At 44.5% G+C, this 72,089-nt stretch overlaps 3 protein-coding genes and 1 pseudogene across 3 annotated transcripts; 3 read left to right on the top strand and 1 right to left on the bottom strand.

Moving 5' to 3' along the window:
• The first annotated feature begins 4,967 nt into the window (after positions 1 to 4,967).
• LOC127327853 (uncharacterized) lies at positions 4,968 to 8,390 on the top strand. The gene is made up of 9 exons (XM_051354653.2): positions 4,968 to 5,327; positions 6,250 to 6,364; positions 6,457 to 6,560; positions 6,842 to 6,967; positions 7,073 to 7,193; positions 7,293 to 7,377; positions 7,463 to 7,576; positions 7,666 to 7,705; positions 7,956 to 8,390. The coding sequence occupies exons 1-9, from the start codon at positions 5,127 to 5,129 to the stop codon at positions 8,106 to 8,108; spliced, it is 1,059 nt and encodes a 352-aa protein (XP_051210613.1). The 5' UTR covers positions 4,968 to 5,126; the 3' UTR covers positions 8,109 to 8,390.
• Positions 8,391 to 32,719: 24,329 nt separating this feature from the next.
• Positions 32,720 to 38,396, top strand: LOC127327850 (probable E3 ubiquitin ligase SUD1). The gene is made up of 9 exons (XM_051354651.2): positions 32,720 to 32,999; positions 33,406 to 33,825; positions 34,545 to 35,060; positions 35,158 to 35,345; positions 35,433 to 35,666; positions 36,520 to 36,677; positions 36,774 to 36,907; positions 36,989 to 37,135; positions 37,892 to 38,396. Exons 1-9 carry the CDS (start codon positions 32,775 to 32,777, stop codon positions 38,270 to 38,272), a joined length of 2,403 nt encoding a protein of 800 aa, XP_051210611.1. The 5' UTR covers positions 32,720 to 32,774; the 3' UTR covers positions 38,273 to 38,396.
• Positions 38,397 to 40,265: 1,869 nt separating this feature from the next.
• Positions 40,266 to 42,366, bottom strand: LOC127340390 (ornithine decarboxylase 1A, chloroplastic-like; annotated as a pseudogene).
• A 1,284-nt stretch (positions 42,367 to 43,650) lies between these two features.
• LOC127340380 (protein FAR1-RELATED SEQUENCE 5-like) lies at positions 43,651 to 55,126 on the top strand. The gene is made up of 4 exons (XM_051366142.1): positions 43,651 to 44,729; positions 44,922 to 45,568; positions 54,428 to 54,617; positions 55,081 to 55,126. Exons 1-4 carry the CDS (start codon positions 43,651 to 43,653, stop codon positions 55,124 to 55,126), a joined length of 1,962 nt encoding a protein of 653 aa, XP_051222102.1.
• The last annotated feature ends 16,963 nt before the right edge of the window (positions 55,127 to 72,089 follow it).

Here is a 72,089-nt window from a genome sequence, read left to right as displayed (position 1 = left end):
CCGCCTTCGCCTTCGGCACCGCTCGGGCTTTCGCCTTCTTCTTCTTCTTCTTCTTCTTCTTTGCCGCCTTCCCTGCCGCCTCCTCCGCCTCCAGCCGTGCCCACATAGCTTCTTCCCCCTCCTCCTCCTCCTCCTCCTCCTCCTCCTCGCCCTCCTCCTCATGGCCACCGGCGATTTCCTCGCCCTCCTCCTGGTCGTCGGCGATGGCGTCGCTCGGTGGGAAGCTTGAGCTGCTGGGCATTTGAGCCATGTCCCACCGATGCCGCCATCCGCCTGGCTTGCCCTCGCTGTTGGTGTCGGACGGAAACGAAAGGTTGCTCATAGCGCCGGTATGTCGTTGATGGTACAGATGATGGCGGTGGCCGGTGGGAGATGGCCGGCACGGGTGGTGCGTACGGCTTTATATATCGAGGCGGCCAGTAGCCGAGAAGGCGCCACGGAAATCGAAGAGGCCGGCGGTTGCTCTTCCGTGGCGGTTGGGAAGGCACCTCGATCATCGCGGTTGCCATTGCTGCTCTTCAGCGGCTGTGGGGAAGGCGCCTCGATCGTCGCGGTTTCCATTACGGCGGGTGTTCTTCCGCGGCGGTCGCGTCTCGCCGACAGGGCTGGCCCCGGCGTTGTTTCGGCCATCCGTCACCCCCCGCTAGCCCCCGTTTGGATTGGTTCGACCTGGGAGCACCAGATAACTTGTTGGGCCGCGTCGGCGGAAAAACAAATATGGGGGTATCGGCTAGACGTCATTTTTTTCCGCCGGCACCCTCATACGGCTATTGGAGGCCTTTAGGGCCCGAGTGGAGATGCTCTAACAGTGGAATTTTAACATAGTACTGTAAGCTAACCATGACGAGAATTTTGAACGAACATATATAAGATGAAAGTTTGTTTAATATTTTTAAGCATAAACATGTGAATGTGTGTACAGCAAATGTTTGCAGATTTTAGAACGAAACACAGAACCAACTCATGGTAATCAGGTTTTTGCTTATTTTGTTTTTTTCCACGAAAATGAAAGATACATGCTGCTTACTATAGTAAAAATCTTAAAGATACAGTTCCTTCTTAATACTTAATGGTATTAATAAAAGTAGTTGACGTTTCGTACTATCACCAATTGCTTCGATTTAATGTACTTGATGGTATTAATAAAAGTAGTTGACGTTTTGTTTTTTTCCACGAAAATGAAAGATCGGTGGAGTATGCAGCAATTAGAACAATGTTTTTCAGTGTGAAGGGAGTGGAGTGGCCAAGACGCGTGTTGCAAAATTATATCCCTGCAACGGCATACCTACCCCTCCTGACACTATCTATGCCTACAATAAATGCTGTGCGTTGCAAAATTGGAGACTGTCGGCAGAGTTTTTTTTTCGAAAATTCCACCAATCTATTAATAATTATCAACAGTAGTACAAAGATAACTAAAAGTAACAAAAATTACAAATAGGTCATTGAACCACCTAGCGACGACTACAGACACTAACACGAGCCGAATGCGCGCCGCCGTCCTCGTCCCTCCATCACCGGAGCCTGGCAAAGCTTGTCGTAGTAGAGCTTGTTGTAGTATATAGACGGGAAGTCGTCGTGCTAAGGCCTCTAAGGACCAGCGCACCAGAGCAGCAACCATCGCCAATAATGACAACCGTAGATCGGAAGAGACTGACTTGAAACCACACAATCGAACACGAAAGACGACCGGATCACGGGAGATCCGCCGGACACATAACTCCACGCGCCCTCCGCCGGCGCTAGATGCACCACCGGAGCGAGGATAGGACGAGAAGGACCTTATTCTGACTTCAGAAAGTAGCTGCCGCCTTACCATTCCGAAAAAGAAACTGAAAACAAACTAAACGAAGAACTGAAACCTTCCCGCCGGCGAGAGGCCGCGGTCCGCCACACCTCCAAGGCCCAAAAGCCATCGGAGGCGGAGCGGACCGGCAGCGTCGCCGGCGAGAGGGACGAAACCCTAGATGGGTTTTAGAGCCGCCTCCCGGTCGCCTTGCTGTCTTGCTGTTTCCCCGTCGGCAGAGTTGCAGGTGCTACCTCATTAAATGCACAGGGCAGGAAAATACATCACTGTTGCTCATATACGTGTTCTATACATTAAAGAATCTGTCTCTGTACTGGAAGGATACGGTCAAATGGATGGCTAGATTGACAGAACGAACGGCTGAGACTAGCACCAGCTGGCGGGTTCACTGAAGCTCATGTGCCATTAGCACTTTTCGTTTGGCTCTGTGCTAACTACAGATTTGCTTCGTTTCAGGTGGTGCTCCACTCAGCTCCAGATTGCGATCGGTGAAAGTGGTGCAGGCTTCGCTTCCTTGCATCCAAGTTTGCTTGGAACTTTACCCTTTTTTTCCAGCAATCTCGTAGTATTCTCGAAAAAAAACTACATATGGTAGTATATCATTAATACAGCCTGTAGTTGTCACCTAGTACCATAAAGTTTTCTTGATGGGCGATGCTACGTGGTTGCTGCGCTACCATGAACTCTTATCTTCTGAATCACAGGTTTTGGGCTAGCTACTATTGATACCTTTTGGGGAAAGTGGCGCAGACTTGGCTTCCATGGCATCCAAGTTTGCTCTACATACAGTTCCACTTTTTTCGTGGTTTCCGCATATACCAATTGATTTCATACCAATCCCCTGGAATCTCCATATGGTAAACTTGTTGGCTCAATCTGCAACTGGCACTTGCTAACATTTAACCGCACGGAATATCCATTAAATTAGTGTACTAGTAACACTTTTTTCGTGAAAGCGGCACCACAACCACTCGTCATCCAAGTTTGATCAGGAATTGTGCCACCACTTCCTCGAAAAGTGGAGAAGAAGAAAGCCTCTTTGCTGGAAAGGAGGTACTACTAGAAAGCAAATGCCGGTGCATGTGCTGTGCATCGTTCCTTGTGGACTACCAGTGCTCAGGTCGGCGTGTGATCTTCATAGTTCAGATCGTGTCCTGTGTGGCTTCGTTTGTTAATTCCGTTCCAGCCTCCGCATTGGCCGCCGGTGAGACTCCACGCTCACGCGGGCTGCCGAAGACCGGTCGGCGTCGCCGGCAGGAGAGTGGGGTCGTCGCAGGTGGCATCTGTCTGGGGAAAGCGATGAGTTCCACCAGTTTTATTTTCTTTGAACACATGGTGGAGCACTTGTTTACCTGGGCTGGGGAAAGAGGTGACGATCGAGACATGTACCAGCCATCCCGTCCCGGTGTGAAGGAATTGAAGCTGCGCAAGTTTCGCAACCGTGCTAGACGGGGCAACTGGCACAGGCAGGAAGCAACCACTTCACTCGTGTATACTTCTATATGTAACATAGCCATTTTCTAATTCGTTCCTCGCAATTCCCAGTCCTGATGTTCTTTTAGAGTGAAATTCTACTTTTTGCTGCTGTCTACGGCTACCACTACTGCTCGTCCTCTTGATTTTTTTCACTTATAGTAATGACATTTAATTGCAAAAACATGAAGAAAAAAAGAGAGTGTGATTTTTTTTAAAAATCAGGTTTTTAAAATTATTCATTTGGATTAATTAGTGTTTAAAAAATCACCCAGATCAAAACAATGTATGTTGATAGATTTATACAAGGTGTTATGAGAGGTCAAAAAATATATAGTATTCATGTATTCCGAGAAAAAACAAAAGAGAAAAAATAAAGAAATGAAAGCCAATCATCAATGTAGCAAAAACATTTGGCATGTAGCAATTTTTTCCGAGTATGTAGCATTGGTGTGCAACATTTTTCATAGTTTGTAGAAGTCGTGAAAAATCTTCACAATCCAGTCTGAATGTAACGTTTTTGTGTACATGGAATTTTCAAAAATGTTACATTGTCTTACGTAAAACATTTTTCTGTGATCCGTAAAACCTTGTTACATGTAGCAGAACACTCGAGGATGTCCGTTTAGGCAAAAAATACCGTACGTAAGAAATCGCAAAAACAAAATGCAGTAAAATGTAAGAACCATGTCCCAGTCTCCAACATAAAACCCAACACATCCAACATTTCTACCTCCAACATAAAACCCAACACATCCTACATTTCTGCCGTGTAGCATTCACACAAAAATCATCGTAGCACTTTGTTGTCAGTACTTATACAACAAAAATGATGCTCACATGTATCAAATCGCAACATCGTATGTAACATCAACGAAATCACAAACCTCCACCATCAGGATCTCGTCGTCCCGAAACTCGCCGACGAAAAATCGAACCCGCTGAAGCCTCGTTCTAGAGAGCCTTGACCCATCGCCTTATGTCCCCTACCTTCCTTTAGAGGAGCACACAAAAATCTCGGGATCGGAGCTCCCTTCATGTCATCCATGGGATGGCGCCTATCTTTTACTTGCTGTCGACCAATTTGAATCGCCAAAGTACCACCAGCACAAGATCAGTCCATGGAACCACCTTATTTTGGCAACTTACTCCCAGGGAAGGAGGGCGCCTATCCTAACCGTCGCATGTTTTTATTCATCCAGCCAACGCAGATCGGAGTGCCGCGAGTTTCCGCAGAGCATGGGACGAAGCTTAGCTCTACACAAGAGGGTCACGGTTGTCATCTATAAGATGGTTCAGCGATGGCGGGTGGTGGTTGGTAGGAGTTGGAAGGGGAGATACGCACTGGGCCGAACAAAAAACATGGGAAGGAGAGTAAAAGCCCGGCCCGATCCTTCCCTAAATTACGCAAAGTGTAAGCCTGAGCCCCGCATGACGTTTGGGCTCGAATTTGAGGCCCAAGTGCGGCCCAAAGTGCAAGCCCGACCTAGCCCGGCTTGGGATTTTTGAGCCGGGTTGGGTCGGGCTGCCCATGCCCAGCTGTACGTCACGCGGATCGCGTCGCGTGAACATAAATTGCTGGGCCTCCATTAAATACCTGCACGACGCCCGCGGCCCGGAGGCCCAACAAGGCGGATTCCCCTGGCCCACTGATCAGGACGACAAGGCAGGCAGGACTCAGGAGAGAAGGGGAAAGCGCAGCGGCAGCGACCAGCGAGTCTTCCGATGCGGCGGTCGCACCAAATCTCCATCTCCTCCTCCTACTAAAATTCCCAACCACCACTCGCCGTCGCCGTCGCCGTCGCCGTCGCCAGCCCGCAACCACCACCCCGACGCCACCGCCGCGATGGGAGGCGGCGACGCGAGCGGCGCGGGCGCGCAGGCGGAGGACACGCAGGAGCAGAAGCGGGCGGCGGCGGCGGCCTACGACTACGAGGGCGACGCGCGCTGGGCCGACTACTGGTCCAACGTCCTCGTGCCGCCCCACCTCGCCGCCAAGCCCGAGGTCGTCGCCCACTTCCGGCGCAAGTTCTACCAGCGCTTCGTCGTGAGTAGACCCGCTCCTCCCCGCTCCGCCCGCCCGCTGCTGCTGCTGCTCAATTGCTCACCCGAATCGGCCGTCCCCCGCCTCCTCCTGCCTAGGATCCGGTAGCGGTAGCGGAATTGAGTGGCTCCCGCTGCTGCTGCTTGCTAGCGCTAGCTGAAACTGGATAGAGTCAGTCAGGTGCTGTCGTTTGGTGCTAGAACCCGTTGATGCTCTCCCTGCTACCGCGTATTGAGCTCCAGCTCCTTGGAGCTTGTATTACTTCGTTACTATGAAAGGCGACTGGCTCAATCCATCCAAACAAACCATCTAAAAGGTTTAGATAGAAACATATTTGACCTGCAACTGTGGGAAAAGGAGTGGGTCGTTCCAGTCGCTCCTGCTTTGCTTGCTCCGCTGCTTAATTGCTCCATGAATTGAGTGCCCTCCGCGCCGTAAGCTAGGATGCGATGCGGTGCTTAAGTCTGTCGGTGCTGGGCCGTTGGCATTCAGTTGATGCCTTCATCATGGCTGGCAGCAGAGTGACTATATCGGCTACTGGAGTGTTCTGTGAAACTCACTTTCCTGCTGATCGTAGTAGCAGAACTGGAGTACTTCCCGTGGGGACCAGACTGTAGTAGTTAATACTCAATACCAATCTACTGGCGTTCCTTGTTTTGGAAGTGGGTAGCGTTTTCAGCTGCTACGTGCTAGCTGATTAGCTAGATGGCAGCACTGTCACTTGCTGCTAGAGCCCTCTGGTGGTAGAAGCATCTTCTTTTCCTGCCACTCTGTGGGGAGAGGAATTTGTATTCTGTATGTAATGATAAATGCTAGTTTGCCACTTAGAACTTGGTCATTTCTGAATCAGCCCTATTAGTCATCTTGCAAAATGCAAATCATGATGTTTTCTAAAACTCTTTGGGTTGCTTTCTTGACTTGGTAGGATCGTGATTTGGTGGTCGAGCCGATGTCATCCACTGGTTCCACTCAGCCGAGCAGGCCAGACGTGAGGTCTTCACCATCAGCATCCAGTGAGGGTGTTAGGGCTCGCAGTACAGGTAAACTATGCTGCGCTTTAACTAGCCATAAGCTTTACCAGCTTCGTGGACTGTGTCTGACTGCTGAGTTCATACCATGTATGCATGTGTAGGTTCTAGTTCCAGGTCGGCTGCCCCACCACCACCACAGGCAAATGCGGCTGCAAATCCATTGCGTTTTGATGCACGGACTATACTTTTTTCCATAAATGCCTGGGTAAGGAAAAAAACCACCTTCTTCTGCATTACATCAATGCATAATTGTGCTATATTCTCTGAAAGGAGTAGGTCTATTGGTTCCACTTGCTCCTATAATCACAATGAACCTTGTGGATAACCTGACAGGGCACAGAATTTTCCTTATCTATAACTTCGTTCTGAAGATCACAGTGGTTTCTCTTAGAAGACTTGCTCATGTTACCCTTGTTCTGACCATCATCTCTAGCTTGTTAGTACTTTCTAATGTATACATGACATATTCAAACTTCTTTATCTCAGGTACTGGTTGTTGCTGGTCTAGGAATGCTTCCGATTTTGCCAAAACATCTTGCAGACAGAGCTTGCAAGCTTTCTTTGCTGGGAACAGTCTTATCCTCAGGATATTCTTTATACAGTACCTATGGGGTAAATATCTGCCTACCTAAACCTTGAATGGTTCATCTTACTTTGGTTGTGTTTCTTGCTCTGATGGCCCTGTTGACTGAATTCTCCTTTTTAATCTGCATGAAGAAACCAAGCGCGTTGAACATGCCTGCAATTCAGGGTTGGTTGCAGTCGGTACTTGGAGCCAAGGACTTTATCCATTTGATGTTCTCTTTGTTGCTCGTCACGTCTCAGCTGCATTTAAAGAGTGAGATACACTTTTTTTTGTCTTGCATGTTCATGATTATGATATCCGTGTGCTGCTTCTACATATGTTTACAAGTTTTGATCTTCCTTTTTTTCGCAGTTTCTGCACTACCTGTGTTCTGCTGGGCACTTGATCATGTTGCCAGATTCCTAAGGCGTAATTTTACCCACTCATCTTTCTATAGGTAATTGAATAATCTCTTAATTCCTATGGCGCAACCAGTCTCCGCTGCCTTGTGGTTAATATTTCCTTTCTATTATCTTCTTAAGGGGATACTTGGAAGAGCCTTGTCTTTGGGTGGAGACAAATAACACCACAGTCAGCCTACTAAGCTCAAATGCTGAACTTGCACTGGGGTTCCTTCTGATTATATCATTGTTCTCGTATGTTGCTCCAACTTCCCCCAGAATTATAAAGACTTTATTTCATCTGGGTAGTCACATCTTATGAGTTACACTTTGTTACCTTGCAGGTGGCGACGCAACATAATTCAGACATTCATGTACTGGAATGTAAGTATTTTCTGCACATGTGGTCTTATTTATTTTCACCCAATGCTTTCATGCATTCACTCCATAGCTGGGTAACGTGAGGCACAGTTTGATGTTTTGCTGCACGCTATGATGATCATAATTTAGTGTACACTAACAAGCAACAGCCATCAATGTCTGCCTAGCACTTCCTTCAACAGTTGCAACTGTGTTGTGGTAATAATTGCTGCTACTTACTGGTTGTTTCCTGGCTTGCTTGCCCGTTATTCAGGTGTTGAAGATGATGTACCGCGCGCCTGCAACATCAAGCTATCACCAGAGCGCGTGGGCGAAAATCGGGCGGACCGTCAACCCGTACATCCACCGCTACGCTCCGTTCCTCGAGACACCCATCTCCGCGGTCCAACGCTGGTGGCTCAGGTAGTGAGACCGAAAGAAATCTGCATCCCAGTGGCAGAAAAAAAAATATTACTAGCACTGACCGCCCCAAGTGGACAGTGGTTTTAAAACTCTATGCTCGAAATTCAGAACTCGAATCATAGCACCCAGCTTCTTCTGTGATGCGGTTGTGCGATGTAATTTTCACGGTTCGACTGGTAGGCTGAACAAGAGATGATCTTTCTACTTTAGCTGTGGATCTTCGTACCTCTGTGGTAATTAGCTTTGGACCCTCGAGTACCTTGAATCACAATGCTGTCATGCTGAAGTCCCTGGCCTTGCTTGATTTGGGTCTCCGCGCTCTGGCTCTGCGACTTCACATTATCTAATCATTTAGTTTCTTGTGTATGGTATAGTGTGTACTGAGTTATGGTGCAATATCCCACAGCTTGAAACATCGGCAGAATTTTTCCACTGTTTATTCATGAATGATATGCCGAAGGTAATGGTTTTGTGCTACAACAAATAGTACATACTAATTATGTGGTGTTTTCAGAAAACTTGTGACCATGTGCTATAATTTCCATCCTATTGTTTTTTAATTTTTAGTTTACACTACAAATTATCTACTTCCTTGGTACCAAAAAACGATGTAATAGATTTGTCTAAATTTGGACAAATCTGTGACATCTTTTTCGGGACGGTGGGAGTATGACTTTTCACTTCAAGCGTACACTATTATTATTTATATATTGCTTACACAGCAAGATTGCTTGCTTCCAAATGCACAGGCCAAAAGTGTACTAGCTGGGCTGGATGAGGAAGCAGGTCTAGCAGATAAATGAGCTGCTGAATTCGCCCCTCTTTTTACATGAATTAAACTGAAAGCAGAAAATCTCCTACTAAGCTCAATAACTTGGAGAATGATACGAATGCTAGCCATATTTTCTTCTCTTGATTCCCTCAGCTTCACCAGAACTTGTGCTGTGATGTCTTAGCAAAACAAGCTCAACGCGTGATGTCTTAGCAAAACAAGCTCAACGCAACAAGAGAGAACAGATACGACACCTATGGAGGTCACCACCACCACATCCGCCGGACCCAAGATTTGCCAAAAATTTTCATCAGAATATTTATCAAATTTGCATCAAAATAGGTTGCTTCTCCACTGGTGAGGGTGTGCCTTCAACAAGGCCATTGCCAGACACAACCATCAAAATAAGCGTGCAAGTGGGGGCGACTGCATAGGAGAAGGGTGAAAACCCAAGGTCTGACCTTAGTTGGTTGTGCCTGGCCTTGTTAAAAACATTGTTTTGAGAGCGAGGATTTTTTTTCAGGGTGAAAATCTAAGATCTATGATCGGGCGATGACGGTGTGTGTGTGTGCACTGTTCTCTTCTTGAAAGCATCGCTTTTGAAGAAGCTGGACTTCAGGTGCTGTCTTGGTGGTGTTAGTACTGCTGTTTCAAGGACTGAATCACTGTAGCGGGATTTTTCTTTTTTGTAATTCTTCTTTCTTTTTTGGCTGTGCATCCGTAGTGCCGCTAGGGTAATACGTTGTTGTAGAGGCTGGGTGTAATTGGTATCTTCGCGATATTAATATATACTCTTTATCGAAAAAATGACCACATCCCCCTCCAATCTCCTGCGTTGCTCCTGCAGCGATGAGCCGATGACCTCGGAAAGTCCAAGCAACAGTGTCAGGTTATGACATGAACCGAAGTTTTGTCCAGATTATGCATTTTGCTGCCATTGTGAGGATAGTGCGTGCAACAGCTCCAAGTTCAGAGCTTCATGAATATCAGTGCAGCACTGACTGATGTTGTTTCTAAAATCTGCCAGCAACTTCAGAGTTGCAAATACTTCAACACAACTAAAAAAGTTCACAACGCAGTTGTTCTCGTAAACTCCAGTTTATTACTTTTACCTCTAACCTAGTTATATCTCAGTTTGCAACAGAACATGCAATATTTGATGCCGGGAGAGTAACTCTTGTATTTTGTACCTTGTAACCTATTTGCGGTTCTGTAAACTTGCTAAACTTCTCCTTAATTAATAGATTGGAGCAAAGCTTTTGCCCCCGTTTCGAAAAAAATGCATTAAAAATAGATCAATGTCTTTTTGAGACATTTGGCTTCAAGCAGCAGCCTGTAGAGATTACATCGCAGAAATGCACATGCAAATATATGAGTAGTTTAGCCAACAATCACCCACATAGTATGTAACAGAAAGATGACTGTCATCTGCCTAAATTACCAAACTTGCACTTCTCATGAATACAAGAGCCCCCAGCTGTCTACAATTTTTTATAAGGATACAATTCCTGTGAAGCATATTTTCTTAGCTTTCTCATAATAAAAAGTTGTCACTTCATGAGCTTGGCAGGATGCACCACCAAGCTAGATTGCTTTTTAAAACCGAAAAACCACTCAAATCTTGGATTCAATTTGGAATAGCCTCACTGAGGTTAACTTCTCAGAAATTACTGAAAATTTGGAGTATATACAAGCTCTGTTACCCATACATACGATACATGGTAAACTTAACCTCAAGGGACACCAACTCGCCAAGGGTCACAATATACTCAAGTGATGAACAACATACAAAGTAAAACCTTAATTCTATAAATTTATGGGGATATTTTATGAGATGCCTAGACAGTGCAAAGTGAGCATCTATGAAACAAAAGAATTCTGATCAGACAAAAAAATGCAACAATAGTTATTATTGAGAGACAAGAGGTAAACCACTGGGCAACCAATGTTTAGAAGGTTTCAAAAGGATCATATTCACTCCATTACCTCGGTTTGAATGCTCGGTAAAATGGCCAGTAGAGAGGGTCTTCGAACATTCTGCATTGTTTGTACAGGCTAATGATTCTTCCGCCGATTCGAGCATGTGAGACCTCTTGTGATTTATAATTGTGTTACTACTTTTGTACTTTAATTCAAGCCTAGGGCTTGTCTCAGGTGTTTCGGTATGGTACTTCCTTTTTCCTAGGACGCCTCACTTTGGCTCTCAGCAGATTTCCAATATTTCCTTCAGATATCAAAGCTTCCGGAGTGGTCAAAGTGAGGTCTGCAACTATAACAAATTTTATCTCTATCATGTTGTCAATGTTCCAATGATTTTTTCTTTGAAACGGTGAACCTGCCCCAGCCTTTGCATCAATGTTCCAATGATGATTTATTTCTGTTGACTTTTATCATGTTCAGCGAAATAATTAAAATAAACCCTTATGTTTCCCCTTCAGAAAAGAAGCATACATGCCTTTCCGGGGAGATATAATACTTCCGGGGATGCCACATATTTTTGCAGTTAGAGATACAAACTCACATAGGAGTACTAAAAGTTGCTGGTTGTTTTTCAAATGTCTAAGGGTATCTCCAGCGGCCCAACGCATTTTGGACGCAAAAAGGTGACCGCGCGCGTTCGTTTGCGTTGGCCGCGGACACGAAATTGGCCTTGGGGCCAAGACCCACCGTTTGCGTCTTGGGGTGCCACCAAAAGCAAGATTCATTTCGATGTCCCCCAATTTTTTCATTTAAATAAAATAATTTACATAGCGTTAAAAATATCAAACATGAAAACATAAAAAAGGGCATGGCTTGCTAAAACCCTAACCCTAGCCTGCTCCTCGCCGTCGCTGGGCATCTGGGTCTTGTTGACAACGTTCGGGAAAGCCCATGGCCAGTTCGGTAGCGGCGGAACATATGTAGGTGCGGTCGGTGGTGGAGGTGGAGGCGGAGAAGCCGCTGGTGCCCACTGGGGCAGACGCAGCGGAGGAGGCGGCACCGAGTACTGCAATGCCAGGTGGAAGGCCTCTTCCTCCGAGAGGCCTTGCGGCATGAGGTCGACGGCTTACCGAGGCATCCACATCGGAGGCCCCGACATCCGATATGAGGATGTCGAGCCTCGTCATCTCGTCCTCAGTCAGCTCCTCCGGCAGCTAGATCTGCCCGCCCTCCTGCTGCGCCATCTCGATCACGTGGAAGACGCTGACGACGTAGTCCTTCCGAGTCATCCCGCGACGGAGGCACGGAGTTGGCGGCGTACGGGGCCGCAGCCTCAACTCCCACCGCGGTCGTGGCAGACGACCGAAGTTGAAGTCCTTGTTGCCGAGGAACCCCGCCCTCCGCCGCTTGTCGAGCACTATGTGGAGGTGGTGGTAGTTGTCCCACATGGGGGATTCGACGGTGAAGTCGGGGTCGTGAAGGAAATCTGGAGGGAGGATGGCGCTCGATCGGAAAGACTTATTATCAGTGCTCAAAGCTCCATGTGTTCTAGGTCTAAGACGGTGTTGGTGTAGCTTCCCCTTATCCTCCCTCTGGCATTCACTTGTCGATTTCTAAATGAGCGGAATTTAGATTCTCTAACTGCTGAAATAGCAATGGTTTTTTGTTCCGCATGGACCCTAGGATTGGTGTGGGATTCTCTTTCCGGTGGAAAATGGCATCAGAAAATGAAACTCAAACCCACTTTTCTAATTGTCTAAGGCTATGAGATCCACTTGCTCTTGGAAAGGAGAAGAGAGAAGTTGCATTTCATCGTAGTATCGGTAATGCCATGCCCAAAAGTATTTCATCGCAATCACACACGAGACTAGCTTGGTTGGTAAAGCTTGTTTGCACCCACTAGCTAACACCTTCTTGTCAGTATGGAATTCTCCATCCTTTCACCTTGCTTTGTAGTCATTTTCTATGAGTAATGGGTCTGAACTGATCAATTGCTCTGTTCCTGATTTGAATCTATGAACAACAGATGGTTACGAAACTTCTGAAACAGAAGCTGCATCAAGTGCAACAACGGGATCCCTTCAAATCTCTGCCCCTGCCTATCCTGCCACATGGATTGAACCATCTAGCAATCAGTTTCCATCTACACTTTCACCCGAAGCCCCTATCCTTGGCAAACAGGACAATATCATGGAACACAATAAGCTCAACTGTAAAAGGATCTATAATGTTGTTGTACTTCCCGCATGCCGCAACAATGAACTTCCCTAATCTCTGGCGACCAACCGTGTACCGGCAATGCCCTGACCCATCAATTGTCTAGAAGCGATAACTTCATTAGAACAATCCTTTTTACAAACATTAACTTTTTCTTTGACCGGAGCAGAAATAGAGGATATTTCGCATGTTTGGAATGGCCCTCCTCCACCTCTCAGGACCTTATTGTTTGGAATGGCCCACCTCCACTTGAAGAAACTGAACCTACCTCGGCTGAAGCTACGGCTAATGATGCCAAAAAGAAATTGTTGCTGAGTGGTGCTACTGGTATGCCCCAAACACACCCGCATTTGTTTCCGGTTCTTCAGAAAGTTCCCCTCACACAGCGTCATGCGGAAATGACAAAATTAATGGATGAAGTGTGGGGGAATCCGGAGACGGAGCAACAAAACCTCGCAACCCTCGAAGAAAATTTCCGAGTCTTCTTTGCTCAGCACAAAGCCGTGCGCCAGGTAATACTAGCCCCCAAGCATTGGATGAGATTTTCCAAGTAGAATGTGTGAGCCGATGCTTCAACTGTATAACTTGATTCAATTCTTGGCGGAAACTTGAAATTTCCAAGCACAAGAAGGATTTTAAATTCGCGTCCAGCCCCCCAGATTTTAAATTTCCAGCTAACTTTTCCTAACTGCTGCACAGAACACCCGTCAGCTGCATGAAGACCTGAAGACGCTGGTGCTGGAGCAGAAGGCGGAGATCGAGAGGCTGTACAAGAAGGAGGCGGATGATCAGCAGGCTATTTCGCTCCTTGAAACTCGTTTAAAAAATAACGAGGGTACGTTTTCCGCCTTGCTCCTCAACGCACTCTTCACTATTGAACATACCTTATTTACTTTGAACTTGCTTTCCGCCTTACAGAAAAATTTGCTAAACTTCCTTCCATCGATGACATCGCCGCCGAACTCGAAGTGCTTAAATCCGAGCACACCTCCCTCCAGCAATCCCTCAAGGAGTCTCATGAAAGAGAGACAAAGACCAAAAGGGAGCTAGAGGAGAAACATGCTCAAGCTATGGCGGAGATGGCCGAGAAGCTCAAGACCAGCCAGCAAAGAGTTAAGACTTTGGTGTCTAAGGCAAAGGCTTACGAGGCGGAGTCAACAGATATTGACGAGCTGATTTTCCGTAAGGACTTCATTTTTTCCGGCATGTCCTTTGTAACCGCTTATTTCCGACTCCAAACCTGACCACGTGGTACCAGCGTGTCTTGGATATGAGTGGAATGATGAATCCGGCTGCACTAGGACTGAGGCCTATGAGGAAGCCAAGAACTCCATTGAAGATCTCATCGAGGCATGTCGCGGCATCGCCACGAAGCTTTCCTTGAAGAAAGCCCGCACTTCAGTCATTGACAAGATGACCAAGCTAATGCTGTTAGTGCCGGAGCTGATCGAGGATTGGCAAGAGTCCTCTGCACGCGGAGCTGCCACCACTGTCTTGGCCATGTGCAAGGCTCACTTTCCTACCATGGATTTCGCGACGATTGCGCGCGGAGTCCCCAAGGGCACCAACGTCAAGAAGGCTCTCGCGGAGACCGAAGGCTTCGACACGCTCTTTGCCCAGCGGGTGAATCACTCCGCGTGGTATAAGAAGCATGCTGCTCCGCCTGGTTTCTCCGACGACGAGGATGACGAGGAGGGCTCCAGGTCCAGCGCGCATCGCTCAGATGACAACTCCGGCGAAGGCTCCGGCAAGGACGGCACGTATCAAGCCTCGGAGGATAATGCAGAATCCTCCGAGTAACTCCTGAAAAAACAATGAGACGCATCATTTTGGCCCCCTTGTGGGTTTGTAATATAACTTAAATATTCTTAAGTAGCTAGGATGAAACAAATGCATGTGGGCGGAAAATACTTATCCTGCGATCCGTTTTAATTATGAATGCATGTTTCGTTTGTTTGGAAAGCAAGTGCTAGTTTCTAAGTTTTCCGGCTTGCTTATTTGACCTTCCACGAGCCAGAAGACATTTAGCTGGAGAAAACTCGCCGACGGCGACGAAGCCCAATGGCGATCCGTCAATAATCGCGGAAACAAGCCCCCAACAGAGGTGCTGGAAGTCGCTACCAGGAATCCATAAGCTCGCAACAGAAAACTCATCCACCAGAAAACTTAAGCTTACGTCCTAAAGGACGATTTTGAAAATCACAACTTTCATACATGCCTAGGCGGAAACATCCAGCTCTGCGGTTTTAGTTGGAAAATATACATGATCCAAAAATGAACAATTAAAGGAGGTAAAAGACTCAAAGAGTGAACCATATGCTTTATTTCATTGATCATGTATCATAAATATTACAGAGTATGTAATGTAAAGATTGCTAAGTGTGAAAAGAACGTAGCTGTGCTATGTTCCAGGGACGGTCTGTTTCATCGTAGATGTCACCCGGATCCTCCCTCTTGCGTTTCCGGTACCAATTGTCACGTCTATCTTTTAATTCACGGAAATCAATGAGGTAGTACGATCCGTTGTGCAACACTTTACTGATGACGAAAGATCCTTCCCATGGAGATTGCAACTTATGCTCTTTCACCTGTCGAAGGCGGAGGACCAAGTCACCTTCCTTAAACGAGCGGTTCCGAACTCGACGACTATGGTAGCGTCGGAGTTTCTGCTGGTAAATGGTGGAACGTTGGTCAGCTAGATTCTGAGCCTCTTCGATCAGGTCCACAGATAGCTGTCGAGCCTCGTCAGCAGTTTCTTCATTGTAGGCGGAAACTCGCGGGGAATCATGGATGATGTCGGAGGGGAGCACAGCTTTAGATCCGTATACTAGGAAGAACGGAGTAAATCCGGTTGACCTGTTAGGGGTAGTTCGTAAACTCCACAAAACAGAATCTAACTCTTCAGCCCAGGCTCCGACTGCACGGCGCAGCGGTTCTTCAAGGCGAGGTTTGACTCCGACTAGTATGAGGCCGTTGGCTCGCTCGACCTGTCCATTTGATTGTGGATGAGCCACAGATGCAAGGTCAAGCCGGATCCCTACGTCATTGCAATAATCCTTTAATTCTCCCTGAGCGAAGTTCGTGCCATTGTCTGTGATTATACTGTGTGGGATGCCGTATCTCACTACGAGGCTACAAACGAATTTTAGTGCCATAGCACCATCGGCTTTTCTCACTGGCTTTGCCTCGATCCACTTACTGAACTTGTCAATAGCGACCAAGAGGTACTCAAAACCGCCAAGAGATGATTTCTTTAATTTTCCGACCATGTCAAGCCCCCAGACCGCGAACGGCCAAGTGATAGGGATGGTCTTCAGCTCCTGAGCCGGAGTGTTTGGTTGAGTAGCATAGTACTAACAACCTCGATACGTTTTCACTATTTTCTCAGCATCTTCTTTAGCTGTTAGCCAGTAAAAACCGTGCCGGAAAGCTTTTGCAACGAGGGACCTGGGAGCGGCGTGATGCCCGCAATCCCCTGCATAGATCTCTCTGAGGATTTCGATGCCATCTTGATTTGAGACGCATTTCAGAAATACCCCGTTTGCGCTTCGTTTATAGAGTTGTCCATCAACTATTGTGTAGGATCTTGCTCGTCTGATGATCTGTCGTGCGAGGGCTTCATCCTCCGGCAACTTTTGATCAATGAGGTAGTCCAGGAAAGGCTGTGTCCAGGCCGGAATGATAACCATCACCTCCTTAGCAGGAGATACTGCCACATCTGGGTTTTCCGGGTTAGCGCCCTTTACTAAGGGTATCCGTAAGTGCTCAAGGAAAATTCCAGGCGGAATGGGTTTCCTGCCGGATCTGAGCTTGGATAGCATATCTTCCGCTGTGTTGTCATCTCTCCTGACGTACTTGAGTTCGTATCCGAGAAAGCACTTGGCGATTTCGTCAACTTCATCTCGGTAAGCCGCCATAATGGAGTTTCTGGCGTTCCAGGTTCCGGCTACTTGTTGTGCCACCAGGTCGGAATCTCCACAGCATATGATGTGCTTGATCCCAATCTCCTTAGCGATACGCAGACCGTGTAGTAGAGCCTCATATTCCGCCATGTTATTTGTAGCTTCGAAGTGAATCTGCAGGACATACTGCAACTCCTCTCCGGTAGGTGACTTCAGGGTAATTCCAGCCCCCGAGCCTTGATGTTGCTTGGATCCGTCAAAGTGCATGATCCAAGGTTCTGGTTCCGGCACAGGTGTGCCCTCCGGCGCTTCAGTCCAATCGACGAAAAAATCAGCCAAAATCTGAGATTTGATTGAAGTTCTGGCTTGGTAGTTGATGTCGAAGGCGGAAAGTTCTATTCCCCACTTCGCTACACGTGAAGAAGATATGCCCTAGAGGCAATAATAAAGTGGTTATTATTTATATCTTTATGTTTATGATAAATGTTTATATATCATGCTAGAATTGTATTAACCGAAACATTAGTACATGTGTGATATGTAGACAAACAAGAAGTCCCTAGTATGCCTCTTAAACTAGCTTGTTGATTAATGGATGATTAGTTTCATAATCATGAACATTGGATGTTATTAATAACAAGGTTATGTCATTGTGTGAATGATATAATGGACACACCCAATTAAGCGTAGCATAAGATCTCGTCATTAAGTTATTTGCTATAAGCTTTCGATACATAGTTACCTAGTCCTTATGACCATGAGATCATGTAAATCACTTATACCGGAAAGGTACTTTGATTACACCAAACACCACTGCGTAAATGGGTGGCTATAAAGGTGGGATTAAGTATCCGGAAAGTATGAGTTGAGGCATATGGATCAACAGTGGGATTTGTCCATCCCGATGACGGATAGATATACTCTGGGCCCTCTCGGTGGAATGTCGTCTAATGTCTTGCAAGCATATGAATGAGTTCATAAGAGACCACATACCACGGTACGAGTAAAGAGTACTTGTCAGGAGACGAGGTTGAACAAGGTATAGAGTGATACCGAAGATCGAACCTCGGACAAGTAAAATATCGCGAGACAAAGGGAATTGGTAATATATGTGTATGGTTCATTCGATCACTAAAGTCATCGTTGAATATGTGGGAGCCATTATGGATCTCCAGATCCCGCTATTGGTTATTGGTCGGAGTGAGTACTCAACCATGTCCGCATAGTTCTCGAACCGTAGGGTGACACACTTAAAGTTGGATGTTGAAATGGTAGCACTTGAATTATGGAATGGAGTTCGAATATTTGTTCGGAGTCCCGGATGAGATCCCGGACATCACGAGGAGTTCCGGAATGGTCCGGAGAATAAGATTCATATATAGGATGTCATTTTATGTGAAATAAAATGTCGCGGAAGGTTCTATGGAAGGTTCTAGATGGTTCTAGAAAAGTCCGGAAGAAACCACCAAGGAAGGTGGAGTCCACATGGGACTCCACCACCATGGCCGGCCAGCCCTAGATGGGGTGGAGTCCCAAGTGGACTCCACCATAGGGGGCCGGCAGCCCCCACTTGGGAGGTGGGAATCCCTCCTTTGGGTGGGAGTGCTTGTTTGGCTAGGTTTCCCCTCCTATGGAAGGTTTTGGTTGCGGGTCTTATTCGAGGTGTTGGACTCCAAAACTTGGGATCGGCCTATGTAATTTGGGGACAAGGGAGGGGGCCGGCCACCCCAAGACCACAAGCTGGCCGCCCCCATAGAGTGGCCGGCCACCCTCCCAAACCCTAGCCAAGCTCCTCCACTCCATATTGCCCGCATTGCTTAGCGAAGCTCCGCCGACTTCTACACCGCCACCGACACCACGCCGTCGTCTTTGTCGGATTCAAGAGGAGCTACTACTTCCGCTGCCCGCTGGAACGGGGAGGTGGATGTCGTCTTCATCAACAACCGAACGTGTGACCGAGTACGGAGGTGCTGCCCGTTCGTGGCACCGGAACCGATCGTGATCAAGATCTTCTACGCGCTTTTGCAAGCGGCAAGGGATCGTCTACCGCAGCAACAAGAGCCTCATCTTGTAGGCTTTGGAATCTCTTCAAGGGTGAGACTCGATACCCCCCTCGTTGCTACCGTCTTCTAGATTGCATCTTGGCTTGGATTGCGTGTTCGCCGTAGGAAAATTTTTGTTTTCTATGCAACGTTATCCTACAAAGGGTATCGCAGCCGTGTCGATGCATAGATGGTTGCACGAGTAGAACACAATGGTTTGTGGGCGTTGATGCTCTTGTTATCTTTAGTTTGAGTACTTTGCATCTTTATGGCATAGTGGGATGAAGCGGCTCGGACTAACTTTACATGACCGCGTTCATGAGACTTGTTCCTCGTTCGACATGCAACTTGTATTGCATAAGAGGCTTTATGGTGTCTGTCTCTCCTACTATAGTAGAGATTCAATTTACTCTTCTATTGAAAACATTAGTATCAACGTTGTGGTTCATGTTCGTAGGTAGATTAGATCTCTCTCGAAAACCCTAAACCACGTAAAATATGCAAACCAAATTAGAGACGTCTAACTTGTTTTTGCAGGGTTTGGTGATGTGATATGGCCATAATGTGATGATGAATATGTATGAGATGATCATTATTGTATTGTGGCAACCGGCAGGAGCCTTATGGTTGTCTTTATATTTCATGTTGAGTAGTATTTCAAAGTAGTTGTAATAGTTGCTACATGGAGGACAATCATGAAGACGGCGCCATTGACCTTGGTGCTACGCCGACGATGATGGAGATCATGCCCGAAGATGATGGAGATCATGTCCGTGCTTTGGAGATGAAGATCAAAGGCGCAAAGACAAAAGGGCCATATCATATCACATATAAACTGCATGTGATGTTAATCCTTTTATGCATCTTATTTTGCTTAGATCGCGACGGTAGCATTATAAGATGATCCCTCACTAAAATCTCAAGATAATAAAGTGTTCATCCTTAGTAGCACCGTTGCCAAGACTTGTCGTTTCAAGCATCTCGTGATGATCGGGTGTGATAGAATCAACAAGTGCATACAACGGGTGCAAGACAGTTTTGCACATGCGGATACTAAGGTGGCCTTGACGAGCCTAGCATGTACGAGACATGGTCTCGGAACACGTGATACCGAAAGGTAGAGCATGAATCATATGGTTGATATGATGAACACTTTGAGTGTTCGCCATTGAAATCACACCTTGTCTCGTGATGATCGGACAAAGGTGCGGTGGATTTGGTTCGTGTGATCACTAAGACAATGCGAGGGATATTGTTTTGAGTGGGAGTTCACCTAGGGTTTTAATTATGTTGAATTAAAATTTGAACTCAATTTGTCATAAACTTAGTCTAAACTATTGCAAATATATGTTGTAGAGATGGCGTCCCCAATCAATTTTAATCAGTTCCTAGAGAAAGAGAAACTTAAGAGCAACGGTAGCAACTTCACCGATTGGTTCCGTCATGTGAGGATCTTCCTCTCTCGGCGGAAATCTGCAATTTGTGCTTGATGCACCGCTAGGTGACCCTCCCAGAAGATGAATCCGATGAAGTAAAAGCTGTTTACGCAACTCGGAAAACTCGGTACTCTCAAGTTCAGTGTGCCATCCTGTGCAGTCTGGAATCCGATCTTCAAAAACGTTTTGAGCACCATGATCCTCATGAGTTGATGAATGAGCTGAAAGCTATATTCGAGACTCATGCGGCGATGGAATGCTATGAAGCATCGAAACATTTCTTCACTGTATGATGGAAGAAGGCAGCTCCGTTAGTGAGCACATGCTCGCCATGACCGGCATGCGAAGAAACTCGATGACTTGGGAATAGTGATTCCTAACAGATCGGGGATTAATCGTGTCCTTCAATCACCGCCACCAAGTTACAAGAACTTTGTGATGAACTACAATATGCGAACATGAACAAGGAGTTACTCGAACTCTTTGGCATGCTAAAAGTCTTGAGATTGAGATCAAGAAAGAGCACCAAGTGTTGATGGTCAACAAGACCACCGGTTTCAAGAAACAGGCAAGTCTAAGGGAAAATTCAAGAAGGGTGGCAAGAAAGCTGCCACGCCTCCTTTGAAACCTAAGAACGGCCCTAAGCCCGATGCTGAGTGCTATTCTTGCAAGGAGAAGGGACACTGGAAGCGTAATTGCTCCAAGTATCTCGGCTGATACGAAGAAGCGGCCTTGTCAAGAAGAAGAAAGAAGGTATATCCGATATACATGTTATAGATGTTTATCTCACTGGTTCTCGTTCTAGTACTGGGTATTTGATACGGGTTCGGTTGCTCATATTTGTAACTCGAAACAGAACTAAAGAATAAACGAAGACTACTGAAAGATGAAGTGACGATGCGCGTTGGAAATGGATCCAAAGTCGATGTGATCGCTGTCGGCACACTTCCTCTACATCTACATTCGGGAGTAGTTTTAAGCCTAAATAATTGCTATTTTGTACTGCGTTGAGCATGAACATTATATCTGGATCTTGTTTAATGCAAGACGGTTATTCATTCAAGTCTGAGAATAATGGTTGTTCTATTTTTATGAATAATATCTTTTATGGTCGAGCACCACAAAAGAATGGCTTATTTCTATTAGATCTCGATAGTAGTGATACGCATATACATAACATTGATGCTAAGCGAATTAAACTTAATGATAATTCTACTTATATGTGGCACTGCTGCCTTGGTCATATTGGAGTGAAACGCATGAAGAAACTCCATGCGATGGATTACTTGAATCACTTGACTTTGAGTCACTTGATAGATGCGAAGCATGTCTAATGGGAAAAATGACTAAGACTCCATTTTACTGGTATGATGGAGCGAGCTGCTTGACTTATTGGAAATCATACATACCGATGTATGTGGACCAATGAGTGTAGCATCGCGCGGTGGTTATCGTTATGTTCTAACCTTCACAGATGATCTGAGTAGATATGGGTATATCTATTTCATGAAACATAAATCCGAAACTTTCGAGAAGTTTAAGGAATTTCAAAGTGAAGTAGAAAATCAACGTAACAAGAAGATCAAATTTCTACGATCTGATCGTGGAGGTGAATATCTGAGTTATGAATTTGGCATGCATTTAAAGAAATGCGGAATACTTTCACAATTGACACCGTCGGGAACACCACAACGAAATGGTGTGTCCGAACGTCGTAATCGAACTCTCTTAGATATGGTTCGTAGTATGATGTCTCTTACTGATTTGCCGTTATCATTTTGGAGTTATGCATTAGAGACAGCCGCATTCACTTTAAATAGAGCACCATCAAAATCCGTAGAAACAACACCGTATGAATTATGGTTTAATAAGAAACCTAAGCTGTCATTCCTGAAAGTTTGGGGTTGCGAAGCCTATGTAAAGAAGTTACAACCGGACAAGCTAGAACCCAAAGCGGAGAAATGCGTCTTCATAGGATACCCTAAGGAAACTATAGGGTACACTTTCTATCACAAATCCGAAGGCAAAATCTTTGTTGCTAAGAACGGAACCTTTCTTGAGAAAGAATTTCTCACTAAAGAAGTGACTGGAAGAAAAGTAGAACTCGATGAGATTGATGAATCTATACTCGTTGATCGCAGTAGCGCGATGCTTAGAAGTTGTACCTGTACCGCCTACACCGACAACGAGAGGAAGCTAATGATAATGATCATGAAACTTCAAACGAGGAAACTATCGAACCTCGCAGATCGACAAGGGAACGTGCCACTCCCGATTGGTATGATCCTTGTCTAAATGTCATGATTGTAGATAACAATGATGAGGACCCTGCGACGTATGAAGAAGCGATGATGAGCCCAGATTCCAACAAATGGCAAGAAGCCATGAAATCCGAAATGGGATCCATGTATGATAACAAAGTATGGACTTTGGTAAACTTACCTGATAGCCGAAAGGCTGTCAAGAATAAATGGATCTTCAAGAGAAAAACAGATGCTGATGGTAATATTACTGTCTATAAAGCTCGACTTGTCGCAAAGGGTTTCCGACAAATTCAAGGAGTTGACTACGATGAGACTTTCTCACCTGTAGCGAAGCTAAAATCTGTGAGGATTTTGTTAGCAATAGCTGCATTTTTCGATTATGAGATTTGGCGTATGGATGTCAAAACGGCGTTCCTTAATGGAGACATTGAGGAAGAGTTGTATATGGTACAACCCAAAGGTTTTGTCGATCCTAAAAATGCGACAAAGTATGCAAACTTCAGCGTTCAATCTATGGATCGAAGCAAGCATCAAGAAGTTGGAACCGACGCTTTGATAAGGTGATCAAAGACTTCGGGTTTATACAAGGTCATGGAGAGGCCTGTATTTACAAGAAAGTGAGTGGGAGCTCTGTAGCATTCCTGATATTATATGTAGATGACATATTATTGATCGGGAATGATATAGAACTATTAAGCAGTGTTAAGGGTTATTTGAATAATAGTTTTTCAATGAAAGACCTTGGTGAAGCATCGTATATATTAGGCATCAAGATTTATAGAGATAGATCAAGACGCCTAATAGGGCTATCACTGAGTACATTTCTGGACAAGATTCTCAAGAAGTTTAGAATGGACGAAAGTAAGAAAGGGTTCTTACCTATGTTACCGAGGCAAGGTATTGAGTAAAACTCAAGGACCGGCTACGGCAGAAGAAAGAGAAAGGATGAGTAACATCCCCTATGCCTCGGCGATAGGATCTATCATGTATGCCATGCTATGTACTAGACCGGATATAGCACATGCTTTGTTAGTTTGACTAGCGAGATATCAAAGTGATCCAGGAATGGAACATCGGACAGCGGTCAAGAATATCCGAAGTACTTGAAAAGAACTAAGGATATGTTTCTTTGTTATGGAGGTGACCAAGAGCTCGTTGTAAACGGTTACACCGATGCAAGTTGGAACACCGATCCCGATGACTCTAAGTCACAATGCAGGTACGTGTTTATATTGAATGGTGCTGCAGTAAGCTGGGCAAGCTCGAAGCGGTGCACGGTGGTGAAGTCTTCAACAGAATCGAGTACATAGCGGCTTCGGAGGCTTCATCGAAGCGGTATGGATGAAGAGGTTCATTGTAGAGCTCGGTGTGGTTCCTAGTGCATTGGACCCATTAATCATTTTCTTGTGATAACATGGGTGCCATCGCCAATGCACAAGAGCCAAGGTCACACAAGAGGCTGAAGCAGATCAAGCTGCGTTACCACTCGAATCGCGAGTACATCGAAGATGGAGAAGTAAAGATTTGCAAAGTACACACTGATCTGAATGTAGCAGATCCGTTGACTAAAGCTCTCCCTAGGGCAAAGCATGACCAACACCAGAATGCCATGGGTGTTAGGTATATTACAATGTAATCTAGATTATTGACTCTAGTGCAAGTGGGAGACTGAAGGAGATATGCCCTAGAGGCAATAATAAAGTGGTTATTATTTATATCTTTATGTTTATGATAAATGTTTATATATCATGCTAGAATTGTATTAACCGAAACATTAGTACATGTGTGATATGTAGACAAACAAGAAGTCCCTAGTATGCCTCTTAAACTAGCTTGTTGATTAATGGATGATTAGTTTCATAATCATGAACATTGGATGTTATTAATAACAAGGTTATGTCATTGTGTGAATGATATAATGGACACACCCAATTAAGCGTAGCATAAGATCTCGTCATTAAGTTATTTGCTATAAGCTTTCGATACATAGTTACCTAGTCCTTATGACCATGAGATCATGTAAATCACTTATACCGGAAAGGTACTTTGATTACACCAAACACCACTGCGTAAATGGGTGGCTATAAAGGTGGGATTAAGTATCAGGAAACTATGAGTTGAGCCATATGGATCAACAAAGTGGGATTTGTCCATCCCGATGACGGATAGATATACTCTCTGGGCCCTCTCGGTGGAATGTCGTCTAATGTCTTGCAAGCATATGAATGAGTTCATAAGAGACCACATACCACGGTACGAGTAAAGAGTACTTGTCAGGAGACGAGGTTGAACAAGGTATAGAGTGATACCGAAGATCGAACCTCGGACAAGTAAAATATCGCGAGACAAAGGGAATTGGTAATATATGTGTATGGTTCATTCGATCACTAAAGTCATCGTTGAATATGTGGGAGCCATTATGGTTCTCCTTATCCCGCTATTGGTTATTGGTCGGATTGTGTACTCTACGTTGTCCGCATAGTTATCGTACCGTTGGGTGTCACACTTTAAGTTGGATGTTGAATTGGTAGCACTTGGATTATGGAATGGAGTTCGAATATTTGTTCTGAGTCCCGGATGAGATCCCGGACATCACGAGGAGTTCCGGAATGGTCCTGAGAATAAGATTCATATATAGGATGTCATTTTATGTGAAATAAAATGTCGCGGAAGGTTCTATGGAAGGTTCTAGAAGGTTCTAGAAAAGTCCGGAAGAAACCACCAAGGAAGGTGGAGTCCACATGGGACTCCACCACCATGGCCGGCCAGCCCTAGATGGGGTGGAGTCCCAAGTGGACTCCACCATAGGGGGCCGGCCACCCCCCACATGGGAGGTGGGAATCCCACCTTTGGGTGGGAGTCCTAGTTGGGCTAGGTTTCCCCCTCCTATGGAAGGTTTTGGTTTCGGGTCTTATTCGAAGACTTGGACACCAACACTTGGGATCCACCTATATAATGAGGGGCCAAGGGAGGGGGCCGGCCACCCCAAGACCACAAGCTGGCCGCCCCCCATAGAGTGGCCGGCCACCCCCTCCCAAACCCTAGCCAAGCTCCTCCACTCCATATTGCCCGCATTGCTTAGCGAAGCTCCGCCGGACTTCTACACCGCCACCGACACCACGCCGTCGTGCTGTCGGATTCAAGAGGAGCTACTACTTCCGCTGCCCGCTGGAACGGGGAGGTGGACGTCGTCTTCATCAACAACCGAACGTGTGACCGAGTACGGAGGTGCTGCCCGTTCGTGGCACCGGAACCGATCGTGATCAAGATCTTCTACGCGCTTTTGCAAGCGGCAAGTGATCGTCTACCGCAGCAACAAGAGCCTCATCTTGTAGGCTTTGGAATCTCTTCAAGGGTGAGACTCGATACCCCCCTCGTTGCTACCGTCTTCTAGATTGCATCTTGGCTTGGATTGCGTGTTCGCCGTAGGAAATTTTTTGTTTTCTATGCAACGTTATCCTACAACACGCCCTGTTGCGTAGGAGTTGTTGATGATCATCGACAATGGAGCTTTGCTCACAACTATCATGGGATGCTCTTGGAAGTAGTGTCTCAGCTTCCGGCTGCCTAGGAACACTCCATAGGCCAGCTTCTGAAAGTGAGGGTATCTTTGCTTGGATTCCGTCAGGACCTCGCTGATGTAATAGACTGGTCTCTGGACTCCGTACTCATATCCTTCTTCCTTCGCTTCACCACGATGACGAGACTGATAACCTTATTGGAAGCTGCCAGGTAGAGGAGCATAGGCTCTGACTCTTCCGGAGATGCCAATATAGGTAGGGAGGAGAGAATTTCCTTCAACCCCTGAAGTGCTGCGTCTGTTGCGTCGTCCCAGACAAATTTGTCTGTTTTCTTCAGCAGTTTGTACAAAGGTAGTGCCTTCTCGCCATGACGGCTAACAAATCTACTGATTGCAGCAACGCAACCAGTTAATCGTTGCACATCTTTGAGACAAGTTGGCCTCTTAATGTTCAGGATAGCCTTGATTTTTTCTGGGTTTACTTCAATGCCTCTGTGAGACACAATGAAGCCAAGGAGTTTTCCGGCTGGAACGCCAAAGACGCATTTTAGCGGATTCAATATCATCTTGTACTGTCGGAGATTATCGAAGGTTTCCTGGAGATCGTGATCAAGTCGGATCCTTTCCGGGTCATGACCGCGATGTCGTCGACGTAGGCGTGCACGTTCCGGCCAATTTGGTCCTTCAGGCATCGCTGCATCGTACGTTGGTAGGTGGCACCTGCATTTTTCAAACCAAAAGGCATGGTGACATAGCAGTAAGTGCCAAAATGTGTGATGAACGAGGTCTCCTTTTGGTCGGACTTCTTCATCCGGATCTGATGATACCCGGAATATGCGTCAAGAAAACACAGAAGTTCCGCCCCCGCCGTCGAATCAATGACTTGGTCAATGCGCGGCAAGGGGAACGGATCCTTCGGACAATGCTTATTCAAGCCGGAGTAATCGATGCACATTCTTAGTATTTCAGAATTCTTTTTGGGTACAAGGACAGGATTTGCGACCCAATCAGTATGGATAACTTCTACTACAAAATCTGCCTCTAGTAACTTTGCTAATTCCATCCCTATGGCGCAGCGCTTCTTGTCTCCAAAGCGTCGCATAGCTTGTTTTACCGGTTTTGCACCCGGATTTATGTTGAGGTAGTGCTCGGCGAGTTCTCTTGGTACTCCAGACATGTCAGAAGGTTGCCATGTGAAGATATCCATGTTAGCTCGGAGGAACTCGACGAGCGCGCCTTCCTATTTGGGGTCCAGGCCAGCTCCGACAGACACCTGCTTGGAATTGTCGCCTTCCACGAGGTCAACTTTCTTGGTGTCTATCGCGGCCTTGAACGAGTTCTTCTGTTCGGATATCTGCTTCTTGGTGGTATGCATCTCTTTCGGATCCACCGCGGTCCTGTAGCCTTGCAGCTCCTCTCCAGATATCACCGATTCTGCAAAGGCGGCTTCGCCCTCCTCGCAGTCTCGAGCTTTCTTGTAGTCTCCGGATACGGTGATCATACCGTTAAGACCGGAATCTTGAGCTTGTTGTAGATGTAACACGCCCTTGCGTGAAACTTGTGGTAGGTGGGCCTGCCGAAAATGACGTGGTAGGAGCTCTTGAAGGGCACAACTTCGAACGTGATCATCTCTTCGCGGAAATTATTAACATCGCCGAAGGCCACGGGAAGTTTGATGCTGCCCAGAGAGTTAGCCTTTTCACCCGGAACCACACCATGGAATTCTGTGGTGCTGTGCTTGAGTTGTTCCTTGGTAAGGTTCATCTTTTCCAGAGTCTCCAGGTACATGATGTTCAGGCTGGCTCCGCCGTCCATGAGGCACTTGGAGAATTCATACCCGTCGATGCGGGGACTCAACCAAAGCGTAGCACTCTTTGGGGATGACAGCGGGATGATCCGACCTGTCGAAGGTGCACGGATTTTTCGACCACTTGACGTACTGTGGCACAGCCGGAAGCGTGGCGTTCAGGATCCGGAGGGCCGATTTCTTGGCCCGGACCGTTGGGGTTCCAAGGAAGGTGTGGTATGCACCAGCACTCTTTTTGACGAAGGGGTTGGATTTGTTAGCTGCGGAAGCCTCTTTGGGATCCGGCGAAGCGTCATCCTCATCCATCGCCTCGGAACTATCCTCGTCCTTCTCCTTGTTCTTGCCCTTGCCTTCTTTGCCGCGCGGGCGGTGTTTCCGAGCACGCTTGTATCCTGCTTCCGGGTCAGTTTTGAGATCATTGACCCACTTATAGTTGCGATTGGTGTGGGAGGACTTGCCAGTAGCCGGATCAATATGGGCTAAACATGGCATATCCCTGTACTCTTCGTAGGTCTGGGGAGCGCGGGTTCCGGCAACGGTGACCTCGTCAGCGCGCTGCTGGCCCCTGCCGGCTCCGCCACCACGGCCGCGGCCTCTTCCGCCTCCTTGACCTCCGCGCTGGAACGTCATGACGACCATGTCGGATCCGCCGCTCTTCTGGTCGTCGGAGGGGTTCTTCAGCTTGTTGTTGTTGCTGCCGTTATCGCGGTTCTTCTTTTGCTGGTGCAGGGGTATGGCTGTGGCTGCGAGCTCTCCACCTGCGTCATCATCAGCGGCGGTGTGATTGCTGGAGATGGTGATCATGTCATCCAAGGTAAGATTGTTCTCGTTGATCAGACAAGTCAACTTGTGCCTAAGCAGCCGTCCCCTCAGCAAGCCACCTATGAAAGTGTGCATAGCTGTGCGATGATCTACGTTCTTGCACTCGTTTCGGGTTGCTAGCCATCGGGTGAGAAAATTCCGTGAGGTTTCACCCTTCTTCTGGATACATGCATGCAGGTCGCTTGTTGTGGCAGGTCTCTTGTAGGTGCCCCTGAAGTGTTTCTCGAAGGCGATCTTCAGGTCGAACCAGCAAAAGATGGAGTTTTCCGGGAGGTCACTGAGCCAGGTACGGGCTGGACCAATAAGGTACAGCTGAAGCATGTGGCAGGCTATTTTCTGGTTCCCTCCGGCAAATCTAACTGCATTGAAGTAGTCCTCGATCTAGGTATCGGGCCTTTCACTGTCATCATAGTGCTTCAGATTTCCGGGTAGCTTAAGGTTCAAGCCTTTCGGTGTTGGTTCCTCTCGGATCATCCTGCCAAAGCATTTTGGGCCAATGTATTCAGATCTGTATTCGTTGAGATGTTCCCGTGCGTCGGGCGGGCCATTGCGAGGAGATTTTGAACGGGAGCGAGATCTCCGGCCTCCGCCTCCACCTCCTCCACTAGGTGGTGGGGAGGGAGATCTGCGAGGGGGCCGGTGGGACCTTTTGCTTCCGCCTTCAGATTCTCCGCGCCCTTCTTGTTGCTGGCTCCGGCTTCGGTGGCTACCTTCTCCATGATGGCGGTCGCCTCCCTCGTTCCGGCTTCTGCGGGGCTCATGCTCGCGTTCTTCATTCCTGCTCCGACGAGGTTCCGGCGTGCGCTCCGTGTTCCTATTCCTCAGAGGTACCACGTTGTCGCGGATATTAATTCCACCAGGCCCATGGGGTCTGATGTTTCCGGCTGGACTACGACGGCGAGGTGGCGGAGGAGGACGCGGGATCCGGGGCGGAGGTGACGGGTTCCGGGACTTGTCCTTGCCAGTGTACATCGGATCCTTTCCCTTCTTTGGGTCCGTCGGAGGTGTTTTCGAGGGCACGGGGATCGGATTTGGATGTTCCCTGGTTCTCCTTCTGCGCTCCGTGGATCCGGTGAGCGATTCATCATCACGATGCTCCCTTCCGGAGGCGTCCTTCTGCGCGGTGGATACACATAGTTCCGGGTTGGATTCCAACCTGCGCGAAGTGTCTGCCTTACTATGTTGCTTCATTGCTGAAGCTACGAGTGTGCGGAGGTGGTTGATGTCGATTTCCTCATCTTTTTTGGCCAAAAGCTCCGCAGCCTTCTTCATATTATCCTTTGGAGTTGCGAGCGGCTGTTGATCGGTGGGGGTAACGAAATTAATCTTCCGGGGGCCAATGGCTTCCCGTTGGATCCTGTCTGCTTCCTTGTGGGCGTCGCCCATCATGGATTCCCACTACTCTCGGAGTTTTTTGGCCTTCTGCAGGGAGTCTACAGCTTCGCGCTCTCTCTTGAGGAAATTATTCATCACTTCTTCTGCCTCTTGCCTTTCCTCCAGCATTGCCATTGCGGTGTTGGCAAATCTTTTGGCGGTAGCCAGCATTTCCTGCCTCTTGGTTTCTAGAGCCTCCGGATCTGCGGCATCGTCCGGAGTTATCGGCTTGTTGAGGATCTCCGAGTGCGCAATAGCACCTATGTCTGCTTGTTCGACGAGCTCTTCTACAGACAGATTTTCCCCGTGCTCGCGAATATGTTCTTCTCCGGGATCCGGCGCAACGCGACAACGTGGCCGCGAAGGCGGAGTCTCCGAATTGGACGGGCCTGGAAGTCTGGCGTCAGTCGGAGTAGCTTCATCGTCAGCTTCCTGCTCCAGCCCGGTTATGGTCGCAAGGACCTCCCTTGGCGGGACGGATTCTGCCTCAGCTTTCTCCGCGTCTTCCAACTCCTTCGTCACGCGGTTGTACTCTTCTGTGTTCATAGAGGAAGCATCGTCAGAGATTGGGCTTAGATTGTCAGGGATTGATTCTTCTTTATCTCCGGCATCCTTTTGCTGATCCGGAGCGACACTGTCTCCGGCAGCCTCCTGTTGATCCGGGGCATCGCTATCTCCGGAAGCTTCAACCTGCATGGGTCCGGCTCCATCCTGGGGAGGGGCGGTCCCTGCGGTATGTGCGAGGAAGTGCACGAAGTGGCACCTTTGCTTCTCTAACACCTGGGAGACCCAAGCGGATCTGCATTGGTCTTCCACCGTAAGTTCCTGCTCAGGGGCGGATTGGGTGGGTTTTGAAATTTCCAGATCTAAGGCGAAATCTTGCTTAGGAAGTTCCTGCGTCTCGGATCGGATCTTCGCGACTGCGTCCTTCTCAGCGGCGGTCGCATCAGCGTGACTTACCAGAGCGTTTCCGTCGGAATCGACGGTCTCGCCTATGAAGATGTGGATGCCGTCGATTGGGACGATGGAGAGCTTGATGGGATTGGTTTTAGCCGGAATCCAGCACTCGTCCTGAAGGACGATCGGAAAATTTCTGGCGTAAAGGACACGCCCCACCGCGATGGATTCGTCGTAGCTTCCCATGGCGGAACCCTCCCGGTTCCGGCCTCCAGACGCCGCTGTCCCCACGGTGGGCGCCAACTGTCGTTGCCTATTCGACGGTACTCCAGAGGAGGGGTCCTCATGGAGGGAAGAAGGAGTAGGGGCCATTGGGCGGAGAGTCCTCGGGACGGTGGTACGCGATTTACCCAGCTTCGGAACACCTGCTCGAGGACAGGGCCTACTGCTGCTTGTCTGGAATTATCTGGGTGCTTTCGCGTTGTTACATTGAGTTGTGGTTGTGCCTCTAGGGCTCCCGGAATCCGGCTTATAAAGGCACCAAGATCTAGGGTTTACAAGGAGAGTCCTAGCCGGAATACAAGTCACCTAACTACGGTATGCTATCTTGCCGTGTACGTCAAGGATCCGCCTTCCCTTGTATGTCGTGCCGGATCCGACTACCCCTGATGGGCTAGGCCGGATCCGACTTCCTGAGTTGGTTGGTCGATCCGGCTCCTTGTTCTTGGGCTGGACTTCATCCATCTTGATCTACAGCAACTAGGCCACCCGATGGGCCATACGCCACCATCATCGTCTATGGGCCACCCGGGCTTGCCGGATCTAGGCACTGTTGATGGTACACCCATGAAGTATACCCACAACAGCTAGTGTTGGGGTTCCCTTCCTTTCTAGATGGGCCAATCGTTTCTCTCAACCAGCTCTGAACCATCATACGGGTTGTTGACTACATAGTTAGAGCCTTAGAGGAGTGCACCCAGATGCCCGACTTCATATCCCACGCTCTCTCTCCTGCTGATCCTTTTATGCGTACCTTAAGCCTAATCATTTTTCTCTCATAGACCACTCCTGATGTGACCCGCTCTTCGGTTGGACAGTAAGGGGTGGAGAAGGGTAATCACTCGTTCTCAAATCCAACATTCTTAAGTTTAAGATCAAATATTCGGGTGGGAAAAGGGGAGAGCTCCCCATTCCTAGTTCTCATGTAGCTGGATTCCCCGGAATCACAAGAATCTTTAGAATGAGATTCCAACTCGACACCTTTTGTTTTGAGATTGAAATTGTCTTTCCTATTATTTCCCTGATCCCGCATGCCTATTTCTTAAAATATCACATATATGTAGGCTGAATCGAGGAAGAGGACAAATTTATTCTAATGGTAGCAAGATTAACAATACATTCTATAATGCTACCTCAACAAGTATAGTAAAAGAATACTAGTAAAGGAAAATGGGGTTATGAAATATCCATAGACTGTTCTGGAATTTAATAACTTATTACGAATCATACACCATTTGCACAATTAAAAATTGTAATTTAGAAGGAAAAGAAGCTGTCAGTTTGATCAGCCATTGGATCTCCATCCAACGGCCAGCATAAATCCTCACCGCCCAAACCAAAACCCAACCACAGAACACGGGAAGCTGTCTCGGTACAGACAGGAGACGGAGAGAAGCTTCCAGAAGGAAGGAAGGGTAATGGCCGCCGCCGCCGCCGCTTCCCAGGAGACGGCGCTCCCAGCGGCGGCCGGTCCCGAATACGAGGAAGACGATGATGGAGAAGAGGAGTGCCGCATCTGCCGACTCCCCGCAGAGGCGGACCGCCCGTTGCGCCGCCCCTGCGCGTGCCGCGGCAGCATCAAATTCGTCCACGACGACTGCCAGCTCCGGTGGCTCGCCGCGCGGCACCAGAACCAGTGCGAGGTATCGTATTCTGCTTCCTTCCGCCTCTCCCGATTGACCCCCTCATGCTGCTGCTGTGGTCGCGCAGCGATGTATTCGCTTAAATTCATCTTCTTTAGACCTAATTTCGATCCCATTTAGATACTATGTGATGTTTCGTGCTTAGTGTTACCTTTATTCCTTACTGAAAATGTCACCTTCTGCACTGTAATTGTTTCCTGCCGACCTGCTCTCTTTGCTCCCAATTTCAATCCCTTTTAGATACCATGCGATGTTGTTTTCCGAGTGTTGGCATTATTCCTCACTGAAAATTCCCCTTCTGCACTGTAATTATGTATGCTCTCTTTATTGCGCTGATTTCATTTTCCTGATCCATTTTGATGTGGTGTGATGTTGATTTTGGTGCCCCTGATCGGCTCAATTTCAGGTGTGCAATGGCGTCATCTGCACCCGCCCTCTCTACGCCGCAGACGCCCCTGCGAGGTTGTCCCTCTCTGAGCTCATGGTCAGCTTGCCCAACAAGCTCCTGGGTCTGCTGGTCCCCTTCTTATTCGCTGTCTACGTCGTCTGCGATTCTTCCATCCACCTCGCCACCCTCTGGACATGGCGCATCGCGTTTGCCAGGACCTTCCTTCAAGTATTCCGCCTGCTCTCCTTCCGCGTCCGTCCCTCCTCGGTCTTCGCATCGATTGCGCTCTGGGTTGTGTTTGTGCACAGCCTCGTGCCATTTGCTGTAGCTCCATTTGCGGTGCGCTGGGTTGCACGTCTGGAGACTCGGCGTCAGGGGTTCGGCGGACTTGATGGCTTGCAATTCTTCGCGCTAACTGCTGTTAAAGCTTCCTTGACTGTAAGTTTCCTTTCAACAATTGTCCTTCTGTATGTCGTAGTAAAGCACCGATCAATAAAGTTCTGTTCATTGGAGCATTTAGCACATATTTACATGGTTTTCCTGATCGTTTTATAGTTGGTGATAGCGCAGTATGACTCCAGTTCACACTGTATCATCCTGGGTATGTTCACGCTATTGGCAGCAAAACTTAAATGATGGTCACATTTTTTTTTGAGTGTTATGATGGTCACATTGAAGAAACCAACATTCAATAAAATAAGATGCTCCTTACTTCTTTCCTTACTGCAGTTTTGCTTGCTGCTTATCAGTCCAGATAGATACATTTGTGGGAGGACTACTCCCAAATATGGGTACTCCCTCCGGTCTCTTTTAATTGACTCGGATTTAGTACAACTTTGTACCAAATTCGAGTCAATTAAAAAGGGCCGGACGGAGTATTAGATTTTCTTTTCTGGTTACTATTTCAGTTGATCCATCAAAACTGTGTAAGCTTGTTCTATTGGTGTTTTAGTAGCTGCGCTAATGTAGTATTTTTATTACCTTTTCCGTCAAAGTTGTTAAAGTGTATATGTGACAAAAGCTACCCTGAGTTTTATATACAGGGTTGTAGGCTTGCAGCTTAGTTGCATCCTTTGGAGCAATAATTGCCTCACGTTTCTTCTGCTTTGCATTTTTGACTTATTTTCAAAAAATCTAACAGTATACTTGTCTATCAGGTGGTAATAGTTGACATGGTCCTTGCTTGTATTCTCGGCTTTCTCCCATTCTCACTGGGAAGGATAATCCTATGGTGGAGCTCGTATTTTGATTTAAGCAATGTGGAGGGAGTTGAGTTCTACACTTCAACAATTTCTACCCTTCTAGTCGGATATGGATTTATCTTTAATGTTGGTGTATGTTTTGCTGGTCTACATACTCTTCATCATTACTTGAGGGGTGAGCGACTTGTGATCGCACTTTTCATTAGAAGGCTGAGTGGTATGTTCTTCAGAGGGATTGTATATCTAATCACTGTTGCCAATATTGGTTTTAATCTCCTAAACTTAATGATACTACGACCGCTGTTCTTTGGTTGGTTGCTTGATATCTGCACTTCAAAAATGTTTGGTGCAACAATGTCTCAGAGGTTCAATTTGCTGATTGCTTCATCTTTATCTTCTACTGCCCTTCATTGGCTTCTTGGGCTCATCTTCTTGAATCTGCGTCCCAGATTGAGCAGATTTCTTCACAAGGTTTTTATCATCTTATATCTGTTGTCTCATCATGTGCATAGTCTACGCAGTATGTAATTCAGGGGTATAACAAATGTTGTATTTTTCTTGTGAGTAGGTACTGAGGCTAGGAGTTACCATTTCCTTTTCCTCTGTCCACCATAATGTTTACGAACCCTTCTACATGTTTTACTTGAAGAAGCTTCTTTGTCTTCTGGTCGACACTATCTTTGTTGCTCTGGTCGTTTTTATTCCTATTGAAGTTGCTGACCGATTGTCACCAGAGGTGTTCCCACTAGATATCACGTAAGTATTCAATTTTTTGTTATTCATCTGGTGTACCTGCGAGACTTAGAGACTCAGTACATTTATTTCAGTGTTTGTCTATTGTAGCTACTTCGATCGTCCTGGCAAGGGCATGTCAGTTTGGCAAGGGCCGCAAAAGTATGCAGTGTCACTTTCTGCTATTCTTCATATCAGGTTTCTCATTAGCAATACAATGGTATACCTGGAGTGGCTAGTGGAGAGGGTAATTGGGTATTGGTTTGTCACTTCTGGAAAGGATCTTGGGAGTAATGTTGCACCAAAAGACCACAATGGTAGCAGCGATGAAGCTAATGATAAAAGGTAAATACCCATAGTTTTGTTCTTAGCCTGGCTGCATCCACGTCCATTTTATTATTGATGTTTCTTTTACTTTCATATTGTTTCGTTGTTCAATGTTTATTTGGGTACTTCGCATTCTTGTGGATATGCAGTAGTTTTGGCATGTCCTTTCTTTGCCACTGTACCCTTTCTGTGTACAGTGCCTCTCGCCAAAATATGTGTCTTTCGCAGGGAAATGTCATATACTTTTATTAAGCTCAGTTCCAATTTATTAAGCAACGAGACCAATAGCATTCAGACATTTTGGGGCTTATGATAGTCCACACATTTTTAATTGTCTTAGTAATTTAGACCATAGGGGAAACTCGCAATCGGGTTCATTTACGCTGTATGTCCCAGAACTAAAAGATTGGGTAGTTTGGTTCCTCAAACTAGTATATGCTAATCAATTGAGATACTCAGATGTAAATACTCCCTCCGTCCTATGAAACTTGTCTGAGATTTGTCAAAATTTGGATGTATCTGGATGCTTTTTAGTGTCTAGATACATCCAAATTTGGACAAAATCTCAGACAACTTTCATGAGGCGGAGGGAGTAAGTTCCATTGTCTGGCACGGCTTTATATGGGCACTGGCTCATGTAAAAAGGGCTCTCTTTTTGAAGAAACAAAGGATACCTGCCGTTGTTACATCCTTGGCAGGAAAAACCCTCAAAAGAAGCCATGCCATTTTCTGCTTATCATATTCTCTGTTTGTTTGATATACTGGTCTGTTCATTTATTATTTGACTAATCGATTGGTTGAGTTTTTTTTCGCAAGATGTGTTTGTCATACAACTTTGGGGTGATGCTTACCTTCTTGCACACTTTAACAGGACATTTGTTGTAGTTAGGACAATGCTTCGTGTGGTCCTAGCATGGTTGACTGCTGTGATATTCAATACTGCTATGATTTTCTGTCCGATCTCAGTTTGGCGTGCACTGTTGTTTGCCATCCCTCAGCTGCCAGTAGCAGACGAATTGAAGTCCAATGGTAATGACTGTTCACAGATGATCGTTGTACTTCCTTTGCAATGAATGGAAATACTTTATCTTGGTTGGGCTTACGTCTGCAAATCTTTTCTCTTAGATCTATTTGCTATTGCTGTTGGCTTCTTCATCATATCAACTATTGTTGCCACCTGTAGAGATATATTTGCCTGCATGACTTTTAGGGGACCATGGCTGGTAGATTTGAAGAGGCATCTGCTTGTATTCCTATGGGTGAGGAATTTAATTGAGGTGGCTTCATTTATATTTTCTATTTATGACACAGCTCAGTAACTGAAAGTTGTCTGCTTCCAGATGGTCATTGTGCCCTACATGATGGGTTTGCTGGTTGATTTATCTCTGGTATCGCCCTTCATTGGGCCTGATGACGATTTTCCAGTTCTGGACTTTTTCTGCACCTGGTCTCTGGGGTGGCAAGTGAAGAATTTATGGATGAACATGGTGAGTCGTAACATCTCTTATCGCTCTCCTGAGCCCTATACTTGTTGTACTATCCTATATGTACCAAACGTATTTTTTGCAGGGATATACGTACCAAACCCCGCACAATGAGTTACAAAAAAAGAACACTGCACATTTTCATTTTAGTCCATCTGATTTCCAAAGTTTCATTTGTAGCCAGGACCACTATATCTTTTGTTCTGATACCTTACCCATTGTTAAACATGTTCTTCTCTCTTCTTTCCATGGGTGGAGCCACAACAGGACATGGGTGTACATATGTTTTTTTAAAATGTGGTGACCCCTGCCTCTGCATCAATTGATGCGTACGGCTCTTTATTAAAACAAGTCACAGCAAAGTAGTACACAATTATTACAGCTCAAGGATCATTTAGAGTCTCAACATGGATGAGCCACCTAAAAAAAGCGATGAAGCATCATGATGTAACTCTCTTCTCAGACCGCCAACCGCACTACGAGACATTTGTTAGTCATAATGAACTATTAGAACACTAATTTTGAACTCTGTGCACCCATCTGTGTAAACCTGACTCCGCCACTGCTTGTTTACTACATTAACCATATGAAGCACTCGCATAACTATCATTGTTCACCTCCATAATAAGTTCTAGTCAGGACTGGTTTTGCAATTTTTACACTTTAAGGGTAGGAAGCAGCTAATTCTCAAATTATTCGAGTTAGGTTATAGCTGGATGATAATAGAAAATATTTAACCTCATTTTATTCTTATTGAAGGCTCGTTTCACGGCTGCTGCACCTTTCCTGGCCTATTTCATTGATGAAAGGTGGGACGGGAAACTTACCCAGGCAAGGGTTGATTGGTCTTCAGGGGCGATATCACTGTTATGGTTCTTTCAAGATATATACATCCCTGTTGCCACGAAGCTACTCGCTGCTCTAGGCCTCCCTTACTTGCTTGCCAAGGGGCTCTTCCCAAGACTGGGCTGCTCTGCCACCGTGAACTCGACGGTCTACCGTTTCGCGTGGTTGAGCAGCCTTGGTTTTTATGCCATCTGCTATCTTGGCAAGGTGTTGTGCATCAAGCTCCATGATTCTATCAGGGATGACCACTATATCATTGGGGAGAGGTTGCAAGATGTCGCCGACTGTAACTGAACATTCCCTCGTGATGACTCCTTTTTGTACTGTAGTACTTAGTTCACTTCAGACAAGGATTGGGTGAGTGATATTAACAGTTAGCTTGCAAACGTGAAAGAATATATAGGTCACGTTACTGACAGGAAGGATGCGAATGAGTTGATCCCAAACAGATAAGTTTTGGCGGAACTTGTAAATATCGGTGTGATTTTCGGCGGGGAAGTTTTGGATGGGTGTTTGCGCATTGGTGAGTCCAAACTGATCGTTAGTCTATATGGGATATATTGAATTCACATTTCTGAATTTTCAAACTGACGACTTGTTTACTGAGAAGAAAACGCGTGCATCAGTGACGCAACTTGCATGATGTACTGATCAGCGCATTTGGTGATCAACACGAGACAACTTGCGTACCTTTTTTTTCAAATCACGAGTTTGAGTACACTTATTCGGAAAACCTTATTGACTCAGTGAGTTATGAAACTAAACCTTTGCTTGGTAAAAAAAGAAAAGCAGAGCATTTAATTTGTGAAACTTCTGCAAAAAATTGTACTACCTCTGTCCATAAAAAGTATTCATAAATAATGTATAGATACATTTAAATTTAGATAAATCCATGATATCCTTTTATAGACAGAGGGAGTATTGTGCAAATCTAGTACTCTCTATGGCTATAAAAAGATGTCAAAGATTTATTGAAATTTGGATATATCTATACACTAAAAAGCGTGTGTATGCATCAACATTTAAACAAACTTGCAATATCCTTTCATGGACATGTAGTAGTGTGTTTTTTCTCTGGAATGGAATTCTGCCGGACAAGAAGGGAATAACTGTGCTTAAAGCAGGCCTTTGGAGTTATCAAGCTCCATGCATTCTATTCTACACACGATACATACATATATAATCGCGCGTCGCGAGAGCTCGGCGTTTTTTTTTTTGGGGTAAAACTAATCTTTATTAAGCACATGGGTCTACAAATGGCTCAAGCTCCAGCTTCTGGATGGGACAGTCCGGACCTGAACCAAGCCATACATAGGTGCGTGCGTTGCGTTGTCCTAGCAAAACTTACAAAACAGTGACTCGTCCTAACTTGCATATGATCTACTCACTCCGATTCTTTTTTAATTGACTTAAATTTAGTATAAATTCGTATTAACTTCGAGTCAATTAAAAGAGATCAGAGGGAGTACTTTACAAAAGGACACACTCTGTTATGTTTAGCTAAATCTTTAATCTCCGAGACCATATACATAAATGGTGAACGATCTTGTGATGTAGCTGTAACCAGCTGTAGGCAATCGGTCTCAATCATGATCGGAAGTTGACTATGATGAAGAGCCAAGCCAAACCCTTCCAAGAACGTGATCAATTCTGCTTCCAGGACAAACCCTCCAAGACAAAAGAAGCAAGTTGCCGACCAGCAGAACTGCTAAAACTATCAATCTGAACCAGGAATTCGAATCAAGCTCAAGATCAGTGTCAGAAGGTAACAACCATTGTGTCAAAAAAAAACAAGGTAATGTAACACCTCGACCACCCCCGCCGAGCCTATCACCCCTAACAGCTGTCTAGGATCTCTACACTAGCTCCAGGACCAACACTAGTCTTTTCTGCACACTTTATCCTCACTCATGCGCATCTGGGAAGGACTTTCCGGTCAGTCACCCACACTCAAATCGTTTCAGACCAAGCATGATTCGGAGCTCTTTGCGACTGAGCTTCCGGAAAAAAAGTTACGACTTGTTGATATGAGTATCCTATCAATATTTGTCCATAGTCTCACTCTCCCGTTGCGAATTTGTTTGCATGTTCATAGAGGCGTGAGGTGGCATAGGTGTGTCTAGGCCACATTTTGGTTGAAAATCATTCAGATATTTGTTTCACACTTTCTTTTGCTTTGTTTTATTTTGTTTATGTTTGGGCCACTAGGGTTCTTATGTTTTTTATCTTACATACATGGTTTGTTACCACCTCAAAATCAGAAGAAACTACAGTAGTTATGTATGGATTAACAATAAAACTCTCATTTCTGACGTACATATTTAGTTTAATTTGTTTCTTATTATCACTGCATTACAAATCGCGTCTTCACGGATGGTTACATCTCGTAGGTGTTTCACATGGTAGGCCAGCGTTTCCTTGGCTTGGGCGTGTTGGATCCATGACCATGGTTGGATGCATGGACGACAATGCGCGAGCGAGGATGCCTAGGTGGAGTAGGCCAAGAATGTATTAATGTCGGACACGGAGAAGCCGTTGAAGTTGCAGGCACACGCGGTGGTACGTGTAGGCGCCCATGTCATCGAACAGGAGCCAGGCCCCCACGCTCATCTCCGGCAGCTGGTAGCCAGTCACCACCGTGTCGAGGGAGTCGCACGTGGGCCCGAACACAGTGGACGCGTAGGTTTCCTCGCCGGGCACGCTGCCGGCGAGCGGCCTCGGGCGCGGGACGTAGCCATCCGTGACGACGGTGTTGAGGGAGCCGTAGATCCCGTCGTCGATCCAGTACTCCCGCGCCTCGCCGCGGACGCGCTTCCCGATGACTCGCGCCGCCAGCGTGAAGGGTGTCTCGGCGAAGTACCTGCCCGGCTCGCCAACCAGCTCCACGCGCGGGAGCAGGTCGCCGAAGTGCCGCGCCAGGGCGGCGCGGATGACCGCCGCCGCCTCGTCGAAGAGAGTCTCCGTGGCCGCGAAGCCGCCGCCGATGTCGAGCAGGCCGGCGCATGGGCGGCATGCCGAGCGCGGCGGCCGCGTCGAAGGCGGCGCGCGCGGCCTGGATGGCCGCCTCGTACACGTCGGTGCGGGGCCCGCCGTAGCCGACGTGGAAGGACACGTCGGCGACGTAGCCCCGCGCGCCGTGCGGCGCGGAGGAGCGGGACCACCTCGTCGGCGCGCGCGCCGTACTTGATGCCGAGGTCCACCTTGGCCTCGCGCGCGGTTGTCGGGGCCCTTGACGCGCGCGGAGGAGGAGGTCGCAGCCCGGGTGGCAGTGCTTCACCTTGGCCACCTCGAACTCGGAGTCGTAGGTGGTGAGGTTGACGCCGACCTGCGCCGCGTACCGGACGTGCGCCTCGGGCTTGCAGGGGTTGGCGTACACGATGCTGGTGCCGGGGTCGGCGCCGAGCGCGAGGACGGGCTCCATCTCCCTGCGGCTGGCGCAGTCGAAGCCGGCGCCGAGGGCGGCCAGCGCGCCGAGCAGCCCAGGGTCGGTGTTGCACTTGACGGCGTAGAAGGGGCGCACGCCGGGGAGCGCGCGCTGCCAGCGGCTGTACAGCTCGACCACCCTGCCGAGGTCCAAGACGAAGAAGGCGCTCCGCACGCCGCCGTCGACGATGGAGCGCATGATCGAGTGCGTCCTTCTCCTCCAGCTTGAACGAGAGAACCGTCCTGTACGTCCTTCACACCTGGAGCCACCAGAAGAGGCCGCTGCATCATCGAGCTGCTTCCACTCACTATCCGCGTGCAGTTCTGTGTTGCGATCAACTAGTAGGTAGGCGGGCTAGGCGATCTATACTCCTCATAATGTAAAACTTTCAATGTCCATAGCCAATCTAATGTCCGTATCATCCCACGAAACTTTTATAATTGGTGTATCTTTACATGCAAGCTATCTATGCCATCTATTTTTTCATCCAGTTATCCAGATCACCAGTTTACAGACATCAACTATACACCAATTTAATATTTTAATATAAATTAAATTTAGCATGTCTACTATTTTGATCAATTGAATTTTGCATATTTCTATCTACAAATTCATGTTTCATGTCTATTATATCATTTCATTTATATAATGGACCCTGCTACACAGTGCTATAGCACTCTATAATCTACCGGAGTGCCCCCTGTCTGAATCTGTTTCTTTCCGAAAATAGAAAGTGGTCCCCGTCTGCTTTTCCACTTTGGACCGGCGGGCCAGTACAAACCGCTAGGCGACAAAAACACCTGGCGCTAGCTGTCCGTTGGCTGGCGCGACGCCAACAGAATCGCATATAGCTAGGGACGCCCAGGCCCAGATCCATCGCATCTACATCCCCAGTTCTCCTGTCCCCAAACCCTAGTTGTTCTTCCTCCTCCAGCCGCCAAGAGCAAAGAACAAACAGCTCCATGGCTGGATACTAGATTCGAGGATACATAAGCGAGTAAAATATACATTTGGAGTTCGTAGGAAGGTACCTGGAGTCAAGCAAATAACCTGGGAACATCATCCACCATATCCTACTTCAGGTAGACCATCTGCTGACCAGTAAACTGCAATGTTGTTCTTCTCTGATGGTTTTCTCCTCAAGTTCTCATCTTTATACATCTAACTTTTCCATTAGCAGTTCCTGCTATGTATATTGACTAGAAAACTGCATGTATCTTCTATGTTTTCTGGTTGAAATTTCTTATATTGTCATGAACTGATAGATCTAGATGTAGAAGTTTTGTACAAGCATGTAAAAAAAACAGACGGGTAATTGTCTGTGCAGGGCATAATAGGGATTTGGAGCATGTAAAAAATAGGATTTCCAACAAAAATGTATGAATCTGTGCATGCAGGAATCAAACATGTTTCTGAAAAATTGCTGCCTTTGCAGTATTACCAACAGGTTGCAGTATGCAGGCATCAAACATGGGATTTCCTACAGTTGCACATGCATGATTGTGATACAAAAACATGAATAACTGGAAGAACATCCTTTTGCACATGCATGTAGAAAGTAGAACTGCGGAATTATTACTGGAAGAACATCCATGCATCAATGATATAATTTGCACATGCATGTACACAGTAGAACTGCGGAATTATAACTGGAAGAACATCCATGTGTCACTGATATAATTTCCGCATGCATACATCTGCATTAATACCAGAACATGGTAGCTAAAAAACAACTAGAATAGATGCGAACATTATCGGTTCCGAGTGCTTCCAAAAACCATGGAACTTCATTGTCCAAAAAAGAGTAGCTCCTGATGTCTAGAACCTGAAGACATGTTCTCCAGCTACTAAAATTTGCAGTAGCATGACAAACCTAAGAAGGACTTTAAGGACTTTAAGCCTTGTTCTTTCCAGCTAGTAATTGTTGCAGAACGACATCAGTTGATGGACAGTCAAACATCAGTTGATCTAACTGTGAAAAAAAAGGAAAGTTGTTGTTAGTGGGCATGTAATTTTCAACTAGTTTCATGTGCAAACTAGTATACATGAGAAATCAAAAACAAAAGATGTAAACAACATTAGTTTTTTACATGTGTTACTAGCACAGATACTGGAAACAACAATTTCATATGTTTGTATATGTTTCTACATTTGCATTGTAGCATGTGGCTAGTTTTTACAACTGCTAGTTTGGTTTGTTTAAGAAAACCGCAAGTTGAATGAAAATTGAATATTCTCTATTTCAGAAATGGCTGGAAAAAATGCTGCTGTTGGACTAGATCTTAATGAACCATTTGTAGAAGATGTTTCAATGCTTGATGATTTGGATGAAGAACCATGCAGCAACAATAAACCAACATCCAGAGCAGAAGGTTCTAAAAATTCAGAGCAAAGCAATACAGCAGCGAATGCAAATCCAGAACATAGCAAGCATGTGAATCCAGAGCAGAGCAACATAGGTGCTTCTGGTGACATGGAAGCTACAACGGGTCAAACCCTGTCAAGTGACGATTCAGCAGGTGATGATGAAGAAGTTCAGTCAACACCATGCAGTCAAACTGAAATCCAAACACCTTTCCCAGGAATGAAATTTGATACATGGGAGGAGGCAAAGATGCACTACAACAAATACGCCCATAAGATTGGATTTCCCATCAAGTGTAGTACATCGAAGAACTCGACTCGTGATGGCCAGAAGGACAAGCAGTTGTTTGTTTGTAACAAGAATGGAAAAAATGAGGACATTAATCAGCTAGAAGCTCCTCTGGTTCGGCAGAGGAACCGTACCAGCACTAAGAAAACAGATTGCAAGGCTAGGCTGAGAGTAAAGAGAAAAGGGCAGAAGTGGCATGTGACATACTTCATAGAAGAGCACAATCACAATTTGATTCGGAAGTTCTCCCTGAAGAAGTACTTAAGGTCTCATAAAGGGATTCCCAAGGAAGAAAATGATTTTGTCAGGATGTTGCACAAGGTAAACCTATCAGCTGGTAGGATTCTGAGGATACTGGGAGAAGTGTATGGTGGACTAGCTAATGTACCCTATGACAACAAAGATGTAAGCAACTTCATGGCTGCCATAGATGAAGAACATAAGCACAAGGACATGTCAATTTTGCTTGCTCATTTTGCAAAAGTGAAGAAGGAAGATCTAGACTTCTACTTCAATTTACATACAGACCATGCTGATAAGGTTGACCGCATCTTCTGGGTTGATGGTGCTGCAATAGCAGCTTACAAAAACTACAGTGACTGCCTCTCATTTGACAGTACCTACATGACAAATGAATACAACATGCCGCTTGCTCCTTTCATAGGGATCAACTGGTACGGCCAAACTATATAGCTAGGGTGTGGTTCTCTGAAGAATGAAAACGTGGAAAGTTTTGTCTGGTTGTTTGAGGAGTTTCTTGAAGCTATGGGTGGACTACAACCAGATAATTTCATAACTGACCAAGACGCTGCTATGAGAACTGCAATTCTTAAATGTTTCCCAGATTGCACGCACAAAAACTGTAGGTGGGACATTATGCAGAATGCACAGGCTGTGTTGGGTAATTTCTTGTCTAAACATGAGGACCTAAGGCAGGAACTGAATGAAGTAATTGACTACAGCATGTCAATTGAAGAGTTTGAAATGAGGTGGGCAGAGATGATTTTGAAACACAAAGTATCTGACAACACACATCTGAGTGATCTATATCATCTTAGAGCCACATTTGTCCCACCCTATTTCAAGGAACGCTTTTTCCCGTTCCTACAGACTACTGATAGGAGTGAGGGGTTCAATGTAGTTTCAAAAAGGTACATTAGCCCACACAACGGCCTACACAATTTTTTCGAACAATACTTGAAGTTGCAAGAGAAGATTGATGTTGCAGAGGATTCAGTTGAATTTAAGGATGAAGATGATATTTTCAGGCTATGGGGAGATTATCCATTGGAACAGCAAGCTTTGGATTTGTATACGCACCCCATCTACTTGCGTTTCCGAGCAGAACTATGGAAAGTTATGTCCTACAATGTCCAGCATGTTGATGGCCAAAATTATGATGTTATGTCAATTAAACCTTATGTTTACGGATATGGTAAGAATAGGTACATGGTTGAGGCTAACAAGGAGACTGAAACTTACAACTGCGAGTGTTGCAAGTTCAGTAGGGATGGTTTGCTATGCTGCCATGTATTTAGAGTTATGGTACAGTTGGGTGCTACTGAGTATATTCCAGAAAAATACATACTACGCATGTGGGGAATGCTTGAAGAAACAATAGTGGAGGAGAAAATGGAATTGCCCAAAGTGCCATCAGCAAGGAAGCCAACTAACAAGGAACGACAACTTATACGTTATGGAACTCTATGTAATGAATACACTAGTGTAGGGATTCGTAGCATAGAAAACAAAAAATTTCCTACCGCAAGAACGAATAACAAGCCAAGATCTAATCTAGTAGATGGTAGCAACGAGGTGAAGATCAACATACCCTCAAAGATCGCTAAGCGTTAACGAGATAAATCTCGTGGTGGATGTAGTCGATCACTTGCCGCTTTCAAAAGCGTGTAGAAGATCTTGACGGTGCCACAATCGGGCAGCACCTCCGCACTCGGTCACACGTTCGGTGTTGATGACGACGTCCTTCTCCCCGTTCCAGCGGGCAGCGGATGTAGTATATCCTCCTCGGAATACCGCCAGCACGATGGCGTGGTGACGGTGGTGGTGGAGATCTCCGGCAGGGCTTCACCGTAAGCACCTCGGGAGAAATAGGAGGAGGGAGTAGCTAGGGTTTGGGAGAGAGGGGGGCTTGGGGCGCTGGCTTGGGAGCCCCTTGGTGGTGCGGCCAACTTGATGTGGTCAGACCCCTCCCCTCTCCTCCTCTTTATATAGGTGGAACCCCTAGGGTTGCGCAAAAACCACTTTGGAGTCCAAATCCAAAACTTACCATAATGGGGAAACCTAGGTCAAGTGGGATTGCTCCCTTTCCTTGCTTCATGGCCGGCCAACTAGGTGGAGTCCACCATGGACTCCACCTTCCCACTTGGTGGGTTGGCTAGGGTTGGTGGAGTCCCTCCGAGACTCCTCCTTCCATAGTGATTTATTCCGGATGATTCTAGAAACTTCTACAACCTTCCATAAATTCACCGGACCATTCCCAAACTTGGAATGTGACTTCCTATATATGAATCTTATTCTTCGGACCATTCCAAAACTCCTCGTGATGTCCTGGATCCTATCCGAGACTCCGAACAACATTCGAACTCCATTCCATATTCCATATCTACTTAAAACGACATCAAACCTTAAGTGTGTCACCCTACGGTTCGAGAACTATGCGGACATGATCGAGACTCCTCTCCGATCAATAACTAATAGCGGGACCTGGAGATCCATAATAGCTCCCACATATTCAACGATGACTTCGTGATCGAAAGAACCATTCACATAAAATAACAATTCCCTTTGTCTCGCGATATTTTACTTATCCGAAGTTTGATCATCGGTATCTCCATACCTAGTTCAACCTCGTTACCGATAAGTATTCTTTACTCGTACCGTGATATGATATCCCTTGTGAACCAGTCACATGCTTGCAAGCTAATTAGATATCATTCCACCGAGAGGGCCCAGAGTATATCTATCCGTCATTAGGATGGACAAATCCCACTATTGATACAAGTGCCTCAACCCTATACTTTCCGAACACTTAATGCCACCTTTATAACAACCCATTTACGCAGTAGTGTTTGGTGTCATCAAAGCATCCATCCGGTGTAGGTGATTAACATGATCTCATGGTCGAAGGATTAAGTTACTTATGCATATAAAAGCTTGAAGCACAAAGAACTAAATGACTTGATCATATGCTACGCTTACTATGAGTGTATGTCCATCACATCATTCACCTAATGATATGACCTTGTTATTAATAACATCCAATGTTCATGATCAGGAAACCATGATCATATATTAATCAGCAAGCTAGTTTAACAAGAGGCTTACTAGGGACTCTTTTATGTTTACATAACACACATGTATTAATGTTTCCGGTTAATACAATTATAGCATGGGATGCAAACATTTATCATAAACACAAAGATATAATAATAACCACTTTATTATTGCCTCTTGGGCATATCTCCAACAGTCTCCCACTTGCACTAGAGTCAATAATCTAGTTTACATTTGTAAAGATGTAACACCTTGGCTTTCTGGTGCTTATCATGTTTGCTTATGGGAGAGGTTTCAGTCAACGAATCTGACATACTCAGAAACGTATGTATTTTGCAATTCATTTGCGTCTCTACGCATTACTCAGTTTTTTTAAATGAGTCGGCATTAATCGTATATGTTTGGTCTTCTGGTGGAACCTTAATTCCGCGGTCTGAAATATGTTACCAATATTGTCACATACAATATAGTTTCATAGTTCTGACACTACCGGAACTACACCAAGTTCTCAAAGAACTCTTCGACTCAAACACCCTCGGTCATTGTCAAAACAATGAGATACTCTGCCTTCGTTTGTAGAATCCGTCACAATATTTAGAACTTATCTAAATCTAGCATAGACTCTTTCTAGCCCATTGTGCTACCTTTTAATGAACACATTAGCTTAATTGAGATCAAAATTTCATTTTTATATGTGACCAAACTAATATCGGTGTAACACCTTACAGCGATTCGTTTGTCATTACCCCATATAAAACTACATATTTATATCCTCGGCTCTGACAAAGCACTCAGGGATATTCTTACTGTTGTCCAATGATAATCTTATGAATCATTCTGATATATGCTCGTAACACTTTTAGAGCATAGGACATCTGATTGTGTACATATTATTCGTGATCTAAAATCACTCATGTGTTTTTACTCATTAAGTGTCAAATACACTCAAGTTTTGTTTAAACATCAAGATGGAAAAGAACACCTTCTTAACGTTTTGATATTGAACTACTTCAATATTCATTCTATGTACTTTAACTTAAACTTATTATGCGTTTCAATCTATCTTCATAGATCTTGACGCTAAATATGTTTTTAGTCCATATCCTTTCATTGAAGTTAATTTTCAATGAAACCTTCTAATCACATCAAGTACATGATTACATTATTTATAATCAACGATATATCATCTACATAAAGTATTATAAATATGTCTCAGCGCTCCCACTTAATTTCTTGCAAAGGCAAGTTTCTTCATCGTTTCTGATGAAATCATAACTCTTTGATTATTTCATCCGGTGAAGATTCCAACTCCGTGATAATCACTTCATCCAGTGAAGTTTGTATACCTTTCTAGTATTCTACGGACTAGCAAAACTCTCAGCTGTATCTTGTATACACCTTTAATACACACTTCTGTTAAGGAATGTATTTTGCCATCCTACTAACATATCTCATAAAAGAAATATGTAGCGATTACTAGAACAATCCGTATAGACTATAAGCATCGCTGCTGAAGATCTAATCTTATTGCAGTCAACTCTTTAAACTTTGTTGTAAACAATCTTTTGACAAGTCGAGCTTCTTCAAGGATATTATATCCAAGTCTATTAATTTTATAGATCCATTTACTTTCAAAAAGTATTTATTCCTTCAAAAAGGTTTACCAAGCTCCAAGCTTGATTTTAGATACTATCATGGATTTCATGGCTCTTAGCCATTTTAATGGAGTCAGGTCCCATCATAGCTTCTTTGTATGTAGTTGGTTTATCATTGTTCAAAATCAATCATTTGTCCACAAATCATTTATTTGATCACAAAGTAAACCATACCTACAAGGTTCAATAGGTACTTCGATCTCCATGACTATAACACTTTGTAGACATGGGAGCCATGATCGTCGTGGCCGCTTACGGAACTATTTTCGATGCTGCGCTACTCTGATCATCATGCTCAAGTTCATCAACCTTATCAAGTTCCATTGTCCTCCCACTCAAATACTTCGCTAGAAACAATTTCTTGGAAATAAGCAAGAAACATCGACAAACACTTTTGTCTTTGACTTCATAGTGGAAAGAATTCCCAATTTGTTCTCTGGGATAACCAACAAAGACATTCAACCTATTTTGGCTGTAAACTCATTTACTTATGTTATGCATACCAAAATTTAAGAAAGGACTATTAGGATTTATACCCATGCCATAACTCATATGGTGTCATTTCAACGGATTATGATGGCGCTCTATTTAGTGTAAAAGTGGTAGTCTCTAAAGCATAATCTACAAAAATATAATGGCATCATTTTATTTTATATCATCATTAATCCAACAAGGGTTGGATACGTCTCTCGAATACTCCATCATAACTATGGTATTCCGAGAAACGTGAGTTGTGGAACAATTTCGTAACTCTCTTCGATGTTCGCTAAAAATCGTAATTCAAATATTTCCACCATGATCCAATCATAGATATTTGACTTTTCTATTACGATAATTTCCACTTTATGCTGAAATTTATTTGAATCTATTCAAATGTTTCAAACTTCTTCCTCATCGAATAAATATATCCATATATATACACTCAATTCATTGTTGGAGATTTTCATGAAGTAGAAGAATCTCCCGCACACAACTATGCCCAATGAACCACATACATCATCATTTATGTTTCCACTAAGTTAGTTGCCCGTTCAACTCTTGGCCTATGAACGGTATTTCAGTCATTTTCTTTAGAAATGATTTGCAAGTGCCAAACGATTCAAAAATCAAATGACTCTAAAAATCCATTTGCATGGAGTTCCTTCATGCGTTCCTTTCCAACATGACCTAAATGGCGGTTCCACAAATAAGTGGAATTCTTATCATTTGCCTTATGGCATTTTAGCGTCAGTGTTATGCATGTGTTTTTCACCATTAAGATTTATATTAACTTATCCATCGTACGTGGAGTATGGTCATAATTTGAACAACTCATTGCTTTCATTTGACCAGAGCAAAATAACAATTATAAAGTTCTTTATTATAAATCTGAAGGGCTAGGTAGAATGCCAACGACGAACACAATAACACTTTATTTTGTTCCAGATGTGCATTATTACCACATTCCTTGTCAGTCACTTAGGCCATTATATTCTTGTATTGCGTTGTGTTGTATGGCATCTCATACCAACCAATGTGGTACAAATACCCAAGAATTTCATTGTGTGACCAAACAAAGAATACATTCATAACATGTATATCATCTATATACACCTGAGCTAGACTTTCTAGTCTTTTCTTTCTTTCTGCCAAAAACTTTTGTAGTTTCCCTTTTGGCTTTCCTCATATTTCAGAAAACACTTCAACATCAATAACTTCTAGGTTTGTTGGTCAATTACCAATAACCTTGAGGTTCTTACTTTGAAGTTGATCATCACATGACAAGTGTTCCGGATTTCACTATTAGTAACCTTTTAATATGATGAACAATTTCATTCATAATTTTTATCCATCAAATCATGAAATCTTTCCGAGACCATGTCTGTACATGCTAGGCTCGTCAAGTTTAACCTCAGTATTCACATGTGCAAATCTAGCTTGCACCCATTGTATACACACGTAGAATCTATAATACCCGATCATCACGTGATGCTTCGAAACGACGAGTCTTAGCAACGGTGCATACTAAGGACAACCACTTCATGGATATGCGAATATCGTTAGTGCCCAACTAGTTGGAGGATCGGGACGCCTAGCATCTTCAACCTTCGTACATTCCCATAAAACTTATGAGTTTATGTAGTCTCACTAAATTATATTCTATCATCTTGTAATAAGGTCTTAGATATCACATATATCTCACACCTTGCTTATTTCTGAAAACAAACTTTCCAGCTCCTTACATTTCAAATGGATTTGAACTTCAAGTTTCACGGAGACAAGATGATTTTAGGTACTAATTGAAACCATTGCTCTAATGTGAGTTTTACCAAAAGTTTGCAATAGGACTTAATCAAAACTTGATTCTTTAACAATACGGTACCAATCCGTAAAGTTACTTGTCAGATTTAACAGTGTTTCTATCTCAATTACAAGACTAGCGCCTAGTAGATAGCGGATGCCAATTCTACAAATTTAATTCAAAATACTATTTAGACTATGTTCATGATAATTAGTTCAAGTTTTAATCTAATTACTAAAGAACTCCCACTTAATACAACATCCCTCATAGTTGTTTAGTGGCACACGATCCATATTCACTACACCAAGTCCAATCATCACGTGAGATGATGTAGCTTCAATGGTGAACATCAACATGTTGATCATATCATCCATATGACTCGTGTTCAACCTTTCGGTTTCCTGTGTTCCGAGGCCATGTCTGTACATGCTAGGCTCGTCAAGCAAACCCAAGTATTTCCGCGTGTGCAACATGGCTTACACCCATTGTATGTGAACATAGAATCTATCACATCCGATCATCACGAGATGCTTCAAAACGACGAACTTTTGCAACGGTGCATACGAGGGGAGAACACTTTATTATCTTGATATTAATGTGAGGGATCATCTTATAATGCTACCGTCGTGATCTAAGCAATATAAGATGCATAAAAGGATTAACATCACATGCAATTCATAATGTGATATGATATGGCCCTTTTGTCTTTGCACCTTTGATCTTCATCTCCAAAGCACGAACATGATCTCCATCATCAACGGGCATGATCTCCATCATCGTCGGCGTAGCGTCAAGGTCAATGGCGCCGTCTTCATGGTTGTTCACCACGTGTAGCAACTATTACAACTACTTTGAAATAATACTACAACATGAAATATAAAGACAACCATGAGGCTCCTGCCGGTTGCCACAATACAATAATGATCATCTCATACATATTCATCATCACATCATGGCCATATCACATCACCAAACCCTGCAAAAACAAGTTAGACGCCTCTAATTTGGTTTGCATATTTTACGTGGTTTAGGGTTTTCGTGTAAGATCCAATCTACCTACGAACATGAACCACAACGCTGATACTAGTGTTGTAAATTGAAATAGTAAATTGAATCTTAACTATGGTGAGAGAGACAGACACCCGCAAAGCCACTTATGCAATACAAGTTGCATGTCAAGCGTGGAGCAAGTCTCATGAACGCGGTCATGTAAAGTTAGCCCGGGCCGCTTCATCCCACCATCCCGCAAGATGCAAAGTACACATAATTAACAAGAGACAACAAAAGCATCAACGCCCACAAAAATATTGTGTTCTACTCGTGCAACCAATCTATGCATAGACACGGCTCTGATACCACTGTAGGGATTCGTAGCATAGAAAACAAAAAATTTCCTACCGCATGAACGAATAACAGGCCAAGATCTAATCTAGTAGATGGTAGCAACGAGGTGAAGATCAACATACCCTCGAAGATCGCTAAGCGTTAACGAGATAAATCTCATGGTGGATGTAGTCGATCACTTGCCGCTTTCAAAAGCGCGTAGAAGATCTTGACGGTGCCACAATCGGGCAACACCTCCGCACTCGGTCACACGTTCGGTGTTGATGACGACGTCCTTCTCCCCATTCCAGCGGGCAGCGGATGTAGTAGATCCTCCTCGGAATACCGCCAGCATGATGGCGTGGTGACGGTGGTGGTGGAGATCTCCGGCACCTCGGGAGAAATAGGAGGAGGGAGTAGCTAGGGTTTGGGAGAGAGGGGGCTTGGGGCGCCGGCTTGGGAGCCCCTTGGTGGTGCGGCCAACTTGATGTGGTCAGACCCCTCCCCTCTCCTCCTCTTTATATAGGTGGAACCCCTAGGGTTGCCCCAAAACCACTTTGGAGTCCAACTCCAAAACTTACCATAATGGGGAACCTAGGTCAAATGGGATTGCTCCCTTTCCTTGCTTCATGGCCGGCCAACTAGGTGGAGTCCACCATGGACTCCACCTTCCCACTTGGTGGGTTGGCTAGGGTTGGTGGAGTCCCTCTGGGACTCCTCCTTCCATAGTGATTTATTCTGGATGATTCTAGAAACTTCTACAACCTTCCATAAATTCACCGGACCATTCCCAAACTTGGAATGTGACTTCCTATATATGAATCTTATTCTTCGGACCATTCCAGAGCTCCTCGTGATGTCCTGGATCCTATCTGAGACTCCGAACAACATTCGAACTCCATTCCATATTCCATATCTACTTAAAACGACATCAAACCTTAAGTGTGTCACCCTACGGTTCGAGAACTATGCGGACATGATCGAGACTCCTCTCCGATCAATAACTAATAGCGGGACCTGGAGATCCATAATAGCTCCCACGTATTCAACGATGACTTCGTGATCGAAAGAACCATTCACATAAAATAACAATTCCCTTTGTCTCGCGATATTTTACTTATCCGAAGTTTGATCATCGGTATCTCCATACCTAGTTCAACCTCGTTACCGATAAGTATTCTTTACTCGTACCGTGATATGATATCCCTTGTGAACCAGTCACATGCTTGCAAGCTAATTAGATATCATTCTACCGAGAGGGCCCAGAGTATATATATCCGTCATTAGGATGGACAAATCCCACTATTGATACAAGTGCCTCAACCCTATACTTTCCGAACACTTAATGCCACCTTTATAACAACCCATTTACGCAGTAGTGTTTGGTGTCATCAAAGCATCCATCCGGTGTAGGTGATTAACATGATCTCATGGTCGAAGGATTAAGTTACTTATGCATATAAAAGCTTGAAGCACAAAGAACTAAATGACTTGATCATATGCTACGCTTACTATGGGTGTATGTCCATCACATCATTCACCTAATGATATGACCTTGTTATTAATAACATACAATGTTCATGATTAGGAAACCATGATCATCTATTAATCAACAAGCTAGTTTAAAAAGAGGCTTACTAGGGACCCTTTTATGTTTACATAACACACATGTATTAATGTTTCCGGTTAATACAATTATAGCATGGGATGCAAACATTTATCATAAACACAAAGATATAATAATAACCACTTTATTATTGCCTCTTGGGCATATCTCCAACAACTAGAGTGGCTAAAATTGCATCAACTTCTGATAAAGGCAAGGCATTAACAGACAAATACATGCTAGCTTTAGAGAAAGATTTGTTAGCAATGAAAGCTTCAGAGTCTGCAAAACGGAAAAATAAAAAGAAGACTAATGCAACTGAAGATGAGGCACCAGATGTAGCAAATGTTGGTGATTCTGGGCAAGGCAGTTCTACAAAATTTGATCATGTTGAAGATCCAGAGTATGTATCAAAACAAGGCCGGCCAACGGAAAAAGAAAACAATCAGGGTTGCATTTGAAGGCTTCAAAACCTGTGAAGTGCACCGTCTGCGGGTCTAATCAGCACACCGCAGCTACATGCAACGACAAGATAACCCCAGTACCGGAGCAAATAGAAATTGACTTCTTCCGTAACATGGTCTAGATGTATAAAATGTTTTATGTTTGGTAGTTGGTGCATTATATTATAATGTAAGTTTATGGTGGATGTAAAATATTAACATTTAGTGTGTTGCACATTACGATTTGAATGCAGTTGGATGTGCAATTTAGGTTGTTGCTACATAAAGATGAAAGTGTAGTATCAGTTAAATGCAACACGTGAATTACTAGACAATTTGTTGTTCTTGTTGGTAACTAGATTATGTATATTATGTACAAGGCATTACAGAAATTACATATAATTTCTTATTCTGTGGGTATAGGATGTACAATCGATGGTCAAGCAAGGAAGATATGATTTGCACATAGACATTGTAAATAAAGTAACATCATCCCCAATAATTTTTTACATTGTAAAAATAAATGGCATAGCTATTCATTGCCATACCAGGAAAAGATCTTGGCTATCAATTGTTGAATAGTAGTTCATCCCAGTTGATCATGTTCTCCTGACGGTCCATCCATTTCTTCAGAAACAGCTTCCTATATGCTGGCATGTCAGATGCTTTGATTCGTAGAATCCTTTTGCCATCCCATGATTCAATGAACTTGAGGACAAAGTAACCGCAGTCGTAACTAGCAATAAAAATAAAAGCCAGTGCTGAGAAACATTTATAAAAAGAGATGTAAGAAAAAATGTGATGAAGAAATAGGGTTGACAAATGGTAAATTTATGTTGTATCTTGTTTTGTGGTTTGAATGTAGACAGTCTTATATCTGGAGATGTCAATCTTGGACTCATTGTAGTTGAGCTGCCAGAAATGTTTGATACTTCCTATGATATTGCGAGCATCTGTCATAAGTCCCTTGTTCCCTTCATTCCTTAAAGAATCCATGACTTCAAACCTCCCTGACTTCAGGTTGAGCACAATTAGATAGTAGTGCCCAGTCATCACATCTTTAATTTCAGGTGTCGGATCTTGTAGGACAGAAAACATTATCTGCATGCAGGGAAAAAATGTAGGAATGTAAGAGGAAAATTAGGCAAACCTGTAGGAAAAACATGATCACATCTAGATTGATGAAAAACAAATGAGCCTTTAAATGAGAGATCGTGGACTTACAAAGTCCTTGTGGTCTAGGCGATGTGAAGGCGTGCATTGAAATGCTTTCCTGACAGTTCTGTCCAAGTTACATGTGGCACTCCTGAGTTTTGTCTGCATTTCAAAATATGCATGAAGAAAAAGAAAGTAAGTTGCTGAAAAAATATACTGTTAAGGCATCTCCAAAGAAACATTCCAGTATTAAGAACAAAATACATGTTATTTTACTTACAGCAATGCTAAGTGGCATAACATATTTCTTCTGATTCGCCATTTCTGAAGCAAGAACTCGCAAAGCAATCTCACATGTGGTGTTGCTTATCAAACCCCCTGGTTTGACTGAGTCTGCCAAGTCACGCAGTTGGATGCAGTAATCTCCGTAATCAATTATCCTCTCTTCATTCAGAGGATGCTTGGTTTTGCCGCCATACAAGCATACCGTGTTGTATAATTGAGCATCAGACTTCGGGACAATAGGTTTGTTAACAAGATTTCCATATGGTGTTTGCAGCGTAGGTCCAGGTTTGACAATTCTTCTAGGTTGTGGGATTGGTGTGCAGCTAATAGGGTTGTCTGGCGAGTCATGAACCTCATGTACCACCTTGCCTTTCACAGTTGCTGGTGTTGTGTTGGGCATTTCAATGGTTGCATAAATCTTATCAAGTGAGTCTCCACTGTCTTCATTGCTGGAAATGATTATAGGTTCTTCCATTTTAGCATCTGGTTGATGGACTTGACCTTCCGTTTCAGTTTGTTGAGAGTCCGGGCAATCAAGACCAAGATCAAAAGAAGGGCAGTCATCCCGGAGCTCACGAATCTTCCTTTGCATCTCAGTTTCAGCAACAGGTTCTGCGCTAGAAAAGTCAATCTCCAACTTTCTGTTCATGCTAGAGTCAATCATTTCATATGGTATTACTTCAAGACTTTCATTAGGAGCTGCACAATGTAAACCATTGTCATCCTTGTTCTGGCTTGCCTTAATTGCTGCTGCCGCAAGCCTTGTTAGCCTCCTTGGACTAGGGGCAGCAGATGTAGCCGCAGTTGCTTTCAGTGGGGACATTGATCTTGTCATAGGTCTCCTGCCAAATGGGCTACCTTGGATTACTTTTTTGGAGATTCGCTGATCTGAAATTGGAACTGGGGATTTTTTTTGAACATTAAAAAGATATATTAACATCAAAGATCCAAGTACAAGGTTACAAAGCTCACAATAGAGCTGGAGCCATCAGTGCTAAGCTGCATATAAAAAATTCTAGATGACCAATATCCGCATAGAAGATATCGAAGACTACAATTGGAGTCAAACAACGGTCGTTTGTCCAACGATAGCTCGGGCTCGAACTTGCTGCAATTGCAATATCCAAGGGCCTCCTTTGTGCTCCATACCAGTTGATGCCCCATGGGTGACTCTCCCAACGGTCGTTCTGGCGTATGCACTTGAGGTTTGAGAGCATTGAGTTGTAGATATCGAATAGCCATCACCAAGCTCAAACTCGAAGAGTCCCCGCTGTCAAATCTGAGGATCAACAACGAAGGTGTTGTCGTCCACCTCCGGTGACACAGCCCGAACAGAACAGGGATGATATCTTCAATACGAAAGACATCCATTGAAGATGATCTAGGGCAACAAAAGCATGTAGGAGAAACCTGCTCCTTTGAAACTGTTGTGTTGCCTCCAAATGATGATCCAGTAAACATATAGGCACATCTGAAACTTATGCTGCTCTTGAATCTTAATTTTTTTGTGTGAACGAAATTATCTTGCAAAACTTCGGCAGTTCTATTTACTTGTCTCCTCATGTTCACACTAAGCATATTGTTCCACTTCTGACATTTCCAATAAAGAGCAGCAAACGCAACAAACTGGAAGCTAAAATCTGTAGTCCCCCTGATGAAAGCATAATGTAAATTAAGCTCCACATACCATCTGTTGGAGATATTCATATTCGCCAAATTTGCCTCACAAGCTTCCATCTTGGCTTCCCACTTCTCATTCTCATTGTCGGCGGCAACCTCACTGCTCCGGCATGCATCATGCACAATTAATCCCAGAAAAGCGGAAAAACAAGATCCAGGGACAACCTTCAGACTGTCACCCTTTCTCATGTGCAGGTTCAGAGAAACCTGCAACTCAACGCTAATCTCCATGGAATTGCACACCGGCAGCTCACTCATTTGTTCACATTTAAGTGGATGGAGAACAAAGGTTGAAGAAGGCACCCACACCGGCCAACAGAGCCCAGCAGGCTTCAAACAAAGGTTGCCCACGCCACTGCGGCGGGCAGGCACAGAGATTTTCGAGGAGCTGGCAAACTGCTGCATCCAAAGGCTCGATGGGGAAGTACTAGGCAGCATAGTGGAGTTCTCTGACGAGATCCTCGTCGAACACCCACCCATGAATGCCAATGAAGAAGGTGTTGCCGCCGCTTTGATGCCACCCACGACCATGTTCGGGAAGCACACAAACGCCCCTATCTGGGAGCGATTTGGGATCACAATGGGCCAAAGCTGAGCCCGCTCCGGAGATCTGGGGACCTCCCGAACTTCTCCCATCACCATCACCATAATCCTGGCCACCACGGTCAAGAAAAGCATGGGAAGGAGGAGCAACCAGAGTTCCAGATCTGATTTATTGGAGAACCTAGGAGAACTAAAAAAATCTACTGGAGAAAGAAAGAAACCTAACTAGAGACATCCAGACCTCTCTCCCACTCACCGCCGGCCACCGTGGCAGCCGGAGATGGGAAGGAGAGAGGCCGGGATCTGGATCAGAAGGTGAGATCAAGCGGAGAAAGCCACAGGGGGCAAGTCGCTACAGGGGCAAAGTCTAGACAGAGGTCTGAAATTGGAACTGGGGATGATGTTTTGCTATCATCTTTAACCTCCACTGAAAACGATACTGACTTCTTATTTTTACTTGGAATCTGAGCTGAAATGGTGATTCCCTCATTAACTTCCACATTATGTGCAGGAGGAGTATCAATGCTTGATTGGGAGCCTGAACCATAGAGCTGCAGGTGGTTCAAAGAATGGAGTTTCCCCGGAGACAAAATGTTTGGGGCACAATCATCACTGACTTCTGCATTCAAAGTAACTTCATGATTTTGCTCATTAACAACACTGACTTCTGCATTCAAAGTATCATCGCAATCAATTTGTTGTGTTTGCTTCTCATCTTCTACAACATGATCCTTGGAATTAGCATCTGGTTGATCATCTTGTACACTGGTTTTACTAATATCCTGGCCACTGATCTTTTTGGAAGCTACCACTCCAACCAAGTTTGAAGTAACCTTTACTTTCTTCTTGGTAGCTACCACTCCAACCAAATTTGTATCAATAGTTTTCCTCTTGTTGGCTTTTGGCAACTTCAAACCAACATCCACATTTACTTCATCTGAATTTTTCCCTTTCAACTCCTCAGAATCATCAACTTTCTGGTCCCCCACTTCATCAATTGGCTGCTAAACATGCGGTATTTTCCTGCGCTTGCGCTTATTCCTGCTGTATTAATTTTCCTTTTTCTTCATCGTGATTCACTAAGTAGTTGTGCCCCTTGCTGTTTGCTAGAGATGTGATGAACTCAGCTACTCCATCTTCGAAAGAAGTACACATATTTGTCACAGCAGTTCTGTACTGACCCAACATCTGAAAAAATAAAACAAGTGAAATAGAGATGTAAGTTCTTCTGTACTGTTCCAAAGTCTATACATGATTATTCTGTGTCCACTACATGTAATTATCGAGACAGCCCTACATGATGAAGAGTACTTCATATTAATACATCTTACCTTTTCATCAACATTCACTGTTAGATGGTGCTTGATGAACATGTCCACCACAGAAGGTTGATAACAGAATATAGATGGCTTATTCCTGAAACAAGGCTTGAGCTGGTGCAACAAAAGAAATAAGACATTAGCTATGATAACAGAAGAAAAAAATATAGCTAAATGAATAGATGTGTAAATAATTTTTGTGTGTTACGAGATAGGTCATTATACCGGTAAATTGCCGAAAGAGCCATTTGCCTTTGTATCAAGATCAACAACAAGCCTGATCATCATGTTTGTCCACACACAAATACGAGGTCCCTCTTCTGGTACGTCTAATGCATCCGTTTCCAGTGAATCTACATACAGAACCTACATAGCAAAATAATAGACAAGTTAATGCTATAGTAAGCCTACATGCATAATATACAGATGAACATAACTATAAAAGCATGAGTGCATTAAAAAATACATCCTAAAACCATAGCTGTTCAAAAACCCACCTTGAGGTATGTCATACAAGCTTTGAACCAATTCTTCTTTCCTTTTGCATTTGCGGTCTGGATGAGAGTATCAATGATGAAACCTGGCCAGTTATAACTTGCATTAGCTTTCGTGTTGAGAACCGCATGATAACACTTTGGACTAACTAGTATTCCAGTTGTTGGAGCAAACACAGAGGACATCAAATAGATAATGAACTTCCGCAGGTAATCATCATCTGCTGGATATTCTTTACCTAATTTCTTCTCCAAACAAGTTATAGTTGGTTGCTTGCCATCATGAATACCCAACATCTGAAAAACTAAATTTGTTGCTTCAATGTTTGCCTGATACGGTACAGGATGACTACCCATTGGTACATCCATGACTCTGACAACTGAATCAAGAGTGATGGGTATTTCCCCCTTTCTCCAAAATCAAGCACACATTCATCTTGATCAAAACATTCCACTAAGAATCTGCATGGCTCTGGAATTAGCTTCGAGCACTTCATGCCTAAGACACCGCCAAAATCAGCTCCAATGATCAAAGACCGCTGATCATTAGTCATCGACTTGCAAACCCGGACAACTTTCATAGGTGAAGACCGGTTGAATAAGTTGGTGTAATATCCCAGGATTTCAGACGTTTGCGGGGTAGAATTAGAAAAGGGATGTGCATTGCATCGCAAAACTAGGGAAAATTTCGCGCTTAATTGCATAAAAACCTAAGAGGGAACAAGTTTCTCTCTCGACACCAACCAGGATTAGGGTTTCGAGAGTGCGATAAACTTGGACATGATCTCTTTTGAATTAGGGTTTTAAAAAGGGGGAAACATTTGAATTCAACACATATCATTGAATGAATGCATTTGAAATAAGTTTGAATTGAATTTCAAACTTAAACATTACATAAAATACAAGACAAGTAATAATTCAACAAATAATATTATATTTGGATAATTCAAACAATAAATGAATAGATATAAATTACAATAAGCTCATTAGAGAAACATTGAGCTTTATTGATTATCACACAAGATACATTGTCATTACAATATCCAAATATAAATATTACATAATCATTTCAGTAATTGACAAAGGAAAAGAAAAAAGGAAAATTACAATGAAATGATGAACTAAACTAAACTACACCTAAGCTACTACCTTGATCTTCTTGATCATCCAGTAGAGGAGAATGTCTTGATCTTCTTGATCATCTTGAACCCTGCATAAACCAAAACAAGCCAACATACATGGTTTGCCAAGTGTCAATGCCACTTGGAATGTCAAAATAAGTAAAATGGGAAGGATAAGACCAGACCAGCCGAGCTGATCCACCAAGTCCCAAGTTCCAACATGGAACACACAAGTAGCTCACAAGGCAGTGTGCATGCACACCAGCACACAAGCCAGGGTTAGTCACCAAACTCCACAAGACCTTGCTATCGACCAGGGAAGCAAGGAAGGGGAGGTATAAAACCTTTTCACAGCCAAACCCTGGCCATTCATCAACTGAACCAGCCAGAACACCAAGAACACAAGAACAATAGTGTTCCAGTTCTTCTTCCACAAAGAACAAGCACTAGTGAACAAGCAAAGAACAGCCAGTGAGGAGGAGCAGGACAAGCACAAGCCAACAACATAGAAGAAATCCTCTACATCAACAAAACCTAGGAGCTGGAGTGAGGTATACACATCATCATGAACAAACTAGATGGTTTTGTTCATATTATGCACAGTCATGAACACACAGGCACACAAAGGGTGGATTAACCCTGTTTTGATCATCATTTGGTCATAGACCAAGTGTAACCTGGAGGAAATGGCAAAGACCAGGGATGAATCAAGCCTATGACCATGGTTATGCCAACCAGAACAGTGGTAGCATCTTCCAAATGGAAAATAGGAAGGAAAACTATCCCAGATACTTACCCAAACCTACCCAGACTACACTAGCCCTTTAAAACCATCAGATATGTAGAAATATATGTATTCTGCAAATATTTTTCAACATCAAAAGCTACTGGCAATCAAATATGATCACCCAGCAAGCATTTATCCATTCACAGCAAGCCAACAGAGGTGGGAGCTACCAAAACAGCAGTTAATTACTGCTAAGGCCAACTCAACCACAAAACCATCCAAACCATCAAGCCATACACACTTATCATCACCCAGATGGGTTCAAAATGGAGCTAGGGTCCCCAACAGTAGTTGGCATCCCCTCTAGCTCAAACAGTTATAACACAAGAGTCATCACTGCACAGCAGTTCATCTCATTTATCCACTGGAACATGATAAACTGCATAGATAAATGAAGTAATTAACTGACAAGTAATAGGGACACTTGCTCAGCATCAAATGAAGCACTGCAAGCACATTCACATGCTTTACCAAGCATAAGCATCCACTAGCACTTGGTGAGAGGCTATACAATAGCACAATTATCCACCAGTAAGCACAAGAGAGATACCACAGTAAGCAGCTATCAAGCAAATGGTGATCACATGATCACCAGAGCTTGCAAGAGCAAGCTAGAGCATCAGTAACTCACTGGAGTTATTGAATTGCCATAGATAAGTTAACCATTGCATTACAGAGATTATATAAACAATTTTATAATTGTATCCAGAAGCACATCATCAAGGAATTGATGAAACAGTGCAACAGGCCAACCAAGCAAGCCCTAGAATTAGCTAGAGTTTCACAGCAACACCACACAGGTGTGATTGGCACTTGCCAATGCAAGGAATGCCAACAGTAATAGCCACAGGAGGCAACCATAGGGACAGTACATATAGGCTAGAGCAACAAAGAAGAATAGAACAGCTTAGCTAGCATCCAAGCACACCATGGCATAGCAAAGAATAAGCAAGAAAGAATAAAGATGGCCGATAGCAAAGAGGTAGCAGTAGCGCATGGCCAACAAAGCAAGAATAAAGATGGCCTGGCCAGTACCCAAAGAGGGAAACCTGGCCAGTAGCCCCAGAGGTTGGAGAAGAAGAGGAGAGGAGAGGGGATAGCAGGAGGCGTGTACCTGGAGCAGAAGCACTACAGGCGCGTCCATGACGGCACGGCAGCACAGCCTGGCCACAGCAGCGCCAAGCCGCGGCCAAGCCATGGCTACGCCGAGCACAGCAGCTCCGGCGCATCATCGGCGAGTCGCAGAGCATCACCCTGGCGCCCAGGAACGCCGGCGTGAGGCGAATCGCCGCGCGCATCACGAACCCTAGATGCAGTAGGGTTGGGGACGAGCAGAGGAGACCACCATTTCCAGATCGACGCAGACAGGAAGGAGCGACGTCGCTAGACGCGTCGATTGCGACCAACCGCATTGGCTGGAACCACCGGAGATGGCCGGAGGAGGCCGGCGACGGCGGAGGCGACTCGGTGTCGCGAGAGAGGGAAAGGGGATTAGGGTTAGGGTTCGTCCGTGAGATAGAGGAGAGAGTGAGTCGGTTGGGCCGAGCTCAATGGGCTGGTCCGACCAAATCACTCGGTCGGTCTGACCAGTGGGCCCGAGGGGCAAAATGGTCATTTGACCATAGAAATGTTTCCAAATTTGAAAATAAATCCAAAAACCCAAGAAAAACTCTAAAAAAAATAAAACTATGTAGACCACTTAAAATTTTGTGATCTATTCAAAACAAATAGTTTCATCATAAATTCTAAAAATTGGAATCAAAGAAAATAAATATTTTATTTTCTTTGAATAAACCCCTTAATAAAAATAACAAAAGATTATCTCCATAACTCTTAAAGAGTATTTATAAATTGTGCTTATTCGCCACCTCTGACATTAAATAAGCATCGGGGAGGGGGAACAACCCTAAAAATCTAAAGCATGCATATTTAAATCTTTAACCATTGCCCTTATCGGACAATGATGCTATCTTTCAGAAACAGAGGACCAGGGTCAGTCCAAACAATCCAACTGCACCACCTTGCAGTCATCAGGCAAGTTCATCGCTTGCTCATGTCACTTTGAGTATTTTTACCAAATTACTTGCAAAGTACTATACTTATCACTCTTGCATGAAAAGAAAAAATATTATTTTCATAACTATGAATATGACTAAGTGGTGGGCAATGGAACCATGGTATGAGTATGGTGGAGGTTCCATTGCAATGGGTTTATATCCATCTAGGATTAACAACAAATGTCATCCAGTGATTCTTGTGCCGTAAGACCCGTGTTAACCATAAGATCTGGAGTGGGACGGAGTAGTCCCAGTTGTATTTCTTCCTCTCGTACATCAACGGATGCGCTTACCGTAGCAGTTGTATCTTGCGAGAACAACCGGTGGGTGGGGATCCCTTCTAATTCCCCACGGTAATGCGGTCTATGATGGGTTGCAGAAGGCCGGCGAAGGGTATCGAGGTCGGATGATACCCAATGGGGTATGCTGACCGGCGGGGATATTAGTCGAGGTCGGATGATATCCAATGGATATGCTGACCAGCAAGGACCCAAGGTTGGAACTGCAACAAAGGGTGGGTGTGCGGGGTCACGGAGAAATGCAATGATTGGCTAGGACCTTATACCGGGCCTCACACCATGGAAGTGTGGACGGGAAAGCTGCCCGGTTGGCACCAAGGTTAAGATCTCTTATGGGTAAAGCAACACACCTCTGCAGAGTGTAATGAATCGTGACCTGTCACTCCCTGTTCCGGGTTTTGGAACTGCGAACGCGACCGGAAAGGAATTCCATGAAGTTCTAGACACCCGGTGAAGGCTGACGGACATAGCTCTTCAGAATAAAAGCAACCTTTTGAAGAAATGTTTACAAAAACCTGCATTGGCCTATGACTTTCTGGTCTAGTGCCGTAGCTAGTGCATAAAACACCTCTTTCCTATAATGAACTTGTTGAGTATGCTCGTACTCATACCTCTTATAATCCCCAGCTTAGATTGTCTGAACCACCTGGAGGAAGCCAATGAAGGACTCGAAGGAGCAGATGGGATCTGCTATGAAGAACCAGATCTCTCCGGAGGGGTAGAGGGGGTGGATTACCTGATAGTCTACGGAACTGGGGAGGTTCCAGAAGAGAACACAGCTTAAGTCACACTAGTAGGAGTAGTCGAGCAGCACCGAACTCTATAGTATTTAGCTGCTCGAGTAGAAATGGTACTTAGCTTGCTACGACCTATATTGTATAAGTTAAGTAGGGTTCACCTAGAACCTTTGAGTTATCCTCTATGGACCCCAGGAGGAGCTCCAGTATGATGTATATATATGGCTTGTAATATTAAGTGAGTGAAATAAAGACCGGCTTTGTTTCTGTTGTACTACTCTGAGGGATGTAATATTTGCGGATTGGTACTTCGCACATGTTATGTCAAAGATTGGCATACTACAACATGCAGTGGTATGCAGGGTCACCACAGTTGGTATCAGAGCAAAAGCTTTGACCTTAGGTTGGAACCTAGTTGATGGGAGAACCTGTAGGAGTCAAATAGAAGTAGTAAAGGATTCTCTAAAAATATGATGTCTATTCACTTAAGAATAATACATTCATATCTTTTAGTGCGATAATTCTTTATTATTACTATTATGATGCATTATTAATAATATTATATTCTTTCTTATCTACAGCCAATTATGGCCAGTTCACGTTCGGGACGCAACGTTAAGGTGAAGGAATCTAGTCTGGATGACTATGATGGAGGACTTGCAGACATACTTCGTGCTATGTTGCTCGAATTTGGGTGTGATCCCCAGATCCGAGTGATGAAGTACATGTACTATAATGGTACTGTACTAGCAAAATGTAGAGTTGGACTCCAATTACCTGAAGAATTAAGTATGAGCCCAGTAATGCCTGCAGGAGAGGCAAGAACCATTAGGACAGCCTACCATATAGCTATCCTAAAAGCCATCACTGAGATACGCGAGCATAAGACAAAAGATCTTATTGGCTCTGAGTTTGCCCATATTCCACATATGGAGGAGGATGAAGATCCTATACTAAACCATTTCAAATTTGCCAAGAGGAAATCTGCAGAAACAGCCAAATATATGGACAACTGTAGGAACCTTTTAACCTTGTTCTTTCAATTGAATCGCCATCTGGCGGGTGCAATTGATACAACGTTAGATGAGTTTACAGAGCCCAAAGAAGAATCCAAGGGTAAGGAACCTATGGAGAGTGAACCTCATACACCAGTATTTTCCTACTGGTGATTACATAGACATAGATGCCCCTGAACCAGAACCAACCCCACCAATGCCTAGATACTTTCCTAGTAGCTCCTATGGAGGCTATGAGGGAGGAGAAGAATCCGGGAACACCCGACGCTCAGTTACCCCAATAGAAAACTCCACGGGTTGGCGTTTTGAACCATTCATGGGTACTGACTCGGATCCGGTGAGATGTGACCCGGAGATAGACCAAGATGCCGTAGATCAATACCGTAACTTTCACTATGGTGTGGGAGATTATGTGGAGAATCCCATAGTAATTGAGTCAGCTTCCGAAGGAGGGAAGGCACGTAAGGTGAACAAGGGGGAGTGTTCCGGAAGTAGGGGAAGGCGAGGACCTTTCGATATGAACACTTCCGAATACACCGGAAATGTGTCTGTCGAGGAGGAGGAGTATCCCATAGGGGATGCATATGCATCGTTGAATAATTATTTCATGATGACAAATTTCTCCCTAGGATCTTCCTCGGACTCTGACTATCAGCCGACTGGAAGGCCATATGTTCCAGACACTATCAGGAGGACTACTCGTTCAACTGGATGGGTGCCTGGAATGTACCAGGAACAAAGCTACGAGTAGTGGACCACCAACGGAGGCGAAGATGCAATACTAATGTACCATATGTATTGTAGTGTGTATTAGTTAATAAGTTTGTAATTTACATACAATAAGTGAGTTTGCATACTCACACTGGTTATGGGTATTGTAAAACTACTTGTTTATGTATGTACATGGTATATGTTTTGTGTGATTTGGATTTGCTTCTTGATTTCCATTGCGTGACTAGTTCTGTGCACAAAGTTGAGCTCAGAGAACTTGCGCATGGAGTAATTATGAGTACCACTTTGTGTAACAGTGCTAGGGGTGATGAAGGGACCGACGGGAGAGGAGAGCGAGGCTCAGCGCCTCGAGCGCGAGATGAAGCATAAGGAAGAAGCCGATGCAGCGGCAGGAGCACAGCTTCCACCACCACCACCTCCGATGACACAGCAGAACTTCATGCAGTACATGCAGATGATGGAGGAAAGACAACGTGTAACCTTGGAGCAGCAGAATAAGTTCTTCCAAGAACTTCTGCATCAGAACAGGGTGGAGAGGCCTGAAAACCAAGAAGTTACCTTGTCAGATTTCCATAATACCAAACCTATATCCTTTGCATACGCACCAGAACCAATGGATGCGGAGGACTGGTTGATGGACACGGAAAGAAAGCTCAAGACTGTTGGATGCACCGATGAGGAGAAGGTGAGATATGCAACACATCTTCTGTGTGGACCCGCCGCATCCTGGTAGGATAATATTGTGGCAGTACACCCAGTAGGAAGAGTGTTCACCTGGGAGGAATTTAAGCAGAAGTTCAGGGAATCCAATGTTCTTGAAAGTGTAATGGAGTTGAAGCGTAGGGAGTTCGAGAACCTAGAGCAGAAAGACAAGGCCATCATGACTTACGTCAGAGAGTTCTCAGGGTTATCCCGATACGCCGCAGATGAAGTGAGTATAGAGGACAAAAGAAAGAAAAGATTCATGAGAGGACTGAATCCGTCTTTCAAGATGCAACTCAGAATGTTGAAGGCAACGGAGTTTCAAGAGTTGGTTGACGCATCAATTACAATGGAGGGTGATTTCAAGCAAGTTCAAGAAGAAAAGCGCAAGAAGGCGAAGTTTGAAACAAAGAAGTTCGTTAGCAACAAACCCAACACCAACTTGACCTTCAAGCCCAGATACAATCCGAGTTGAAATAAGCGAGCATCAGGGCCACCGTATATGGCCAATATCGTTTGCCGTAGCTGTGGATACAAAGGACATTACTCGAAGGATTGTCGCAAGCCAAAAGTGATCTATTTTGGTTGTCGCCAGGAGGGGCATATGCTTAAGGATTGCCCAAACAGAAATAATGGTGGAGGAAAGTCAGGAGGAGGAGGGAGTAGGAATGGAAACTCTGGAGGGAACTAGAAGAACAAGAAGCCCTTTGAAAAGCTGAACTGTACCAGTCTGGAGGAGGTGATCAACTCGGATAAGGCTGTCATAGGTACGCTTCAGATCCTTACTCATCCTGGCAAAGTACTTTTTGATACTGGTGCAACCACATCATTCATTTCTCGACAATTCATCATCAAACATGGGATAGATTGCACTAAGTTAGAAACACCCATTACCATATTATCTGCGCGGGGGGGGGGGGGACGATTTTAGTTACACACGTTAAGCAAGAGCAGGTCATTACGATCCGCGGATGTGTGTTCTACGCAGACTTGTTTGTGTTACCCATGAAAGACATAGATGTTATTCTTGGTATGAACTGGTTAGAAGAGAATGGAGCCTTGATAGATTGTGCAGACAAGACAGTGTCCTTGAAAAACCCAGTTGGAGGAAGGATTATATATCAAGGAGATAAGCATACCCAGATTAAGGTAGAGTTACAACTTAACAGTATGAAGGAGGTGAAACTAGAGGATATACCAGTAGTCAATGAGTTTCAAGATGTTTTTCCAAAGGAGTTACCTGGAATGCCACCAGATAGGGAAATAGAGTTTACCATAGAACTAATTCCAGGAACAGCCCCAATTGCCCAAGCACCATATAAGATGGGACCAAAAGAGTTAAAGGAACTGAAAGAGCAATTGGATGATTTGGAACAAAAAGGATTCATACAAGAAAGTGTATCACCTTGGGGAACACCAGTAATTTTTGTGGACAAAAGAGACGGAGGCCATAGAATGTGCGGAGATTATAGAAACTTAAACAATGTTACTATCAAGAACAAGTATCCACTACCCCGAATCCAAGATTTATTTGACCAAGTTAGGGGAGCTAGAGTATTCTCCAAGATAGATCTGAGATCGGGTTATCATCAGATAAAGATTAAGAAGGAGGATGTTCCAAAAACTGCCTTTGTTTCAAGGTATGGACATCATGAGTACCTAGTAGTACCTTTTGGGTTGAAAAATGCCCCAGCAATATTCATGAACCTCATGAACAAGATATTCATGCCCTATCTTGACAAGTTTGTCATCGTGTTCATCGATGATATTCTGATATACTCTAAGGATAAGGCTGAACATGCAGAGCATCTTAAGATAGTGTTACAAACACTGAGAGAACATCAGTTGTATGCCAAGTTCAGCAAGTGTGAGTTTTGGCTAGACCAAGTGGAATTCCTTGGTCATGTGATTAGCAAAGATGGAATAGCGGTAAACCCAAGCAAAGTTGCAGCAGTTTTGGAGTGGGAAGCACCTAAGAATGCCAAGGAAATAAGAGGATTCTTAGGAATGGCAGGATACTACCAGAGATTCATTGAAGGATTCTCCAAGATAGCTAGACCAATGACCAAGTTGTTAAGGAAAAATACACCTTTTGTATGGTCAGAAGAGTGTGAACAAAGTTTTCAGACTCTAAAGGAGAAGTTAACCACAGGACCTGTGTTAGCAGTGCCAGAGACTGGCAAAGATTACACGGTGTATTGTGATGCATCCAAGCATGGATTGGGATGTGTACTTATGCAAGATCGCAAAGTGATATCTTATGGATCACGGCAACTAAGACCTCATGAAGTCAATTACCCCACACATGACTTAGAGTTAGCAGCCGTAGTGTTTGCACTGAAAAGTTGGAGACATTTCCTTTATGGAGCTAAGTGTGAACTCTATACGGATCATAAGAGTCTCAAATACTTCTTCACTCAGAAGGAATTGAACATGAGACAGAAAAGATGGCTTGAATTGATCAAGGATTATGATTTAACCATCAATTATACCCCAGGAAAGGCTAATGTTGTAGCCAATGCTTTAAGTCGGAAGAGTACATGAGGGGTAGAACAAGAGTTACCAACAGAGTTGAAGAGAGAGATAAGTCAAGCACATATACAACTCTGGGAGAAGGAAGCACATGAAGGATTATCAGCTTTACAAGTTGCGGAAGAATTGAATATGAACTTGAAAAATGAGATCATTATGGGTCAATTGGATGATCCATTCATCATGGAATAAATAAGAAGAATCGACGAAGGTAGACCATCAGAGTTCAACCTGAGCGAGTCTGGATCTTTATGGTTTCAAAAGAGGATTTGTGTTCCAGACATCGCTGAAATTAAGGAATTAATACTAAGAGAAGCACATGAAACACCATATTCAATCCATCCTGGAAGTACTAAGATGTACATGGATTTAAAGGAGTTGTTTTGGTGGAATAACATGAAGAGGGAAATTGCCAAGTATGTGGCAGAATGCCATACTTGTCAAAGAGTGAAAACTGAACATCAAAGTCCCACAGGACCATTACAACCTTTACCTATTCCGGAGTGGAAATGGGAAGAGATAGGAATGGACTTTATCACCGGACTACCCATGACCAATAAAAAGAAGGATATGATATGGGTAATCATGGACCGGTTAACCAAAAGTGCACATTTCATAGCAGTAAACCAGAAGGATACATGAGAGAAACTTATAGACATCTATATCAAGGAGATTGTGAGCAAACATGGAGTTCCAAAGAAGATAGTATCAGATCGAGGATCCGTGTTCACATCTGCCTTTTGGAAACAGTTGCAAGAAGCTTTAGGATCCAAGTTGGATTATAGTACTGCTTATCATCCACAGACAGGAGGACAGACTGAGAGGACAAATCAAATACTAGAGGACATGCTTAGAGCTTGTGCATTAGATTTTGGAGGATCATGGGAAGAGCATTTACGTTTAGCGGAGTTCTTCTACAACAATAGTTATCAAAGTAGCATTAAGATGGCACCATTTGAGGCTTTATATGGAAGAAAGTGTAGATCACCCATATGCTGGTATGAGGCAGGATCAAGTAAGGAGTTTGACCCTGACTATGTGAAGGAGAAACAACAAATCATTGATGTGATCAGGGATAGACTCAAAATAGCCCAAAGTCGACAGAAAAGCTATGCAGATCAGAAGAGGAGGACATGGGAACCAAAGGTTGGGGACATGGTATACTTAAAGGTAAGTCCGATGAAAGGTCTTCAGAGATTCGGAGTTAAGGGAAAACTAAGTCCAAGATATATTGGACCTTTCAAGATACTGAGTCAGAACCGAGGGTTAGCTTTTGAATTGGAACTACCTGGAAAGTTAGCTTTGGTACACAATGTATTTCATGTTTCACAACTTCAGAGATGTTTAAAGACACCAGATGAACCAGTATCCCATGAAGACCTAAATCTTCAGCCAGATTTGACTTACATTGAGAAGCCAGCTAAGATTCTGGAAGAGAATTGGAAGAAACTCCGAAACAGAGCCATCAAGTATTGCAAGATACAATGGAAACATCATCCTGAGAGGGAAGCCACTTGGGAAAAAGAAGAGGATTTAAGAAAAGCATATTCAGAACTGTTCAGGTATTACCAACCACAACTTCGGGACGAAGTTTTCTTTAAGGGGAAAGGCTGTAATATCCCAGGATTTCAGACGTTTGCGGGGTAGAATTAGAAAAGGGATGTGCATTGCATCGCAAAACTAGGGAAAATTTCGTGCTTAATTGCATAAAAACCTAAGAGGGAACAAGTTTCTCTCTCGACACCAGCCATGATTAGGGTTTCGAGAGTGCGATAAACTTGGACATGATCTCTTTTGAATTAGGGTTTTAAAAAGGGGGAAACATTTGAATTCAACACATATCATTGGATGAATGCATTTGAAATAAGTTTGAATTGAATTTCAAACTTAAACATTACATAAAATACAAGACAAGTAATAATTCAACAAATAATATTATATTTGGATAATTCAAACAATAAATGAATAGATAT

The sequence above is a fragment of the Lolium perenne genome, chromosome 1 (genome assembly GCF_019359855.2).
Source record: "Lolium perenne isolate Kyuss_39 chromosome 1, Kyuss_2.0, whole genome shotgun sequence".
Taxonomy (NCBI): Eukaryota; Viridiplantae; Streptophyta; class Magnoliopsida; order Poales; family Poaceae; genus Lolium; species Lolium perenne.
The sequence above is the reverse complement of the archived record's forward strand: the minus strand, read 5'-3'. Positions and strand labels throughout refer to the sequence as shown.

What these genes read in the sequence shown, in the direction of transcription:
- LOC127327853 (XM_051354653.2), top strand. Translation starts at nt 5,127, where the DNA reads ATGGGAGGCGGCGACGCGAGCGGCGCGGGCGCGCAGGCGGAGGACACG. An exon ending in CTGATTATATCATTGTTCTC is followed by an intron (nt 7,577 to 7,665) that starts GTATGTTGCTCC and finishes GTTACCTTGCAG; the next exon opens with GTGGCGACGCAACATAATTC. An exon ending in AGACATTCATGTACTGGAAT is followed by an intron (nt 7,706 to 7,955) that starts GTAAGTATTTTC and finishes CCCGTTATTCAG; the next exon opens with GTGTTGAAGATGATGTACCG.
- LOC127327850 (XM_051354651.2), top strand. Translation starts at nt 32,775, where the DNA reads ATGGCCGCCGCCGCCGCCGCTTCCCAGGAGACGGCGCTCCCAGCGGCG. An exon ending in CTGTTAAAGCTTCCTTGACT is followed by an intron (nt 33,826 to 34,544) that starts GTAAGTTTCCTT and finishes CTTGTCTATCAG; the next exon opens with GTGGTAATAGTTGACATGGT. An exon ending in TGAGCAGATTTCTTCACAAG is followed by an intron (nt 35,061 to 35,157) that starts GTTTTTATCATC and finishes TCTTGTGAGTAG; the next exon opens with GTACTGAGGCTAGGAGTTAC.
- LOC127340380 (XM_051366142.1), top strand. Translation starts at nt 43,651, where the DNA reads ATGGCTGGAAAAAATGCTGCTGTTGGACTAGATCTTAATGAACCATTT. An exon ending in CCTTTCATAGGGATCAACTG is followed by an intron (nt 44,730 to 44,921) that starts GTACGGCCAAAC and finishes CAAAAACTGTAG; the next exon opens with GTGGGACATTATGCAGAATG. An exon ending in GATCATGTTGAAGATCCAGA is followed by an intron (nt 54,618 to 55,080) that starts GTATGTATCAAA and finishes CTGTGGGTATAG; the next exon opens with GATGTACAATCGATGGTCAA.